Source organism: Ambystoma mexicanum, chromosome 8 (assembly GCF_040938575.1).
Source record: "Ambystoma mexicanum isolate Mex_15411 chromosome 8, UKY_AmexF1_1, whole genome shotgun sequence".
Taxonomy (NCBI): Eukaryota; Metazoa; Chordata; class Amphibia; order Caudata; family Ambystomatidae; genus Ambystoma; species Ambystoma mexicanum.
In genome coordinates this window covers 1,063,363,019-1,063,435,107 of record NC_090929.1, presented here as the reverse complement: position 1 = coordinate 1,063,435,107, position 72,089 = coordinate 1,063,363,019, and positions in this window count along the sequence as shown.

Below are 72,089 nucleotides of genomic sequence, written 5' to 3'. Positions count from 1 at the left end.
CCAATCCCTTCTGAATTTGTATTCACAGTTAAAAATGTCCTTGCTCCAATCTCAAACCTAAACAAGTTAGGGACACTTGTAATAACCTCTTTATTATCACCAAACACCCTTCCCCTGGAATTTGACCACATGAATTATTTCCCTTTTCACAAAAGCTCCTTCAATTCGGCTGTCCTCTCTGAAAATTTGGGACAAACTTTCATAGAACTCCACAAACCTCAGAAATGACTTCAACTGCTCCTTGTTCTCAGGCTCCTTTACCTCTGCTATTACTTCCACAAGCTCAGGGTTTGGTTTCAACCCTTCTCCAGTCACCGCATGACCCAAATATGTTACCTTATCCATCTTGAATTTACATTTTTCGTTTTTCACTCTGAACCCCACCTTGTGCAAAGTCTCTAGAACTTGCACTTACAACATGTCAAGCATCTCCGCCTCCCACACACATTCTAGGATGTCGTCCTGGAAACAATACATGCCTCCACACCCTTTAAACTAATTCTGCATACTTCTCTGAAAAACTGCACTCACTGATGTCAAACCAAACGGCATACATGTATACTGGTGTGCAATCGGAAGAGATGTGCCTTGATTTCGGATGCAAATTCACCTGGTGTCATGCTGATAACAAATCAATGGTCACCTTTCCCTTTCACTTCATCTTTCCCATAATTGACAAGATGTTGTTAATGTTTGGAAGGGAATATCACTCTACCCACATAGCTTTTTTCACATCCCTCAAATCCACACACACACATGTAATTTCCCATCCAACTCCTCCCTCACCACAATGGATGACAGCCACTCATTTGCCTCTGTAGGTTCAATTATTCCTTGCTTCCATAGTCTCGTCAATTCTAACTCCAGCTCACCCCTCACACTCTGAGGGACTTGTATACCTTTATGGGCAACTGGACTCGCTCCCCACCTCAGTTTGATTTTGTGACTAAAATCTGTTAGCATGCCGATGCCATCCCTGAAGACCTCCTGAAATTATTTAACAATCTACTGTCATTAATCACATGCGCCTCCTGGCACAATCATCTGTATGAGCTCATCCTGTATGTGCTCCTCTTGTCTTGGTTTCAATTTCCTTTTGAGACACTCTTGGTACCTCCATCCCACGATATGATCTCCTTTTTCGGTCACATACACCGTCCCTTTTTTCCCAATCTCCCACTCCTATTGTGCAATATACATAGTCCAACATGTGATTCGGCACCCCCACCCCCATATGCAGAAGGATCAATTAGGCTCATTGCAAGTCTGTTGGCATACGGTTAAAGTGCTGTTAACAGTATTACCACCACTTGTGCCATTCTGTCAAATTTGGAGACAACAGTAATAACATCTGCAGTAATACCGCCAATGGTACTATGGGCGAAATGAACTCTGATGGTATTATTGCTGATAGTAGTACCACCGACTCCACAACGCGGTATTACCACTGTATTACAAGATGGGATTTGGCAGCAATACAATTGAAATTGGACGGTAAAACTGCCAAAAGCACAATGCATTTACCTCCACCTAAAAGGTGGTAAATGCATACAGGTGATGGAAATGCATACAGGTGATGGAAATTAAGCCACAGGTTCACCCAATCCACTCAGGAAGGGTACATAAGGCCCTCACTTTCCCCAAACACACTTCCCAACACCATAAGGTTGCCACTGGCTTCTGTGAACATGGATGTGCAGCTGCTCAAGCTCCGCATTGAGCTGCAGAGGCTGGAAGAGCAGGGGAGAAGGAGGGGGCGGAGTAGGAAGAGGAGATGCATTGTTCAGTCGCACCTGCAGCATTCCAAGTGCCAGATGGAATTACCAATAAATTATCTCAGACCCAAATAACAGGACAGACTCAAAGAATATGGCAAAATACTACTTTAGTATCAGCACAAATAAAGTAGGGAAACCTGGTGAACAAACAGATTGCAGCTCACTCACTCTCCTCACCATTTCGATTACACAAAGGCTTTATACCTCGAAGTATCTCAGCTATGATGTCATCCTGAATTGCAAACAGTAAAAACCTTTCGAAAGGAGGCATTGTTTTTTTATGCTGTATTTAGGTGTTAGTAACCTAATTGACTGCTCCCTATTAGGTAGACACGCCTTGAACTACCTCTTATTATGTATAATACAGATTAATAGCAGAATAACAGCAACAGATTGGCTTCTGCAACAATGTATAGTACACTGCTACTTAGTGCCTCTTGATTGGTTATCATTCTCTCCCAACCTTGGACATTTGGCTGGATAGCAGCACGTTAGCAAAACGAAACCCAGGTGTGGGGAACAACATCAGACCACTGCTCACTTGGTCAATTAGCCTACCATTTCCTATCAGTCAGGCCCTGGGCCAAGGATTCATCTCTGTAGTTGACCTTGCTGACTGTTCTCTTCCTTGGAATACTTAAAAGAGTAATTAATAGGCCTTGTTTTCAAGTCTTGCAACACTTGTGAGGAGACCACGATCATGTCAATTTCAACCTTTTATTTAGTATTATTAAATTCAATTAAGCTGGGTGTTATTTCTCCCCTTGATCTCTGGACACGTGGTTGCTCTGTCTTGCATATACTTCCTGCATCTTTAATTGTTCAATACTTGCCACTTGCATATGTTTTCTCCTTTATTTAATCTAAGAGAAATATGTAATGTGCATGTAGTATATGCTCTTTAAATCCACTTGTGCCTTGGAATTGCCTCTTGATGTGGCATATTTGATCCCAAGCCAAACAGACATTCTTTGTTCTTAGCACAACACTGTTTTCCAGTGGCTGTCAGCTCTGCAGCCTTGGTCTCTGCCCTTCAAGCTTCTTAGCTTAGTATTATACGAAACCGACATCCATCTTTCCACCATGTCCGCTTTACTCGCTTTATATTTTCTCCTGCAGGGAGCTTATATATGTCTCATCTACCATGCAATTCTGCGTATATACATTTGCTAATTCTCTTCTTACGCATCTTCTTAGTGCATAGGATTTCTTTGCATATGCATACATGGTTCTCTTGTTACTAAAGTTACATCTTCATTTTTTAAGTATTAGTATAATGTTTCAATGTGTCCTAGTATCTTCTCTTCATGACGTCACTTTACTCTGGTCTGATTTCATTTATAGCTCTTCTATGTTCAGTGGTGTATGCAGACATCCTTCCACCTCATCAGTGTGATGATACATTTGATATGGTTGTCTAAGTGGATAATGTCTTTCATGTCTTCGGTACGGGATTGGGACGAAACCTGGTGTCACACACAGTGCTTTCTTGTTCTTCCAATATGACAGAGGTGAGGGGGTTGGCAATAGAGATGCCGTGTACATCTGCCTCTCCACACCATGTTAGGCGGGCACTCATACCTTGGGTTAGGCCCTCATCCTAGACCTTGACTGACAACCAGCTAATCACCCGTTACCGGCTGAACAGGGAGATCCTTGCTGAGCTGCTCACCCTGATTCAGGATGATATAGCAAGCAGGATCCACATCGGTACAGCCTTATCCGCACTTCTGAAGCTTGTGTTGGTTGTGCATTTCTTGGCAAGGTAATGGGCACCTTGCAGCACACTATGGTCATGCTGCACGGAATGTCCCAGGCCACATATTCAAATGTGCTCATACAGGTGCTGGAAGCACTCCTCTGCCATGTCTCCCAGCATATCTCCCTGCCCACCACCCCGGCAGACAAGAATTCCATGAAGGCATGACTCTATGTAGCAGCAGACACGCTCAACATGATAGCTGCACTGGACTGCACCCAAGTTGCGTTGGTGGCCCCCCAGGCATCTGATGATGTATACCACAAACAGAGGCAGTATCACTCCCTCAACGTCCAGGTCACCTCTGATCCTGACCTCATCAGAACACACCTTTTTGCCTGCTTCCCTTGTTTCACCCACAATGCCATGGTCCTGTGCAACAGGACATTGCCAGGATACAGAGGACAACGAACGTGGATATTAGGTGTGTAATAGTGCCATCACACAGACAATACCCGTGGCACAATACACAAGCCATGTGAGGGGGGATTACCACAAATGAAGTATGCAAGCCCTGTCAAGACCCTGCACATGCAGGATCTGCCCTCACATCCCACACATGACAGACTACAACCAACAGGTTTAGGAAAATAGTTACAATGCTGCAGTAAATTGCCAGGCTTCAAATGCACACCCCCAACTACGTGGTCCCCTACAATTGGTTGGCTTCTAACCCCCGTCAGTACTTTTCCACCTATGTTAGCAGCACACAGACTGAACAACCAGATGCGGGTGAGCTCGTTTTAGCACCAGCTTCCCACCAATGAGCATATCATCCATCATCACCTCAATAACCCAATGTCAATTAGTGCTTTGAAGTTGGCCTTGAGTTTGTACTGTTCTCTGAGAATATTTAAGGAGTACGGGCATCAGCCGGCCTCCGTGCGTAGGTGTAATCATCTCGTTCGTCTAACTTCCTTCTATCACGTCACTGGACACCATGAAATTGAGCCTTTTGGTGTATTCGATTTTATTCTCAATAGTCCTCTGACGTCTTTTGTTTTTGCTTGACCTCTCTTAACAGGAGCTTCTGTTCTTTTACTTTAATTGTGTCCAATGTCAGCTAATTCCAGTTTGATAAGACCTTGGCTTTCTTGGCTCAGTGAACTCCTTAGCTGAACTTTTATTCTGTTTAATACAATTGTTTTTCTTAACTGCGACACTGAAATGAGGCCTTCTTGCTTTGTTCAGTACTGCTTATGTAGGTAGTGGAAACATCCATCTTTTCTTAGTCCATATGTATCTATAGAGGTATATATGTGTATGTTGGCGCTTGCTGCGGTCTTACTATTTAAAAGCATGTGGCTAGCTTCATGATTGCTTTGCTGCTTGCATTTAATTGCATCTGTACATGTTTAAAGTAACAAAGTATCTTAATCAGATCTGTGGCATAAGTCTCTTCACCTTGATCCCAAGATGTCACTTATCCTTGGCACCTCTTTATGCTTTATGAATCATCTGGCTCTCTGGTCCGGTTATCTTTCTATATGGGTGTCTATTCAACTTTGTATGACATCACCATTCATCTTTGCCATTTAGTTTCTCTGCTTCTTCGGGACTCTCGTTCAAATGGCCATCATATTGTCTTGTATGCAGGTAGGGTTTCCTCAATGGGTACTTTACCTCCCATATTCTCTTAGGTATAGGTATTGTTATGGGTACTGCACTGAGTCCACGCTCTACTCTTTGCTGGTTTAACTGTTCAGTATACCTCTCATACTTTGGTTCATACTTTTCAGGTAATGTAGGCGGGGAAGTTGGAGTGGGAGTACTTGGCTCCTCCTCTACACTCCCCCCTCTGGGCAATTTATCGACCACTCTCACATCACCTTTTACATCTAGATATCCTGGTCTGAAGAAATGCTTCTTAGAGATCCATATTTTTATGACTCCCTTCAAGCATCCAGCTGATTTCACATGCTCATTCTTGCTCCATGTCATGAGCATGCACTGTCCACTTGGACTACAATAGATCCATCTTCCCACATACTTCTAATGGTCCTTGGATACAGGAACTTCGTTCCCTCAGGTGCATGGATACTGGCCTTCACAAAGTCTCTGATTTCTTCATCAGTCAGATCTGAAGGTTTCCATCCTGGTTCAACATCAATCATAATCTTCATCCCTATGGCTTTCTTTGCTGTCTTCTTGCACTGTGAGATTATTATCTTGATCACAAAGAATCCAAGCGTCACTAATAATAACAAAGCTCCAAGAAATTTGAACATATCTGCCATCCATTTTGGAACCCACAAGAAGAGTGATCCAAACCAGCTGTCATCAGCAATGTCTTCGACCTCTTCTATCATCTGGCCATGGAGTTTTGTCAGCATGTCTATGGGCTCTGTCAATGTTCCATTCTCGTCATCATGAAAAGGTATAAATGTGCAACATGATTCTCAGTTTTTGGCACAAACACCTCCATCCATAGCTGTGATTATGTCCAAGACGTATCTGTTCTGGGGAGTCATCAGTCGTATGGCTCTCATCTCTTCTCTGTTTGTTGGTTTGTTTGTTTGTTTGTTTGTTTGTTTATTTGGTAATGCGCACCAAACCCATAAATAACCGGGCGCAGCAGATAAGAATGCTTGACACTTAGTTACAACATCAAATCAGAACATTGCAAGAACAGGACAGATATAAGTGGGCGGCATAAGGTTGCAGTTGGTTACATAGATCCATGTGAGAATGGTACAGTAGGATAGGAACATTCATGGCACAGTAGAATAAGTACATACATGGTATATGATTAAGTGCTTCAGGTGCCCAGGGTTCATACATCATTGGACCTCAGCCAGTTTAGGGAGTTACGTCTGAAGCTGAAATAGGACTGATCAGTTCTGAGGTTCAGAGGTTGTGCATTCCACTGTGGAACAGCTTTCAATGGGAAACTACCTCCTCCAGATTTAGTTAGCTGGAACCTAGGTATCTTTAGGCAGTGGGTGTTGGCTACTCTGGTCAGGCGAGTCAAGGTTTTTCTAGTTATTCTCTCTATGAGGTATGGGGGAGCGGAGTTATTTAGGCATTTGAAGGTGAGTGAGATCCTATCACTTATTTTCAGCCAATGGTGGCTTCTTCTGAGGTTAGAGATGTGTTCTCTATTGTTAAGATTTAAGGCAGTTCTCAAGGCATTATTTTGAAGTGTTTGTAATGTGTTAAGGATAAGTTTGCTGGCTCCTAGATATAGGGCATTGCAATAAACCAGTCTTTACAATATTAGTGCATTGGCGAGAGTGATACAACTGGCTTCTGTTAGATATGGTTGGCAGGCCCTGATAAGTTTGCCTGTGTAGGCAGTGGAGGAGGCCCGGGAATTAACCTGTTTTCTTAATGATAGGGTAGAGTCGAGATAAAAACCTAGTGTTTTTACCTCATTTACTACTTTGATTATGTTCCCATCTATGCTGAATGAGACATAGTTGGGACTTAGTTTTTTTAGATTGGCTTTGGTGCCAAGGATCAGGATCTCTGTTTTATCGTCATTCAGGCAGAGGCCATGGGATGCCATCCAAGCCTGAATGAGGAGGTATATTTCATTCATTAAGGCCGTGTCCTTATCAAAATTCCCCGAAAGGGGAATGAGGATCTGGGTGTCATCTGCATAGTTAGTGTAGGTGACACTCAGTCTGTCCAATTTATCAAATAGGGGCTTGGTGAATATATCATACATTTTGGGCGAGACACACAATCCTTGTGGGACATCGCAGGTGGTTAGAATCGGGTCAGCCAAGGCCAGTGGGGAGAAGAATCTCATTGTTCTGTTTGCTAAGAAGGACTGGACCCAGGCTATTGCGTCGCTCGAGAAGTCGGCCGCTGATTGCATTGAAGCCTTTTATGGTTGTATTAATCGTCTGCAGCAATTCCCATCTGGTGATCTGAAGCCACTTGAACACTCTGTGCTCATATGGAAAAGCATGAAAGGCTTCTATTGATTTAGCTCTCTCTTCATCCTTTTTATCAGCTCCACAGATCTCTTCTTCCTCAGATGAGCATCTGCTTTCGGGAAACTATTAATGTTCAGGTCACCTTTAGGAATCACCAACGCAGGAACATGGACATTCACCAATGTGCAGATTCCTCCCTAATCTTTAGGCAGTCTGATGCAGGCCTTGGATCCACAGGCCCAATAATGATCCTTGATCACTGCTGTTCCGATATTCATTCCTGGTGCATCGAAGATCCGTCCACAGTTCTGATTCTCCCTCATTTTTCTTGTACCATTGTTCCTGAAGCACAATTTAGAACTCTCCAATGGCACTATCTGCAGGGGTCCTCCTCTTGTTCGACCCATGTCAGCAGTTTAGCAAGTTTCGGCCATAATGGTTTACACAACATTTGGGCATTCTCGATTGTTCGTTGGTATGGACCCATTATTACCCAGTCTCTGCAGATTACTACTCCTTCTTCCCAGCCATCTGGTGATAGAACACTTCCCCAAATCTGCATCTGGCCTCTGTTTTTCCATCTACGGATGTTTTCTGTAGATTGTCCTGGAACTTTCCATTTTTTATTTATTTCTCTTCTTATTCCAGCTTCTTTTACTCCAGGTTTCTCATATCTGATCACAATATTCTTCATCTTGGCATTGTTTCTTGTCTTTATATCTTGAACATAGTCATCTTCATCTGGATCTGTCCATTCTGTTGCCCATTTGAGAGAGGCTGTACGACCCATGAACTGGCCTCTTGTACTACAGAAAGCTAGGTGCACTATGCAGTGTGCAGTTAGGACATCTATTTCAATAGCTATGAAGATCTTCGACTTCCCCATGCTGTACGGCAGGAGTGCACATACGAAGCATTCTTCATCTGACGTCTTTCTTCCAACTTCTTTCATGTGTTGGTACCATATATTGTTTCCCAAATGTGCTGTGCTGTCCAGATAATCATTCAGTTCATAATTGTCTTCTTGGGTGCTTCTTTTGGTTCTCAAACTCTTCATGTAGTTTTCTATGACTACGACTCTAAATGTATCAACATAGCTTCTTCTGGCTGGTTTGTTTGCAGGGACATCCAACCAGGTTCCCTGCGTAGACGAAAGTTCAGCAAGTCTTTCTTTATCCATCTGTCTTTTTCTAGCAGAAGCTAATGACGGCCATAAAGATTCTGCTATGATCTCTATGCTTGACTTTTCTTGGGACTTGTACTTGGGCCTCTTGTCACTGGACCAGGTGTGTCTCCATGCATTATCTGTGTAGGCCCAACCTTTATTAACCCCTTACCTTGCCTGATCCACTGACCCTGTCTACAGCGTTTTAAAGTATTTTCTGAAACAATTGCTGTGTGTGAATGATTACTAAAAACATCAATTTCAAGCTCAGGTATCTTCCCTTCTTTTCTTGGGACAGGAATCACTATGTATGGTCTAGGCTGCCTTGTAGTTGCCACGCTCACCTTTTCCTTCTGCTCTGAAACATATACAGGAGTCTTGGCCCCATGTGCTCCTATAAAAAATGCAGTTCTCACTGTCAGTGAAAGCAATATGAGTATGAATATAATGCATATGCAGATGACACAAAGGCATGTCACTTTGCAACATCTGCTTCTTGGACAATGTGTGTGTCTGTTCTCATGGGGCAACCCAATGTTACTATTAGAATTCACCACCTCGATTATTTGATGGTAAGGAAGGAAAAACCTACTTTAATGGCTCTGCCTTTTAGATTGCTTTCTGGAAGCTGCTATCTTCTTCAGCATTCGTCCTTGATCAACTATCTGCTTTCTGGATGCTAAGAAATGACTTTATATCTCTCTCTGGAACCAGTTTTTTTTTCACCAGTCGGGGTGCAAATGTTCCTTTGTCGTGAAGAAAAATGACCTCTGCAAGCCTCTACAAGCTCTGCTTCATTTATCCGCTCCCAATCGATGCCTCGAATCTGCTTCAGTCCAGATGACATCTTGCTTCCCTGTCAGCATGAACAAAAGTTTTGTCTTTTATTCACTTCCTCGATCTTCCCCTCAGAGGAAAGTTTCTACACTGCTCTCTGATTTCTTTCAGAATAGATACTCACCTGGATGATAATACCATCCAAAACGATGTTCTGATTTGCAGTGTTTCTTGGGTCTTTAAAGAATGTGTGCACATCAGTGTGCCTCCCAACAAGATGCAGAAACTCTTCTATTAGCCGAAAGAACACCACACTGACCAGTCTACGAGCTGCTTCGTCTGATAGGGGCATTTGTGTTTTCTTCACTGTACTCAGGCAACTTCACGAATTGTTCTACAATGACTCTGAGCAATCTTCTTATTATTTTTTCATTGTCAGGATCTCGAATGGAAGCTGGAATGCGGCAGGTTCTCCCCAACAGGGATGGATAGGAACCTAACACCAACTCAAAATACATAAGTACGTTCCTAGAAAGGTCATAACTGGGTAACACCATGAGTAGAACCAAACAAGAACTCTGTGTGGAAAGATTTGGGGTATTGTACCCTTTTCCAATTGCTGTATTCATGACCAGAATATGGAATATTCTTATTCTTATCAAAGCTTAAGCATGCCACAGTCCAAAGTCAATAGCTACTGTGGCTTTAAGAATTCAGATCCTCCCTCAAACCTGCAACTTAGATGCACAGAGTGTTTGAGTGTGTCCTTTGACCCTTTTATGTATAGCTCAAAAGGCAGTGTCCAAAATCAAGCCACAGTCCAACTAACGAGTTCTTTACACTTTCCACTTGACAGGTTATGTGTCCTTCTTCTTCATCATAGATCTCGTCTGCATGTGATGTGGTTCTTCCCCAATGATTTTAGCTTCTTCGCAGAGGGGTGTTGGCAGAGGGGTTTCTCCAGAGTAGACTTTTATATCTCCCAAGAAGATCCAAGTGCACCTACCCTGCAATTTGACAGCAGATGGTGTTACGTCCTCAACGACAAAAGGACCGTTGAACGTGGGCTCGTCCCACCTTTTCCTTTTGTGGTTACGAACTAGGACCGCTTCTCCGGGGTGAAGTTTGGGAAGTTGAAATTCCAGAGGCTTGTTTGTTGGAGCATCTCCTTCTGTGTTCTGTACTGACCTGCACCCTTGTCTCTGAAACTTTCCTGAAATTACAGAAAAACTGGAAGTCATGCAGTTCAAATAGTTTTGCAATTCCAATCCTAAAACCTCTGAAGTTGGCTGAGCATCACTTCTAACTCAGAATGGAGGCAATAAGGGTATTCTCATTCACCTTCCTGTCACAATTTCGTGAGGCGTAAAATGGTGGTCAGAACCTGGTTGCTTCCTCCATGCATACAATGCCAGTGGTATGCAATGCAACCACCCTTTCTTCAGATTAAGCTTCCACTTGGCTATTCTTTCTTTTAACTGGCCATTGAGCTTCTCACAGAACCCATTTCCTTGCAGATGATAAGCCGAAGAAAACTTGTGCTTTATACGAAGCAACAAGCTGATCTGTTTGAAAACTGTATTAACAAAGTGAGGTTCATTATCCGATCTCATTACCTCGCACACTCCCCATCTAGGAAACTCTTCTTGCACTAAAAATGTGGCTGCACAGGTAGAGTCTTGGTGTGTGCATGGCCCTGCGTCTATCCATCTTGAGAAAGGACACACTGCAACGAGCAAATATCTATATCGATTGCATACTTGTATCATGTTGACATAGTCGATATGCAAGTGCTGAAAAGGGTCATTGGGTCTTGGGATGACTCCTCTCACTATGCACAGTGTATGCCCAGCCGTGAATTGTTGGCAAAATGCAACATGCTCCATTAGGTTTGAGACGACCCAATCCTCAGTAATAGTAACAGCAAGATTCTCTCTAGTTGTATGTGCTGGGTAGTGTAGCTGTTCCAGCGCCACCCTTAATAAGGATGTAGGCATCACTGGTTTGCCAGTGCTGTCTTGTCACCACAGAGCTTCAGAGGGGTTTAAAGGACACCCTCTTTGCGTCCACAAATTATTTTCATTTTGCGATGCCTCCCATTGGAGCTCCATTATCTGTGTTTTTAGGCATATGATTATATCCCTCACCTACAATCATTATCACATTCATCCTTTCATTCACATCAATGTTCTCAATATTCATCATCCCTGTATCTGTATTTGATATGTGCTTGGCCTCAGCGTCTGCTGCTTGATTTCCATGCAAGATCAAATCTGTCCCTTTCGTGTGAGCTGCACATTTAACGACTGCTCTGCCCACTGGGAGTTGTCGTGCCTTAATAATCCTGTCCAATAAGGCTGCGTGCTGTACTGGCATGCTATCCGCTCAGAGGTAGCCCCTCCTTTTCCAGCACGATTATCCTGCGTGCACCATTGACATCACATAGGCGGAGTCGCTACTTCCTGGTCTGCATGATTCTCAATCACAAGTATCAATGCCAATAATTCTGCAGCTTGTGCTGAATAATGAGATGGTAATCGAGTGCTCTGTTGAAATGAAACCTCATTGTACCCTAATGTGGTTCTCTGTTTGATTACTAAAATTCTCCATTTGCCAAATGTTTCACCAAAGCGGCACCTGTGTGTCTTTGTCCATCATTTTGATCGATTCTCGAAGACCCGTCGGTGAAAACAATCTCTCCCCCTGCAAGTGCATTCTCCTTTACACTAGGGAGCTCATCACAGAACTTTTCATAGTTTGCGCAATCGTGCACGGGCTCTCCTTCTGTGATTGGCTCAGCTATAGACATAGCTGGGTTCTCTATTTTACATCAAACTATTTTAATCACTGGATTTGATATGAATACCTCATTGTACCCTAATGTGGTTCTCTGTTTGAGTACTACTTTCATAAAAGTACCATCTGTATGCGAGAATAAAAAGAATTCCTCTGCATAATTGGGGATCCCTAGAACTGGGGCTATGCAGATTGCTTTTTTCAATTCATCAAACCCTTCTTCCATTGCATTAGTCCACACATTTTTTTCTTGCGTTGGCGGTGCTTTCTTCAAGGCCTGTAAGAGAGGATGTGTATACGAGCTGTAGTAAAAAAAAACATGCCCTGACGTAATTACATAGTTCTAGAAAACTCTGCATCTGTTTTATCGTGTGTGGCTTAACTGTTTTTAAAATGGCCTCAGCTCTTTCAGGGGTGACCTTCTTTCCATCATGTGAGATTAATTGGCCTATGTACAACACTTCTTGTTGACAATATTGTAACTTTTATTTGTCAACCTTATAACCCTTGTCCGCAAGTATAATCACCAGCTGAACAGAAACACGTCTGCACTCTTCCTCTGTGGTGCTGCAAACTAAAATGTCATCTATGTATTGCAGCACAACGCTTTCTAAAGCAATGTCGCTCAAGTTCATCTGGAGGATTCTGTTGAAAATTGATGGAGACTCACAGTACCCCTGTTAAACCAGTAAACAATGTCAAATCTTGTGAGTCTTTGTGCAATGGGATTGAGAAAAACGCATTTTTCAAGTCAATCACTGTGAAATATCATACATCAAAAGGTATATTACATAGCATTGTAGACAGGTTCGGAACTAGAGGGAACTCGGCTTCTATAATTTGGTTTATTGGGCAAAGATCTTGGATTAAACGCCACGACCCCCGCTTACTTTTTGTCAAAACTTGCAACCCTTGTTCTCTTTTCCAACTCCTCCTCACCTGAATCTCCATCGAATTCTTCTCGGAGTTCCGTCTTCTCTTTCTTTCGTGTCTTTCTGATTTCTTTACTCCTTCTTTGATGCAAGTACGGGCGTGACTCCCCAGAGGCCACCGTGACCGGATAGGAACCAAATCCCAGGAGCCTCCCAGGAGCCAACCCGCTGCTCCAGGGAAAACGCCATAGGCTGAAAAAACCCTGTGTGAATGGTCTTCTTCAGGTTGGATAGAAGAGTAGAAGCGAGTCCAGATCCTTCTTCGGTGTAGATGAACAAGTAGCCAGTGGTGCCGAAGGTACTGAGGCACAATTGAAGCACAGGAAACTGGTCGGAAGGTAGAAGAACGCCAAGGCAGCGATACCACAAACTGATGAATCGTAAACTAGAAAGCCTTTAACAAGAGAGAAGAAACTCCAGGCGAAAGAAAAGGAGTAAGTAGAAAAGAAACGGAAGTCAGAAAGAAAGTTAAACAAGGTAAAAGCAGGAAGGAAAAGTACAGGTGCTGAGGAGTTCAGAACAACCTCAAATTGCGATTAACAGGGATCAAACCGTTAAGAGAAAAAAGCTACCCAAAAATAGTATGCTTACCTCTGTGTAAGGTAGTGAATAAAGAAAGAGGAAAAGCAACAGGAAGCAATAACAGGTAGTGAAATATTCAGCAACACAGCGCTGGTAAGGTACGAAAATACACTGGTGCGTTGTGCGTAAATACGTGCTGACGGCCCTCTTGGATAATGCATAGACCGCTACACGAAGTTCCAGCATCCATGTTAGGTGTACTTCCATCAGTTCCAAACCTTCCAAGGTCGATGCATTACACTTTTTTTCACTGGGTACAATTACGTACTACATGGTGACTCTGACGTCACCAAGATACCTTGCTCCATCATGGCGGAATCGTATTGAAAATGCCTTCATCTGCCTCTGGTTACATAGGATATTGTTGTGCTCGAGGTAAAATTGCTCCTGGTTTTAATTTAATCTTTACTTCCCCAACCCCGTTCAGTAAGCCTACGTCATAGGGGCCAGTGGTCCACAATGAAACTGGCAATTTCTCCATATCTTCATCAAAATATTGCGGATGCTTCTGTGCTACCCTCATTTTCTGCAGAACTTCTCTCTTGATCGCTTTTACCCAATAAGTAATGCACATTTCAAATATCACAAAATCATCAGATAGGTAATTTCCAAACAACTCTGCATCAGTGACATCAGTCACTCTGCAGCCTTCTTCGATGGCAATTATTGTGCTCCATCGTCTACCCTTATCATTAGTTGCATCAAGTAAAGCCATATTTACTCGGACTATAGCTGCTTCTATGTCTAAGGGAAAAATGTGCCCCTCCTCTTCATCCATGGGTATCTGAGGCCTAAATAGAAACTCATGTGGTATTCTCATGGTTCTACCTACTAAACCTGGGAGCCATGTTAACAGAATGTGTATCCCATAATGGAACACCTTGGGTTCAAGCGATATTGCCATAGGAGCTATCTGCCCTGCGAATGCCATGATCATTTCGCACATGTTCAAAAATGCATTCCCGGCGTTGAGCATGCTATGCCTTCATCTGTAAATGTAATGGTCAAGTTCAATTATGTCATTAAATCTCGTCCTAATATGTTGACAGGTGTTTGCCTCGAATAAAGCAGCGGCACCTTCATATCAGATTCTCCTATGGAGACTGGTAATTCTTCTGCGAAAGGAACTCAACTTGTTGCTCCTGTAAAGCCTTGAGTATTCATTGCATTGCCAGACATTAAAAATGTGCCCCCACGTATACACAAACACGTTGCACCCATGTCCACTAAGAACGAAAAAAAATTGCCGCCTATATTTACGTCTATCCTCGGTTCCTCATGAGGATTTGGCGTTATTGATAGGACTGAACACATCAGGTCTCCCAGTGAACTGTCCTATTGCGGGTACAGTCTCACTCCATCACCTGTGAATGGATTTCCTCCATCAACAGTGACACTTCCTATTCCACGCGTCATTGGCAGTTCTTTGTTTGTGTTCTTCTGAAGTTGCAAAGGAGATTGCTGCGATTGTCCTTGCGGTTGGTTACCTGTCATTTGCTGTGATTGCAAGCCTTGCTGCACTCTTGGCGCTTGCTGCTGCACTGTTTGATTTTGTGCAAACTAATTTCTGCTTTTCTGCAAATATGCAGGTGGATTTGGCACTTTGTGCCAAATCCACCTGCATATTTGCGGATTTGTTTCGAAAACTGATCATTCTGCACCATCCCCTACACATACGAGCCATGTGCCCTGTCATTTCACATGTCCAACAGATAGGCGGTGGTCTCCCCATCTGCCCATATTGCATATTCTGATTACCATTTTGCATATTCTGAAAACCTCCCTGATTATTCTGCCAATACCCTTGATTACCTTGCCAACCTCTTCCTCGATATCCCCTTCCTTGTGGAGCATGTCCACTATTTGTCTGATCAAACTGTCTTTGGTTATTTATCTGTGGCATGTTCACTGCCTGCTGCAAATTTGATCCGCCTACGCTAGTTAACATTACCCCTTCAATGGCGTACTTGGAAAGTTTTTTCTGAACCAATTTTGCTTTCTCACCTTTTCACGTACCGTCTTTTTTGCAATTCTTTTACTGCAGGAGTCTGCAGCAATGTGCAATGTTAACTGGATTTCTGACCACGGTTTGGCTTCTATACCCACTAATTTCTTGAGCTGCTTCTGTACTTTATCTGGTAGCCCTTTGCATGATATATGATAAAATAGAGGAATAGATTTCCCCCAAGCCTCCCTAGTCTCGAGCGTCCAGTCGCATTGGACATTTTTAATGTAAACTAACGGATTATCTCCTTCCTTCATCTTTTTTGTCATTATAGCTCCCATATCGGACATATCTGGATATAATACTTGTAGCGCTTTCCAAATTGCTGCTCTGCAGTTATTAAATGGTGCTCCATCATGCACGGTGTTGACTGTAGTCACACCAGGGTAACCTGCCTGTGTCCATACGTAAACAACTCTCTCACCAAGTATGGTGATTAGAAGATCTTTAATATCCCCTATAGCTAATGTATTCCCTCCCATCATTTTTCCTAACTCATGTATCTATTCTCCAGCACCGGAAGTTAAACTCAGGAGTTTGCACTTTAAATTATCTCTGTCCATCTGGGGCCATGGTATGTAGTGCGGCCAGGCTCCTCCCTTTTCTAGCAAAGGAAATTGTGACGCCCCAAACTCATTCTCATCACTCATCATTTGTCTATCTACCGCTGGGGTAATATTCCCACATCGCTGTCTACCTGGCAATGATCTTAACCTGCTTACATAAGGCGGGGACTCGCCCCTCTGACCATGGGTTTGCCCTTTATGTTTGATTGACTGTGTCAGTGTCTCTGGTGCTTTAGACATAGGTATTTTTAAATCTGACCATCATACTCCCTTATCCATATGTGAATATTCCTCTGGATCACATATACAACTTCTCCCTTCCTTCTGGAAGGTTTCCCTTTCTTCGTCTGATACTTCTTGTGCCCAACTCGTGTGACTTCTCTCATCATCATCTCTATTTAATGTTAGTCTGTCCAAAGACAGCTCCTTGTGTCTAGCACTACAGGAGGCTTCCTCTGTGTCATACAACTGAGTGCTTTTGAGACGATAATTTTTTCCCTTCACTTGTGAAGGGAAAAAATTATAAATTATTTTTCCTTTCCCTTCTTTCTGGGCTTGCATCTCGTGGTATACCTTGTCGACGGTTTCCCCAATACTCTGCGAGTCAAACTCGTCTTCTAGATTTGCTCTAGGCGTACCTGGTAATGACCCGGATTTGGGAAAATATTCCTCTATGTCTTCCCATGCTACCTGTGGATTGGGATTTCTTACTTTCCTTTCCAAATACTCAAGATCACGTGCTCTCTGTCTTCTTTTGCGTTCCATGTCATCATCAACTTCTCTGCGCTTTCTCGCTTCCTCTCTTACTCTGTCTTCCTCTTTCTTTTTCATATCTCTTCATTCATTTGCCTTTCGTCTCTCCTCATCCCTTCGCCTCTGTATTCTTTTCTCTCTTATCCTTTCCTGCTTATCATCTTCTATTCTTTTTTTCCTAACCTTTCCTGTTCATCGGCTGTTCTTTGTCTATTGTCACGTTTCCTTTGCTCTTCTGCTCTCTCTTGTTTTTTAGCTTGCTCATCTTGATATAACTGTTCTGGTCTTTGTCTATCTTTTGTTTTTTCTCCCTCATCTTTCAATCATTCCTCCATTTCTTTGTCTTTTCTGTCTTGTTTGTCTTGGTTTCCCTTTTGTCTTACATCTTCGATGCCCTTACCATTGAGCTTAAGTAAAATCTGACCTCCCACCCATTCGTTCTGTAAGTGCGCTATCTCATCAGTTTTATCCTTATCTTCTTTCCATCTCTTTATTCTTCTCCTTATATCTAGAGATGTACTTGCTCGATCACTTCTCTCCTTGTCACGTCTCTCCTTATCCCTCGGGACTTTGGAGGTTGTATCTTTCTTGTTATCCTTCTCTGGGCCCTCGTCACTACTTTGCGTGGGTGACTCATATGACGGATTGCTATATCATGTTGTTGCTTTAAGTTCCCTTAATGGGTATAACCCTTCATCATTTTAGTTTTGTCTTTTATTTCAGACGGGGCAGGCGGAGCAGAAGGCTCTTCACCCCCCCTCCTTTTAGTGTTCATACATTTTCCAAAGTTCTAAACCCGCTATGCGCTTTTCTAACTTTTTTTCCTGTGTACGCAGCATGCAACTATGTCGTCATATGCTGCAGAACTGCCCTCGATAATGATCTGGCTTGTGGCCATGGCATAAACATTTGATCTGCGGTCCCTTTAACCCACTCTGCACTGTATTGTTTAAGTTTAAGCGCATGCTTTGGTAGCTGTTTGCAAAGAAGCACTAATGGAGTAACTTCTTCCATTTCTAACCTTCACTTTTCTCTTTGCTACCACTCGCTTATGTTTTAATTACAGTTTCCAAATTACATCTCAATCAAGGTACACTTATGAGCGAGCACCAATCGTCACAAGCTCCAATCCCATCACAACACAATTTCTTTACTTTAATCTTGCTAAAAAACAACCATCAAGTTTAATTTTAAAACAATAAATATTTGTGTCTCAACTTCACGCTTCTCTATTACAAAAAATGTTTTCTTTCAACTCTGACGTCATCACATCTTTCAATCACATAAAACAAACAGACAAACTTGACTGGCCATATGTACTGTTCACAATATTCTTCTTAAGACTCGTCTTGCCCTCTAAAAATGTGTGGGATGTTCTTACCCATGCATCCGAGCCCTACCTCAAAAACTGAACAGTACTGACATGGAAAACATCATGATGGCCAGAGCTTCCCAGAAAATGCACAGGGAAATGCATGAAGAATAGGCTGCCACTCATTTTTGCCGATTTTATGGGCACAGAAGGGCACTGCCTAAAACCACCATTGGACTACCCACACAGTAGCCTGAAACCATTGGGAATGGCAATGCTGATTGCCAAAAGCAACCTAGAATTGTGGGGAATTCATTTTCGTAAATCCCAAAAATGGGTGCATTACCAGTACTCACCACTATCAGAAAGCCGGCGTTTTAAAACAACACCAGACTTTTTTTTTCTTTTTTGTGTAAAACTGAATAAATGAACCCAAGGCAGGCCAAAGAAAGACTTACTGAGAGGTGGATACAATCTAAAGTTATATTCTGAAGTGACTTGAAGGTTTATAACAAGACTGGCTGAGTTGTGGATTTCAGCAGTTTAAGTAAATTTGGACTGAAAGACACTAAAAATCTAAATGTTTAAAAGAAATGAGTGACCTACTTTTGAGTGTTTCATAGGTTGCAATTGTTTAAATGTCATAGTTTTAAATTTAGAATCAGCATCCTAGCTGCATATGTAAAAAATTGTCTTGACTTAAACTGGGGAACAAAAGTGACATTTTATCTGAAACCTGGTTTAAGGAACTGAATTCTGCCCACCAGCTACCCCCGACAGGAGATGAGACTTGCACAACAGCTGTGTTCCCAGGCCTAGCTGCCCTTTTGCTGCTCCCACCAAAAGGGATATGACACTTCTCTGATTGAATTACCTGGGCTCTGCAGGAAATTGAACAAAGCCCTGTCCTGACTCAGGCAAATGTTTTATTATGGGGGCCGTAAAAATGGCTTCCTCTTGGCAGAAACTGGGAGGGGGAGAAACTGGAGACAGAGGCTGAGCTTGAAGAAAGTGGAAAGACTGGTTTCTGTACCATGTGACCTGAAAAGACACACCCCTGTAGCCAGAATATGGTCTTAGAAAAAGATGAATAACTCATAGTACGGACTTGTCATAATTATTTAAATGATACCATAATTCTTGTGATTTTTCTGACCACATTTTTTTTTTTTTTTAAACTTTTGTTTATTCATTCAGCTTGGTAACACAGATACAGGTGAATAACAGTAGAGCCTTCAGAAGCAAAACAGGGCAATCGGCACATTACATGCAATACATATCAATGGAGTACATAAAGGAAAGGGTATCGGCATATGCACCTGGGGGGCCCATAGAAGGTCGAAACGAAGGTAAATGAAAGATAGCTCAGGGGCCACCTGAGGCTGGGTTAGGAGAGGGAGCTGGGGATACGGAATCTGAGTCGGTGTCAGTGGAGGACATGAACGAGCGGAACTTCTGCCATATATCTCTAGGTCTGGAGCAGGCGGGTTGTTGAACCGCCCAGGATTCTTCAGTGTCGGAGGCCCACGTAACTGCTCTGAGCCACTGCGCGTGGGTGGGGGGGATAGGCCACAACCAGCAAAGTAGAATTGTACGCACCGCTAGTAGCATACAGAGACCAGCCAGTTTCCTGGAGTCGCGGTGGAGTTCAGGGAAATCATGAAATAGGCATTTCATTGGAGATGGAAGGAAGGGGGATTCGAGGATGGTCGATGTAGTGGAGCACACTGAGGTCCAGAATTGGGTGAGTCGAGGACATGACCAGATCATGTGGATGTAATCAGCATCCTCATAGCTGCATCTAGGGCACCTGGGGGAGGAGTCGCTAGAGATGCGATGTAGCCTGGTCGGGGTGTAGTGGTACCTGTGGATCACCTTAAATTGGATCAATTTGAACCGGGAGTTGAAGGACACCCCGTGGATCCGTGCACACATGTGGGACCAACGTTCATCGGTTATCTCGAGGCCGAGATCTGTCTCCCAGGAGCGCCTTAGTTTGGGGAATGTAGGGGGTGTCCTGGTTTGAAGTAAGGTGTATAGTCTGGAGATTTTGCCCCTCATTGGGTCAGGTGAGGAAAGTTCGGTGATTGCAGGTTCATCAGGTGGTAGTGTTGGGAAGTCTGTGTACTTGTGCTTGAGTACTCTACGTAGGGATGAATACTGAAGCCAGACGGAAGGTTTCCGTCTAAGGGGGGCTGGGAGGTCAGGCCATTCTATAAAATTACCTTGTTCAAATATATCGCGCAGCAGTTCATAACCCGCCTCGGCCCATGTGCGAACCACGGAGGGAGGGACTCGTGGGACCCCAGGGAGGAAATTCCAAATTGGAAAGTTACCGTGAAAAGGATGGGTGATGCCCAATATTTGCCAAGATTTGGACAAGGCCAAGGATGTGCATGTCGCTGGGTCCAGTGAGTCTGGTACCGCCGGGATTGGCATGATCACCAGAGATCGGATGTCGCGATCGCTGACTGACAGCCTTTCCAGTCTAACGTGGGGTGGGGGGTCCGATATGTTGAACCAGTGTGCAGTATGTTGGAGTTGAGCAGCCAGCCAGTACTTGAGGAAGTCTGGTGCCCCAAATCCACCAGCTTCCATTGGGGTAGAGAGGGTCTTAAGCTTAAGGCGGACCGCACCGGAATGCCAGAGGAAGGAATTAAGAGAGCGTGTCAATGTCTGAAAGAACTCAGCTCCCGGCCACAGCGGAATATTAGCAAATCTGTACAGGAGTTGGGGAAGTACCACCATCTTCAGTACCCCTATCCGGCCTGCAAGTGAGATCGGAAGTTTGTTCCAGCCCTGTATTTTTATCATAAGGTTTGTGAGGTATGACTGAAAATTATCTTCCAAGACCCGTTCAGTATGACGTGACACTACTACGCCCAGGTAAGTGAATCTAGATTGGGCCCATGCGAATCCCATGGCATCGGGAGGGGGGAGTGTGCTGGGTGTGAGCGGAAAAAGGGTTGATTTAGAGCAGTTCACTGTAAGACCAGAGATCCGTCCGAAGAGAGCGACGTCTGCAAGTATTGGGGCTAGATTAGTTTCGGGGGAGCGGATATAGAGAAGAGCATCATCGGCATATAGAGAGACTATATCTGAGCAACCGGCAGTACGTAGACCCCTATGCGCATGGTTCTGGCGAAGCATGTCCGCAAACGGCTCCATTGATACAGCGAAGATTAAGGGCGAGAAGGGACAGCCTTGTCTGGTGCCCCTAGCTATTTGGAATAGGGGGGAGCAGCGGTCCTCAGTGCGAACTCTGGCGACGGGGTTGGAGTAAAGTAGCCTGATCCAGGATACAAAGGTGGGACCAAATTTGCATTTATCGAGTACCCGCCAAAGGTAGTTCCACGAGACGGAATCAAAAGCTTTTTGCATGTCTAGGGTCGCGGCCACCGCGTGTACGCCAGGGTTCACTCTGCTTATAATGTTGAAAAGACGTCTCAGATTTAAGGAGGTGGAGCGGCCCGGGATGAACCCCGCTTGGTCAGGGTGGATGATATGTGGCATGTAAGGGACCAGTCGTAGAGCGAGTAATTTTGCGAAAATTTTAACGTCACAATTGATCAGTGAGAGCGGGCGGTAAGAGCCGCATTGAGTGGGGGATTTATTAGGTTTTAGTAGGACTGTTATGGTGGCTTCGCGGAGTGAAGGGGGGAACTGGCCCGCCTCCAACGATTCCTCCCAAAGAGCCACCAGGCGGGGGAGCAGGAGTGATTTGAAATGTTTATAAAACTCGACAGGGATACCATCTGAACCTGGGGCCTTACCCGAGGATAGAGAGTCTATAGCATCCGAGAACTCCTCAGGGGTGAATGGATTCTCGAGGGATCCGATGGTGTCGGGAGAGAGGACCGAGAGTGGGAGTCCATTCAGGTAAGCATCGATCTCTGCATCGGTGGCACTGTCAGAGTGTGCATATAGGGATTGGTAGAAGGAAAGGAATTCCGCATTGATATCTCCAGGGGAGGTGGCCATGGATCCATCGGGTCTCTGGATTCCGGGAATGGGTGGGGAGCCAAACTCATGGCGGAGGAGTCTAGCTAGGAGACGGCCAGGGCGCTCGCCCTCACCATACCTCCTCGCCCGCCCGGGATTATCAAGAAACTTCAGCTCGCGGTCCGCGAGGGCGCGGAAGGTGTCCAATTCAGTGCCGATTAACGCGAGGGTTACAGGGGTTGGATCTAGGGAATACTGAGCTTCCAGTGAAGATAACGTGGCCTCGCTCTCGGCGATCTCCCTGCGAATAGATTTGAGGATACCATTTTCCTTGGAGAGGGCAATGCCTCTGATGTAGACCTTAAAGGATTCCCAGAGGGTGGCCTGCGAGGACACGGAGTTGGTATTGATCTCAAAAAACTCCTCGATCGCCGACTCCATCTCAGAGCTAAATACCGAATCGAGTAGAGAATGCGGCTTCATTTTCCAGTATCTGGATCGATCCCGATCCGGGCCCCAGCATAGTGTAACGGTTACAGGGGAGTGATCGGATAGGGTCCTGGGGAGGATTGTCATGCCAGATACACTCCTTATTAGCCCATCAGACACCAGCCATCTGTCAATCCGAGAGAAGGAGTCGTGAACCGTAGAGTAGAAGGAATAAGAGCAGGAATCAGGGTAGAGAAGCCTCCATGCGTCAAATAAGGACAAGCGGGGAAGAGAGGAGAGTGTAGTGTAAGCCGCTCTGGAGAGTTGACGGGGTCTGGAACCAGATCTGTCCAGATCCACGTCGAATATTGTGTTGAAATCGCCTCCCCAGAGAATCGGTATCAGAGGGAAGCCATCTAAGAGAGTTATAAGATCAGAATAGAATCCGGGATCATCAATATTGGGGCCGTATATATTCAACAGGACTACTTCCTTATTCTGTAGGATACCATGGAGTAGAACGTATCTGCCCAGGGGGTCGATAATCGTGGCGATGGGGTTGTATCTAAGACTTCTGTGAATAAGGGTCATAACCCCGCGGCTCTGGGTAGAATAGGTGGTGAAGTACCTTTGGGGACCCCATGTTTTAGCAAATTTTTCACAGTATTCTGTGCATGCATGTGTCTCCTGAAGGAAGAGGATTTTAGTCCCATGTCGCTCGGCTTGAAGTTGTAGTAACCTCATTTTCTTATAATTACCCAATCCCCGTACGTTCCAGCTCATAAATGTCAGGGTTTCCTCACTCGACCCTCCAGGGATAGTCATAGAGAAATACGGGTGGGTGGAAATGTGCTCCCCATTGACGGTGCTCAATGCGGATCAATTTAAAACGCCGACGGGGCCATGATGCTTCGGGCTCTGCCCTTTCTGCGAACACCAAGCTGTTTTTAACATTTAACCCCGATCCCCCCTCCCCCTCCCACATCCCTCCCCCAAACGAAGGGATGAACAATCCACACCCAAACAACCAAAACAAGCACAATGGCATCAACGCCTGGGGGGCCTGTGTACCGGCCTGGCGGCGATGCTCCGAACCATAAGGCAATTTTAGGATAAACATAGTGCCCACTAATATTCCCCGTTCCCACCCAGGGGAGGGACCATGGGTGACGGTGGAGGGAATGGACAGCAGGTGGTGAAACAAGAGAACTGGAATGAGATAGTATGTATAACCGATCCGCTGGACCGAGAATCGTATTAGCTCAACTACGAGAACTGAGAGAAAATCCTAAGGAGAGATGAATAAGGGGGAGAAAAGCATTTGACGGGCATCCAGAGCCTATCAGGGAGGGGGGTGGGCCGAGCAGGAGATTGCCCAGCAACCCGGCTATATTGTGACAGGCCAGTGAAACTGGAGGCAACAATCACAGTGAGAAACAACAACAGTGATACCAACATTTTTGTCAAAAATGTGAACGAGGCAGTACACGGGAGACACATCAGGTAATAGCGGAGTGACAAAAATTCAGCCAAGAATTAAGGCAGGATTAAACGGTGTCAATTCAACAATTAGGGCGATCAGTTGCGGGTCAGTGTCAGTGACTGTCGCAGGAGCATTTCAGCCGGGAAAGCGTTCATCAATGAACCTGGATGCCTCCTCGGGCAGCGTGAAAAAGTAAACCCGGTTTGTGTGTTCGATACGCAGTTTAGCGGGGTATAACATTGCATATTTAACCTGGAGATCGCGCAGCCTCTTCTTCACTGCCAGGAAGGTTTTTCGCTCACGTTGAACTGCCACAGAGAAGTCTGGATATAGGTGGATCCTGGCTGCGCCTAGACGAAGGTCCCCCTTGGCCCTCGCCGCCCTGAGGAGTGCATCGCGGTCGCGAAAGTTTAAGACCCTGGCTATGATCGGGCGTGGGGGTGCTCCAGGTTTGGGTTTTGCCATAAGTGAGCGGTGGGCCCTCTCGATCGCGAACTGTGGGGAAAGTTTAGGGGAGTCAAGGAGTTGGAGTAGCATGCCTTCCACGTAGTCTTCCATGGGTTCATGTATATCATCCTCTGGCACCCCGATTATGCGGAGGTTGTTGCGCCTCGAGCGGGATTCGAGGTCCTCGTTCTTCTTCTCTACCTCCGTAACGCGGGCAGATAGCGTGGAGACCTCCGCACGGAGGGAACCCAGACCGTCCTCGGCGGTGCCCACTCGTGTCTCGATCTCGGCAACACGACTATCAGTCCTCTCCATGTGTGCTTTGATGGATGAAATCGTGCCGTTCATGTCATCGAGTTTACTATGAATTGTGGTGAACCCCTCTCGGATAAACTCCATCATCTTCTGGGAGTCGGATGGTTCCAGTACCGGTGAGGGGGAAGGTTCCAGTGATGACGCCTCAGCTCCGGGGGTCCCCGAGGGTTTCGTGAAAATATTGATCGAGGATTGTTTCTTGCCGGTTCGTGTTGACATGTTGCCGGTAGGGGGGGAAACTTAAGTACCGAAGAGAGAGGGCAGGGCCACAAGGGGAGACGCCAGGATCATCAGGGAGACGTGTGAACGGGAGGCCCAAGCAGAGCACCAGGAAGGAAGGGGTATGGCGTCTCCGATGGGGGGCCCCGCCGGAGCACGAGGGAGCCGATGATCTCCGGGTGGACCCGAACACCCCACCGGAAAGTCTGTAGGGGTGGTCAGGGTCCGAGTAGTATTAAACAGTAGTAGAGGCAGTAGTAGCCGGAGTCGCAGGTGTCAGTGTGGTGTAGGAGACCACCACAATACAATGCAGTGTGGCGGGTGGTGCACCCCCTTGGAGATTAGGCCCACCAGTCGGGAGGTTCGGTGGGAAACCGTTGATGATGTCTCCGTGTAGATAAGCGTGCTGGGTATCACCTCCTGAAGGCTTGAGGGGGCGTTGGTGGCTGGGGGAGAAACCACTGGAGAGGAATGCCACTGTGAGAGGCAGTAAGGCGGTCAGTGGAAGGAGGGAATCCAGGGCAACTAGGGACCAGGAGCAATGGCACTTGGAACGTTGGTGGTTGGTGACCACAGCGCACTCCGACGCGGGAGGAAAAGCAGCCGAAAGGGGCTTGGCTAGGGTAAACTCCACAGAGTGTCTCAGAGATAGGTTATCAGGTCGGCGAAATCCGCCTCCGCAGGCCACGGATCCGGGAAGAAACGTTTATGGTGCGGCACAGTTGAAATGGAGCGGGCCCGGGGTGCACTCACCTCGTGACAGGGGGCCCGAGAGGTACCCGTGGCCCCTGAGGTATAAGAGACGTGGGGCCGGGGTCCAGGGGAAGGGGGCAACTCACCGCCCGGAGCACCAGAGTCCCAATGGTGTGCAGCACGCCCCCCAGGATGGGGCAGCGGAGCGAAGCGCTCTGGAATCCGGAGTAAGGGGGCACCTTGGTGTAGAGGATGAGCCAGCGGTGCCCGTAGCCGGTGGGGGGGAGCGACCGCACAGATCAATCAGAGCGCCCAACCCCCACAGTAGGCCGCAAGCCGCTTGTCACCGGTGCGGTCCCCCGAAGTCAGGAGCGGGGTCGGGGGAGCACCCGCCTCCGCCCAGCCCACGATGGAAGTTCGGCAGCACGCCGCCCAGGATGGGGCAGCGGAGCGGAGCGCTCTGGAGTCCGGACAAGGTGTCCACCGGGATCAGAAAACGGGGCCAGCCGCCCTCGTAGCAAGTGGGGGAGGGCGAGCGCGCAACCGAGTGAAGCGCCCCTCCCCCTCGGCAGGCCTCAAGCCGCGGGACTCCAGCGCGATCCCGTGGATCGGAGTGCGGGGTCAGGGAGGCACCCACTCCCGCTCAGCCCGCGGCGGGTCGTATCTCCGCAGCAGGAGCGGCACCGTGGGCGGCGGTTGGACTGTGGGTGCCCGGACTCCTCAGCAGCCCCTCTGGAGTGTCGGATGGTCGTGGTGCGGGGGCAGACAGGATAATTCCGACGAGAAGGTGCCTCACAGAACGGAGCCGAAAATCAGGCGGCCATCTTCGCTGAGCGCAACAGCGCCCCCCTCTGACCACATTTTAAGAGGTTTTTAGAACTGGTGGCATGATCTGGGGGCAAACTAGCAGTTAAGAGGGTATTACTTAAAATGTATGCATGTGAAAAGTCTGATACTTCATCAATTAATGCCTGCATGCCTTGCACACATTTGGGTAAATTTGAGTAAGAATCTGATATTGTTAACCTGACCAAAAAGTGAAATATGTTGCCATTTCTGAATGCAAGCTCCCAGGAAGAGCAGATTTGGACAGGGTATACCTCCTGTGATATGTGATGGGTGCATGTAATTTTAAACAAATGTGCACCTGTGCAAATATGTCTTTTGGATCAAAATATAGATTGTGTGTAATTTGACAGGGGTGGGTTCTCTGTATCATAAACAGACCTCATCATGATGACACTTCATTTCATTCCCCCAATCAAGGGGAAGAGGAGGAAGTGGCCAATGACAAGTGGAGAGGGGTAGGGCCTAGGAAGCTAGCCTTTCCACCCATTTTCAAAACACATAAAAGCAGACAGTCAGGACAGATAGGGACATTCAATTCCATTTGCTGCAACGCGCTCTGCCGGACCATACCACATCCAGAGATCCAGACTTCAAATCCATCAATCTTCAGGGAAAGCTGTGCAGAAAGATCCAGAGAGAGCAGAGCTGACCCAGACCACTGTTAGCAGAACCAGAGAGCTGACCCAGATCACTGTGAAGTGCCGAGACCAGACCAGAGTCCAGTCTAAAACCTGACCAGATCCGTGGCGAGGCCCATTCTAATTCAAAAATATATTGTGAGTACCTAGCAGAACTGTGAAGAACCAATCTCTTAGTTAAAATAATATAATTCAATCTATTTTAATCTAAGTAGAACTGCCTAAAAGCTGTCACCTGTCATTTTCTAGTTGCTAGCTGTCACTTGTCACTTTGAACTTTAAAATTTCAAATCCGAAAAACAACCTTCACAAAATCGTTCATAACTCCGTAACCGTTTGTGCTAGGAACTTGGTTTAACTTTCCTCTGAAAGCTTAGAATCTTAGCTTTTCAACGAACCTAGAACCGCATTCCTATTCCATACACTTTTGCCGCAATCGTGAAAAACGCACTCGCGAATTTGCCGCGATTTGCAAATTTCTCTACGTGTGAAAACAGCAGTTTCCTTGCTAAAAATTCGTTTGCCTCTTAAGAACCATCCCTGAATCATTGCTAGAGTGAACCGGGACTAATATTAACTAGATACCACTCACCCGGAACCTCTAGAGGGAATTAAAAGCATTTTAGCATATTTTTCACTTCATTGCCAGCACATATAAAAGCATTTTGGGCCTGTGTTTCCAACTTCTGTAGTCTAAGCTTGCTGGGGTGAACTGAATTACATTTGATTGCATTTCTGAGAACTGTGTGCTTTCCTTCCATTTCCTTGCATTGCATAAAGGGGGGAGGGGATTGCCAGAGAAAAGTGATTACATTGTTTTGTTGAAATCATATTGAGTATTTTCTGTATTGCAATTTCATTCAACATTGCATCCTTGAACCCTATAAAGCATTCTCTACCACATTATTCTTCTGTCTCTATTTACCAGTGTTGCTATCTTATCCATCCTATAACCACTCATCATTGATTATAAAGAAGTGTGCTAGTGCCAGACTATCCATTATTGATTACTGCTCAGATTAAGTGTGATATTCAATTATTAATTTATTATAAAGTGTGATATATATATATATATTGTTTAAATTATCAAATAAACCTTTAAACTTGCAAAACAGAACTACTTCTTGGCTCCGTGGGGTCAGGGGGATTCCAAGAGAGGGGTGTTATATAGGGGTAGTCATCCAGAACGCATGAACTGGACATAAAGATATATTAATAAGGGTTTCCATTCAGTATCCCACACTAGGCATTGTCTTAGCTGTAGTGTTGATTTGAATCCTCTTACAAATGTTCTGATTGGAACTTAAACCTATCTCTTTCTGGATCGTCTTTAACCGATCCCGTCTCCTTTGTCATCCACTTTATGGCACTCTAGCTAAGGGTTTCTGCCAGCACTCTTTAAAGTCTAGGAACAGGGTGTATTTTCTTATCATGATCGCACTTACGACTATTCTTCTTTATATATTGCTCAGCCAAAATCAAGTCAATATCTCATTTCCCATATACATATATATTACACTCTTACGCTTTTGTTATATTTTATCCCGCCCCCCTCTGTTACTCTCTGTAATTTACTATATCTGCATCCCTTTGCCACACTCTTTGGTCTATTTACTCACTGTTTGCATGTTTTTCTTCTTCAGACCCTCGGGATCACCGCCTTCATTACCGCCTCTTCGAGCCGCTTTTCGATCTGCTTCGCGTAGATGTGGGAGGGGTATCTATCTGAAAATAGGGGTTCCGTCAAACCATCCCTTGCAAGGAGTTGTCTTTCCTAACCACTCCTACAGGGACCTTCACGTCCAGTCAGCCGGATGGCAAAGGTCAAGCGATATTGCCGAGACTAAATTTACTTATGTCGATGTAACCTTCTTATCTCTGCTACCAAGTGACTCGGTGTTCTCTCAGACAGCCCTTTAAGATGAGTAGCAATACCCTGGTGATGGATGGGGATGCAGATTTTATTATACATCAATAATCAAGACGACACAAATAACTTGGCAACGTTTGTCTGTTTTAATGTCACGTATCTAAAACAGGGAGTACAACGAACATCAGCAATCGCTCAATACTCTGACCCATATTTCATAAAAATCTTTGGCTTTTGTACCCGAAATTGGTCATCACTGATGTTTGACCTTCATCATTACCAACATCATCCTACGTGGCAAACTACAAAAACCTGCCGGGAGGTGGGATTGGTTCTAAGTGAATAACTAAGCATAGGTTCCATATCTGGCAGAGTCAATAGAAATGGATGGTTGGTGATGGGGGAAAGAAGGTCCACTGTTGAGTGACCATGAAGAATACAGACCTGCACACTCAGAAAAGCTAAGTATTCTCTCACACGCTCTCTCTCATATGCAGTCTCCCTGTCTCACACACGCACAGTCTCTCTCTCTCGTGTGCACGTGCTCTCTGTCTCACCCTCTCTATCTTTCTGTCTATCTCTCTCTCTCTCTCTTTCTCTCTCTCTCTCTCTCTCTCCCCACACCCATTCCACCAAATCCCAAAGAAGAGTGCCAGACTTTTTTTTCAACTGGGAGGGAGGAGTGGCAAAGGCACGGCAGGGGATGGTTAAGTGACCATGAAGATTGCAAGCTGTCACACACGGACAGAATTAGCATTTTCTCAACATCTCTTCCTCTCTCTTTCTCGCCCACCTGTCCCGAATCCCACCAAGACTGAACAACGTTTTTCTTCCCAATGGCAGAATTGACTGGGAGCGAAGGTAGCTATCACACTGGGCTGGCGGACTCACCACTTTATCAGGTAGATCGGTAATGTCTTCCTCATCAGTAGAACTCAACTCGTTCCCCCGTTCCCTTTCCTCCTCACCTGAGCTTGAAGAGTAATTTAACTTCTTTCTTCTGGCGTGCAGAGCGGGAAGCCTTTTCTTCTGTAGAAGGTAAGGTCGGCCTCGAAAGGAAGCCACCGTGGCTCCAAACAGGAGGCACGGTGACCCCCCTCTGCGACGGACTAGCAACGGAGTGAGGGGAAAAGCCAAACGGCGTAAAAACCCCTCCGGAGTACTGGAGCAAGCAGGAAACCAGAAACAGGAAATACTCGGTGAAGCACAATCAGGCGATCCTAGGCAAGGTGAGTATGTGAGTGTACAAGAGGGGCAAGCTCCGTAGAGAATCGAGCAGAGCGAGTGACAGCAAGGAAAAGGAAAGGACCGGTGAAAACAACCGGGGGAGGGAAAACTGGAAAGACTGGAAGGAGGAAGTGAGCAAGGGGAAAGAGAGCAAGGGTTTGGAAGAAACAGAACAGCACGGGCGGAGCACCGCCAAGGAGAAAACTATAGAGGAGCGTGAGCAACAGAGGGAAATCCGAAGTTGCAATGCGCCGAGCTGCCTAGCGTGTGGAAGTAAATACGCGTAGGCGGCGGCCATGTTGAAAAAGACTAGAACGTTAGTGCTGTCAAGGGAAAACGTGACGGCACAATTTAATGGCGGCCCAGCTTCCACCTCTTCCACAGCCGCCAGCGCCCAGAGGTCGTGACAGTATGCCCCCCTCTAGGGCGACACCCCCCGGGCTTGCCGGGATGTAGGTTGTGGAACCGGCGTAACAAACGGGGTGCGTTAACATAAGATCGGGGTTCCCAGGAATCCTCAGACGAAGGGAAGCCTTTCCAATGAATAAGATATTCCAGGCAACCCTTATGGTAACGGGAATCCCTGATGTGGGAGACTTCGTATTCTTCAGAGTTAGGGTCGGGTGGAACGTGAAGTCTGGGAGCTCTCTGCCTTCTCTCATCAGCCACATAGGAGCGGAGCTGTGAGGAGTGAAAAGTTGGGTGAACACGACTAAGCGACTTAGGCAACTTGAGGCGGTAAGCCACTGGGTTGATCTTGGTCAGGATGTCGAAAGGTCCAATATACCGGGGGGACAACTTTGAAGGTCTGACCCAACGGGGTAGAAACTTGGTAGACAGCATAACTTTTGAGCCTTTCTCCCACATCGGCACCTGTCTCCGGTGGCAATCTGCTTGGTCTTTGTATTGAATGCTTGCCTTTTTAAGACTCTGTTTGGCAGATATGTGAGCTTCTCTCAGCTGCGCCAAACCGGATTCAATCGATGGGATAGAGGAATCTTTCCAGAAAGTGGGTATAATAGATCTGGGGTGGTATCCATAAGTACAATAAAAAGGACTCATACCTAACGAAGAATGAATCGCATTGTTGTACGTGAATTCGGTAGTTGGGAGAAGAGAAACCCAATTGTCTTGTGACTGATTTACGAAACACCTCAGATATTGTTCAAGGGTTCCGTTCAGCCTCTCAGTTCGGCCATTAGACTGAGGATGGAATCCAGAAGAAAGAGCCCTCTCAATTCCCAACAATTTGCACAAAGCTGACCAAAACTTAGAGGTGTACTGGCTGCCACGATCGGATACAATCTTTTGAGGGAGACCATGCAATCTGAATATGTCTTTAAGAAAGACTTCAGCAGTGAGCGAAGCAGAAGGTATGCCGGACAATGGGGAGAAATGTGCTAATTTGGAATAGGTATCGACAGTTACCATGATGCACGTACAACCTTGGGATTTAGGTAAGTCGACGATGAAGTCCGTAGAAATGTTAATCCAAGGACCTGGAGGGATCGGGTTGGGTTGAAGTAACCCCAACGGTTTCTGGGTAGAATTCTTGTTACGTAAACAAGTCAAACATGTTTGAATATAAGCCTGAGTGTCTGCCCTCATATTGGGCCAAAAGAAGGTTCTTTGGAGTAGTTTGAGCGTACCGCGCAGGCCTCGATGACCCGCAACCTTCGAGTCGTGACACCACCGAAGAGCTTGTATCTGGAGGTCGTGTGTAGGTAGGATTAGTCTTCCTTGGTTGAAATACAGTCCATCTTTTTCCTCGACAGGTAATTTTCCTAGAGTGGGACAGGGTCCTTCTAAAGGAGTATAAGCCCCCCTAACCTCTTCTAGAAAAGACGACACAACCAGGACGATCTTAGTATGGGGAAACATGAGTTCTTTCTGATATGGCTTGTTGACTTCGTTTCTTCGAGACAACGCGTCAGCGACTTGGTTTTGAGAGCCCGGAATATACGTGATGGTGAAATGAAACTGAGCAAAAAAGTTTGCCCACCTGGCTTGTCGGGTGTTGTAGCATTCCTGTTGCCTCAAAATCTGCAGATTTTTGTGATCGGTACGTATCTGAAATGGGTGCATACTTCCTTGAAGTAAGTGTCTCCATTCCAGGCAAGCCAATTTCATAGCCAGTAGCTCCTTCTTGATGACAGAATAATTTTGTTGACTGGTTGTCAAGATCTTAGAAAAATAGGCAATTGGATGTTCCATGCCGCGGTTGATTTGGAGAAGAACGCCCCCTACTGCAGCAGCAGAAGCGTCAGTCTCCATAACGAAAGGTTTCAGTTGGTCTGGTTGCCGAAGAATAGGAGCCGTGCAGAATCTTCCTTTGAGACTGGCAAAACTGTCTTCAGCCTCTTTATTCCAAAGAAAGGGTTTAGAGGATTTCTTAAGTAGAGACGTGATGGGCAAGGTGAGCGTCGAAAACCCCGGGATGAATTTCCGGTAAAAGTTTGCCAGACCTAAAAACCTCTGGATGTCCTTGACAGATGAAGGAGATGGCCATGAGAGAATGGCTTCAACCTTATCGGGATCCGTGGTTATCCCCTCTTCAGAGAGTATAAAACCCAAGTAAGGCATGGATGATTGAGCGAAAGCACATTTCTCTGGTTTGACCAATAGGTGATGTAATCGGAGTCGGTGTAACACCTCCAATACCTGGGAAGAATGCTCTTCCTTCTTCCGGGAAAATATCAGGATATCATCAAGGTATACAACTGTGTTGATCCCCAACAGATCGGAAAATATGCGATCCATAAACCTCTGGAATATAGAAGGGGCATTTACCAGTCCAAATGGCATCACTCGGTACTCAAAAAGCCCGTAGGGAGTGCGGAAAGCAGTCTTCCATTCATCACCAGATTTCACCCGAAGCAAATGGTATGCGTTCCGAAGATCGAGCTTGGTAAACAATACCGATCCCTGAACGGGTTCAAGTATCTCCGAGATTATAGGCATCGGGTATCTGTCCTTGATCGTGACTTGATTTAGACCCCTGTAATCAATACAAGGTCTCAACTCCTTGGAGTCTCTCTTGGGTATGAAAAATAAGGAAGCACCTGCTGGGGATCTTGATGGTCGGATCAATCCGTTTGCAAGATTGTCATCCAAGTATCTCCGGAGAACTGCCGTTTCAGCCATAGAAAGGGGGTACATTCTTCCAAAAGGAACCAAGGCCTGAGGTACGAGGTCAATATTACAATCTTCCGGCCGATGAGGGGGGAGTACCGAAGGTTGTTGTTCCTTAAAAATATCAGCAAATTCCTCGAATATCCTGGGTATATTGTGGATGGAGCTACTCTCAGTAGCACATATCGTCTTGACTTTCTGAAACATCGGTCCCGGCAAACACCTTTCTTGACAAAAGGAAGAGTGAAAACTCAGCAGGTTGTCTGTCCAATTTATTGTTGGGTTGTGTTTGCGGAGCCAACCAATCCCCAATATAACAGGGAAATGGGCGGCCCTGATGATATCGAACTTCAAAGACTCAGAATGTTGTTGGATAGATACTTGTACTTCCTCGGTGGTGTGGGTAATGAGCCCGGAGCATAAAGGAGTACCATCTACCCCTTCTACCTTCTGGTCTTCCTTCTTTGGAACTCGGAGAAGACCCACCTTGTCTGCCCACAAGGTGTCTAGGAAATTTCCGGCAGCTCCACAGTCAAGCAAGGCTTGTGTCTCTATCTCCTGTCCTCTGAACTGGAGTTGGACGGCAATTACCATCAATGGATGGTCTTCGGAGGTCTTGGCAGGGGTCACTGAAAGCGTAGCATAGGAACCAACTGACGCCCCTCGATAGTCTGTCCCACCGACTACCGAGGGCGTTCGTTTCCCGGCCTTCTCGGTGGTACGTCAGGACAGTCTCTCAGAAGGTGATTGGCCGAAAAACAATAGAGACACAGACTGCCCTCTCGCCTTCTCTTCTTTTCTTCCGCTGTCAAAGGAGCTCAGGTGGTACCAATCTGCATCGGTTCGTCTCTGGAAGGTGGGCGAGTAACAGGTGAGGAGGTCGAAGTGTGGGTTTCAAGAAAAGATCCGGGAGGACGAGTCTTCTTCTTCTCGTTGTTTCTTTCGGTCATGCGAAAATCGATCCTAATTACCGCCTTGATAAGATCGGAGAAAGAATCTGGGCGGGGAATTCTGGTTAGTTCGTCCTTTAAGTCCTCCCGCAAACCCCTCCGGAATATGGTATACTGTGCTTCTTCCTGCCAACCAGCCTCAGCTGCTATTCTTTTGAAAGAGGACAGATAGGAAAGTAGGTCTGAATTACCTTGACGCACGTCAAGGAGGTCTTCGCTGGCTACAAAGGCTGTTTCCGTATGGAGGAAAGTCTGTTTGAGAAGGTCCTGGAAGGCTGTATAATCCTGTAACACCGGGTCAGATCGAGATACCAAAGGAGTGGCCCATGCTAAGGCATTACCCATCATATGGGTTATCATGAACCCTACCTTGGTATGGTCTGTGGAAAAGGTGCCTCTTCGGAAAGCAAAGTGAATATTACAAGCATCTAGGAACTCCTTTACTTTCCTCTCGGTGCCATCAAATTTGCCTGATACCAAGGGTAGGGCGGGAGATCAGCTGTGAGCTGTTCTCGAGCAGCAACCCTTTGTTGAAGGGCGGCATTGTCTGTTTTCAAAGTCTGAACCTCCTGACTCAAACTCTGTACTGCTGCGACGAGTTCCTGGAGTTGTTGTGGGGTTGCCATCTCAATACTTTGGCGTTGCAAGCTATCACACTGGGCTGGCGGACTCACCACTTTATCAGGTAGATCGGTAATGTCTTCCTCATCAGTAGAACGCAACTCGTTCCCCCGTTCCCTTTCCTCCTCACCTGAGCTTGAAGAGTAATTTAACTTCTTTCTTCTGGCGTGCAGAGCGGGAAGCCTTTTCTTCTGTAGAAGGTAAGGTCGGCCTCGAAAGGAAGCCACCGCGGCTCCAAACAGGAGGCACGGTGACCCCCCTCCGTGACGGACTAGCAACGGAGTGAGGGGAAAAGCCAAACGGCGTAAAAACCCCTCCGGAGTACTGGAGCAAGCAGGAAACCAGAAACAGGAAATACTCGGTGAAGCACAATCAGGCGATCCTAGGCAAGGTGAGTATGTGAGTGTACAAGAGGGGCAAGCTCCGTAGAGAATGGAGCAGAGCGAGTGACAGCAAGGAAAAGGAACGGACCGGTGAAAACAACCGGGGGACGGAAAACTGGAAAGACTGGAAGGAGGAAGTGAGCAAGGGGAAAGAGAGCAAGGGTTTGGAAGAAACAGAACAGCACGGGCGGAGCACCGCCAAGGAGAAAACTATAGAGGAGCGTGAGCAACAGAGGGAAATCCGAAGTTGCAACGCGCCGAGCTGCCTAGCGTGTGGAAGTAAATACACGTAGGCGGCGGCCATGTTGAAAAAGACGAGAACGTTAGTGCTGTCAAGGGAAAAACGTGACGGCACAATTTAATGGCGGCCCAGCTTCCACCTCTTCCACAGCCGCCAGCGCCCAGCGGTCGTGACAGTAGCAGGCACGGAACGGTGCTCAGACCCTGCCAGAAGACCCACTGTTCATTCACCAGGAAGCCGGCAGACCTAGAAATGACAGATCAACTTCCTCTTGCATTGCAGAGTCCACTGAGACATGCGTCTTCCTGTACTGGATCAGGCATGTAGAGCTACAGAGGGGTGCTTCACTGCCCTTTCCACAAATAAACCTGGCTGCCAGTGATGCCAATGACATGCCACTGCCAAAGACCTCATGCTACCGTTGGAGGCACAAATATATAACTGCAAATGAATGCATGCTATAGTCCATATAGTTTATGCAGTGCTCATTTTTATTCAAATGGTGTCCAGCAATGGAGAAGGTGGTTAATTTCTTGTTGTCAGAAGTAAATTATGACAACTGCAAGCTATCATCACCATGACTGCTTGTCATGAAGAAGGTGAGACAGAGTGCAACGTTTCTGGGTATGAAGTTATGGTTAATTTTGAAGCATGTCAGTCTGTACACTTGCGATTGACAAACGTGCCCTCTTCTCTGTCACTATCCTCCCAGAAGCAGAGTAGCACTGAGACCAGGCTCTGATTGGACGCTACCTGAGGGGCGGCTCAGGAGTTCAACCTGCATCATGTGCAAGCTATGGCCGCACACCTTTGTCTTTTGCCGGTACTTCAGTGGCTTATCTAGCACATCAATAAACCTTTTCATCTGCACCTATGCCCGTATGGTGTCTGAGATGCTAGGATCCTTTCGATGCACATAACATTTCAGCCAAAAGGCCCACACTGAAACGCTGACAATTGCATCAGAGGTTTCTGTAACCACCTCTACAGGGAGCCTCCACGCCCTTCCACAACACCTTGCTAAAATAGGGTTTAAATGACATCACTTTTTGTCTCATTTGTGTTGTTCTGTAGTTTTAGTACAAGTATCGTTTTGCACATGTCAGTTATTGAGGTGGGCGGCGGATCCATAGAAAATACTAGAATGCGGCCCCTGAAATGTGAGTCCAGAAAAGTGGTAAGATGGTGCATGTAACTGTCCTCAATGGATCTGTGGTTAAGAAAGCAAGCATTGCATCCCTGATTCCTTATCCAATCTTGCACCCACATTGGGCCTGTGTTTCACATGTTGTCCAGACTCTTCTCCAAAACGAACATTAGGGGCAGCATTTCACTGAGTTCCACTCCTCATGACTCAATGTCAAAGTTGCATCCTGGAACAGCCATAATACCTTACATGCTAGGCGAATCAGTCAGCAATGGCTCAACGGCAGAGAAGTGGTGTCTAAGGGCTTGGCTTGCTGGCGTGCCCTCGTGCATGCCATTAGGACAAGGAATTGTCCAAGGAGGCATTCAAGCGTACAGTGAATGGAGTTCCACCAAGTGAAAGTCTCTAGCTTGATTTCATGATGTGGCAGAAGGTGTTTGTTCTGGAAATCGGCCAATGCGTTCTGACCAGTGTGGGAGCGCCTGAAGTGCACGCACATTTTATGAGCACACTGCAGCACGACAGAAAGGACGAGCTCCTTTAGGAACCATGTCACAACAAGGTTGTTCACGTGAGTGAAACATGGAATGTCGGTTATGTCAGCCAGGTTCCGGGCTGGCAGGACATTGCTACCGTTGTCTTCATGAGAGAGCCAGTTTTAGAGAGCGTGAACCATGCCACTCAGCGATAACTCCTTCAGGTTTAGAGTGAATATCAGCTGCCCTGTGTGACGTCTTGTCAAATCTCTGCACGTACAGCATTCTATGCCAGTGTCGTGGAGTGGCATGGGGTGGAATATTGGAAGGCCCATCATCACAGCTTGCTGTCTGTGCAGTGTGTGGCTTGGCAAAGGAAACCCTGTGTGCAGTTGCGGTCACATGTAGTCGGAATGTATATGTCTATGTCTAGGCGAACCATCTTCATTTCTTACTCTTGGAGTGATTTCTGTAGCTATCGAACTAAATGTTGATGAGGCTCAGGAACTGCAATCCTTCAGAAATAGAAGTGGCTTAGAATCTTCCACCATCGCACTGCACACCCTATCAGTTCGCATGTACCATGATTTGCACACAGGAGGTGGGCAGAAGATCCACCGCAACTCATTTCGCATCCAGAGTCTCGGTTTGCCAAGCAATGTGGCGTTTGCTTTTCTACTTTACCAGTTAGCGTTGGCTGGCACATGTCACCTCTAACTGTGTGCACTAGCATCCCACCAGTGTTGTTACTTTTCTTGTCAGCTTGCACAATATCCACTTGTGGTGGTTGCTCATGTGTTCAAGCTGGTCCAATGTAGCCAGATATTAACCAACTATGTTCCCCTCTTTCTGCAACAATGAACACACCTTAATGTTGCGCCTTGCTGTGACAAAATGATGTGTCCACTGCATTTTGTTTGGGGGTATGTGGTTGGTACCGGCTTTGTGAAGCCTTATGGTAGTGATTTGGTCATGATCCTGCCAAAGATAGGCATAGTGCCCTTCAGGGTAGACTGTTGCCCATCAGCAGATGGAAGTTTGATGCAAAGGGAAGTGCTTTTATTGCCAGACTCGGATTTAATTAAGGCTGTCCTCGTGTTCAATCCCAGAATAGTCCTCCACTAGTTCCAAATCCTATTCCCGAGTCCAACCTAGTGTGGGCAATGCTGTTGTGTCGTCTGTCTCCTTTGGCTGGCATCTGTCTCCCATGGGTGTGCTTTCGTTTGCCATGGGGAACACCACTCGTCACTGCCACTGGCCCTGTCAGTGATCGCCAATGGGAGTCAGCAGCAGCCCAATCTCGGTATATCATATTGGCTATAAAAAAAAAGGTGGTAGAAATACGGTGCCTGGTGGGTGTATTTCTACTTGTTCACACTCTGTGAAAAGCAACATACAGAGAATATTATTAGCACTGCAGAAGCATAACCATATTGTAAAACAATGAAACAGCCTGACCGATTGTCTAAGCACACGCCAATATATTTTGCAGGTACTACTTAAATTAAATATCCTTCCACCCCCAGGCCAAAGGCTGTCCGAGAACCCAGAAGATTAAGGGGTTGTTTCATCGAATTTCTGCGCCAAAAAATGGGGATTTGTGCGCCATTATGACCGCAAATCCCTGTTTAACAAATGGGGATTTGCGGGCAGAATGGCGCACAAATCCCCGTTTTTTGGCGCACAAATTCCATGAATCAGCCCCTCAGTTGTGCGCTTCAAATGTGTAACTATATTGTGAATCAATAATACATCCTGGCCCGTTTTACTGTCTCAACATATGTCTAGATGAGGTGACTCATACACGAGTACACACACAGACGGACACACAGAAACAAGTTGTAAATGCTTGTCTGTCATGATGACCAAGATGCAGTAAAGGGGAAGAAGTCAGCAACACATTAAGTACACAAAATCATTGTTGTGTTGGACAGTGACAGGAGGGCGCCCCTTGCATGTGCAAAATGAGATACAGTAATAAAACCGAGCCACATTTCCTGCACACATCTCGATGGTAAAACCTAAATGAACTTTCTTCCCACACCTTTTCCAGCAACAGTTCCTTTTCCTTTCCCCCCAAAATGCTTAATTGCACTGTGAAACAATAATACAACCTTTCCCTTTATACTGTCTACAGAAATGTGTAAATGAGGTGCTTCGTACACAAATACATACGCACACAGCCACTCATAAACATGTATCTTTCATGATGAAGAAGGGGCATCAAAGCAGAAGTAATTAGCACCACAGTAACAAGTATGCAAGATCCAAGCGCCATCTTGCAGTGGTGATAACAAGACACAGAAACCCATTGAACGGCAACATGAGTTAGCACTCAACACTACCATACCACACCATAAGAATAGTCTATATATGAAACAAAAAACTAATATCCTGCCACTACAAGCCCACACCATTATCCCTCAGGTCACAACACAGTCTGAGACAAGATAATTACCTAGACTGAGGAGTAGCAGTGGTAGCAGTCATATAATTAGTCATTTCTGAGGCAGACAACTCTGAATGAACATCCGAGCACCCCAACAAATGCATACTGCTTCAGGTGAGTCAATCACTGTTGTGACGAATCTGGACAAGTTGTCCCTTCTCCCCAAAGGGGAGCCACCCCCTTTGATGCTAAGGAGGCGAGTGCACCACGAAAGACCCTTCCGAAGGGCCTGGGCAAGTGGGACCTCAATGGGACAAGGACTCCCATTCCAGTATGGAACTCCCAGTCAAAACCAGCTTTCTGCACTAGCTTTCTGCATATATGGATGTCAGAAAAAAACATTGCATTCCCTGTTACACCTACACATCACAAAGATTCTTATGTGACCCTATTGGCTTCATGATGGTGAACTGTGCCTGAGTGCCATAATCATGGACGATGGACAAAATATAATTCTTTCAAATGACGTGTATAAGACACAAGAGTTTTGTGAATCGAGAGGGAACTCCTACAATGGGAGGAGAGCAAGTGCTACACAGAGGTGAGCCATTGGAGCATCTATGACCTGGTGGGATTGAGCTACATCGAGCCGCACAGCCAGCAGTGATGCGAAGAACAAGAAACCCGCTAGCTGGAGATTGGATGGCTGGTGCCTTAATAGAGCAAGTGGCTCCAGTCAAGGTGAGCCAGAGGAAGGAAAGACAACCATCTTCCCAGGTGCATGACCACTGAAGAGCAGTGCTGGGCCTGGTGCGCCGCAACCAATGCCAAGACCTGATAGGAAATAGGAGCCAGAGATACTGAGCTCCGCCGACAAGTGTCTTCCCCACCATGAGAGGCACTGATGGGAAAGAGATGCTACAGACCTGTGGAGGCGAGCGAGATACATGACTGTGGGTTTCCAGGAGCACAGAAACTGATGCAGGTACAACACCCAGAGCTAATAACGGGCACACAACCCAATTGAACCAGAGAGCAAACAATACGAACATTGAACTGAAAGGCTGGCGTAACCACCAATAACATGAACAGTCAAGAGAATGTAAGGGGCACTGCGCCCCTCAAATTCATAGAAAAAAGGGATACAAACAATTTAAAACAAGGGTGGAATAGCCATCAAAGTATGCCAGGTTAAGTAAATGAGACGGGCACACAACCAACACTAAATAAGAGTGGGAAAAGATACAGAAACTGTATATCCAAGTTGAAGTAACCGCCAAGAGTGTCAAGGAAGCACAGACAGAGGTCCCATGATGAGACAGAGTAAAGGGAAGCAGAATACTCTATAACATGGACTGTATAGTGCATACCTCATTGGAAGCAGTGTTATTCAACTTGGCAAGAACTCTAATCTAAATTGTATACTGAGTTATAAGACTTTGAATCACAGAGCTAACAGATTTTTTGGAAAGTACCAACGCTATGAAGGTGGGAAAGATAGACAGGTATTTTCAAGTTGTCCAGAAGGGGTTGAAACATTTCAAAATAAGAAACGGTTTCCTTATCAGAGGGAGAGGGAAACCTTTACAGAAGATTATTGATGATTTTTTTCGAAAGGATTTGGTACTAAAATTGTGAAGACAATTCACACAAACGTTAAGACTGAGTACAAGTCAACTACAATTGGGCCAGGCAGAAGCCCACATCAAGGCTATTGAACATGTCTCCATTTTCTTTTGAGTGAGGTAGTTTTCTAAAGTGATAGGGCCAGCAAGCTACTTTTTTGGACAGGAGACTGTTTTATTTGGACTTGACAAGCACCCTTAGTTTTACTTTTGTTAGGTAGGGTACCACCCTCATAGCGATAGGGCTAGTTAGGCATTTTGGTGTTTATTTAAATAAAAGTTGTTAATCATAATCACATGTAGTATGAGTCCTTCTTCGAATTCACCACACAGTGTACCACTCATAGATTTGGCCAAAATTAACAGTTTATGTGAAAGTCTCATGGACTGACCAGTCATTCCTCAATAGTTTTATTGGAATAAAGTAGAGGGTTCATTGAGTACCAATAAGGCCTGAGAAAATCAGCAGAAGCAGGTGAGTGCCTTGTGATACTGTAATACACCAAAGTAGTACATTGCAAAGCATTCAAGTGGACATAGAGAAACTGTTCAATATTTCAGAATTCATTCTGGAAAGGCAGAATTAATAAAGGAGGTAAAACGCAACCTTTTCAGCGAAGCCCGCAAAAGCAACGTCATGTGCTAAATGTGCCTATTTTGCTTCGCATCTCTGGATTTTGCCAACCTCTAAATGTCATAGAATGCTGGTTCAGAATACCAAATTACACTGCAAGGAAGATCTGGCTAGGGAGACAAAGGAGGGCTGATAATGTTCAGAAGTCAAGGCAATTCTGTGGAGCAAAGCCAACTTGGAAACCTGGAATTGTTAGCAATAAAAGTGTCAAAGAGGAACTGTATAAATAACAAACACTGACATATCATTAATGATGCATTGCTTAGATGCACTCAGTCAGTGTGTGTTTGTCTGTGTGTGTGTGTGTGTGTGTGTGTGTGTGTGTGTGTCTCTCAAATGCTTTTAGAAGAAGAAAACATTCTTTATGCCACAAAATCAGCATGGATCCCAATCAGAAGGCAAGGACAAAAGGTCCTTCGCATACTCTCCACGCACTGAGACTGAATCAATCTTTGTACAATCTGTATACTTGTTTATGCATTTAAAACAAGCTGGTGGTGGGAAAAGGGTTCTCTCTGGCCTATGTATTTACAAAAAGGTCTGGCAGCCTGTCTACTGAGAACAAACACAGCCAAATAACCTGTCCTGAGAGAAGGGGCCGACTTGGGAGGATCTACAACCACGTGTAAGTGCTCTGTACCTTTCACAGAGTCTGATCCCACCCACCCAAATAGTCCAGCACCAAAATGCTAGGCAATTCTGCTCTGTACAAGAGTAACAACAATTCCAGACACGTGTTTCGGCCTAGTCGGGTCTCATCAGTGGAATGGAATTTCTTCCACCCTCCTGAATCAAAGACATTCCATAGAACTGGGTATTTGAGCCATGTTCGCTCTCAGTAGAGGGGACGCCACGTCCTTCACAACTTTGACCTATGTGTCTATCTCTCCACAGTCCCCTCCCCGCCCCAACTCACAAAGAAGCTGCTTCAGGTTCTTCCACTGCTTGCTCCAGCATCACTCCAAAATGTATACCATGTCCCAACCACACATAACAATCCTCTAACTCCCCTCTAAAAAGGAACCCCTAAATTGACTTTACCACTGACTCTTGTGTCAACTCTGGCTCTCAATCACTCTCCAACCATAAAAGAATGAAAAAATAATGACCTCCTCACATCCAAGGTAGACCTTCATCTCTGGCCAATCTGACTCCTCACTGTCATCCAAATACACCTCACAACAACTCCAATAAACACATGCACAATGTAATGGCACAATATGTATTCCGCTGCTATATCCCTACCTTATTTGATTTCTTGATTGAGGTGTATGTGTACATGTCATTTTGTTAAGAGATGTACAGTTATTTCTAGCTACCTACCAGTGCGTTCATTATTGTCACACACACCCATAGCAATGGGCTGGTGGTGGTGCTGTTTTAAAGAACATATGTGGTAAGTGGTGTACATTTTAAACAGCCTTGCTTGTCATTTCAAAGCTCAAGAAGGCACCTGACATAAATGCTTCAAATACGAAGTGACAAAGGTCACTTTTGTAAAAATGTTTAGAGGGACAATCTTGAAAGGATTTTTTGCAACATGTCAAGGCTAATGTTGGTGCTCTAAACAAGTGAACAGCAAGGTTGTGTGAAGGCCTGTTTGGATCTGTGTAGTATAAATTACCCCATAACAAGATATAATTGTTCAGAAATGTCAATGCAAATTGCGGAACAGATGGAATTGAACAGGTACGCATTACAATGATGAGGTTTATGCACTTTAGGAAAATGCATGTATGTTGCAGTGTTTCTGGTTACATGATTAAATATAATTGTACTAAACATACGGTCTGATGTTGACTGTAAAAGGTTATTGTAAGTGATTCCAACCCGGCACTTCCTAAGTCAATGCCTAGCGTGTGATGCACAGCTGAAACCCTTAATTATTTATTTATGTCTATAGGTTCTTTTATTTCTGAATGATGTACCCTTATATCACGCCCCTCTCTTTGAATCCCCCCTGGTCACACTGAACCAGGAAGCAGGCTGTTTTGCAAAGTTAAAAATATTTGTTTTAGGTATTTCACAATATATATATCACACTATTTTAATAGTTATACAATGATCACCAATCTGGTGATGTCACAATAAATCTCTTTAATCACACGGAGTAATGATAGGAAAAATAATGCAGCCTAGAATAATACTTTGTGTGGGTTCAATCAAAATGCAATGTGATTACTCTTTCCCCCTGCACATTACTCAATCCCCCCAATATGCAATATAAAGAGATGGAAGGATAGAGAAAACAGGTTTCAGGAATACAGAATTCAACAAAATAGTATCAATCCCAATCCCAATCCCAATTTCCCCCCAGCAAACACAGAGAGAGAAACAGGAATGATGGCAAACTTGTCAAAAATGGTTTAAAGCTGGCTTTGCATGAATGGTAAAAACACTGAAAATGGATTTAGTTTACTAAAATGGTTTCAATACTAGTGGGAGCCGCTTTGTATAGTTTCAGACAAACACTAGCAATGATTATTGAGTAACTAGCATGTTGAAAACTTAATTCTGAGGTGGATGCAATGAACAGCTGTTTCACAGGTGATAGATTTGAGCCAAAGGAAATATTTGCGGCAAACAATTCTGGAATAACTATAAGGAGTTGGGATGCGATTTTGGGTTCTTCGGAAAGCTGAGGATGTTAGCTTCAAATCGTTTCTAGCATGAACGGTGAAGGAGTTATGAAGGTTTTTGTGGAGGTCGTTTTTTTTCAGAACGAGGCAAAATTACAAAACAAGAATGCGCTTTTTAAACTTAACAAACAAGGTTTCTTTACACTAGGGGAAACTATGAAGATGCAAACTACACGACAGCGCAGCCAGCAGCCCAGGATATCACTGGATGGTTTGGCCTGCAGAGACGCTCGCCTTTCTTCAGAAAATATATCAGCGCAAATATGTTTTTAACACTACTATTACAAAGGACTATAGGGTAAGAGAAAGAGTTCAGGCAAGACAAAAAGATTCTAACAATGCCGTTCTGGATGTAAGAGAAAGGGTTTGATATGGATGACTTATGGACAATACATATGCTAGTGACAAGCCTATGCCATGGATACTCACTACCAATGTTTGGAATGGACCCGTCAGGGATATGGTCAGGGATCTTTCTGGACAGGAATTCCGCTAGCACACCGGACTGAACTTAAGGCGCTCTGGTTCTGCAATCAGCAAGGCATTCTAAACACCGCACGGTGGGACTGGACTGGATATGACGGGCTCTGGTTCTGGTTTGCAGCTATCTGGTCACAGCTCGGCTCTACTGGGTTGGATCTTTGCAATCTTAGCAAGAAAGCAGCAACAGCACAGCCAGGCTGTTCTTTGGTTCCCCTTAGAGGTCTCGGGTAAAATCTGGTTTCTGGATTTTTTAAAGGCCAAGCTGAGAATGGTTCAGCTTTGGAAATGGGCCTTTCTGCTTTCAAAGTTCTGGAGTCTGGAGTCTGGAAAATGGATTTCTCTTGCAAAGTGTTCAGCCAGCAATCGGTTGGTGGGTGAATGTGTGTGTTTTTAGGTTCTAAGCTGTCTCTATTTGTGTATTTCCTAAAGGGGTGGGTATGCTGAATTTCCCTAAGCACACCCCTAAGTATCCTATTAGTTAGGGTCTTTCCTCATTACAGGTCGGGCGGTCCGGAATTAACAGTGGCGGTAAACCCGCCACCACTGTTAATGCCGGACCGCCTGATCCCTAGTCCTGCAGGCAGGAGGGGATCTTCCCGCCAGGTCTGACCTGGTGGGTTGAACACCTCGCGCCTGCAGGCGGACGTGGAAACACCAGCACCATTACGAGATGGTGCCAGTGTTTCCACTTCCCCATTCCACTTCCTATGGGACTCAATGGGAATGGGGATTTACACCATTCCGCCTCCGGGATTCCCAGGACACCAGGGTCGTAATGCCCTGGTATTTCTGGGAGTCACGGAGGCGGAATGGTACTACGAGTCCAGCAGTAACCCGGCGGTTTTACCCCCACGGTTACCACCGGACCCGTAATGAGGCCCATAGAGATTAAATAGTTGCACCCTATATTACTTTTGATAACAAGTCACTTAATTCCAACCATTTTATTTTAACTGCACAAGTGTTTCTGGGTTTCCTTGCAAAAAAGCACTGCCTTTCATGTAGTTGCCATTTTCACTCTGTGGACAGCCCAGTGACAAGTTTCAGCAGTGTGATCTCCTGTTCCACCACTGACACAGGCAAAGTAGAGTGGCAGCCATCTTTTCCGATTTCACTGCGCAATTTTCATAGGTTTAGCGCACATTGGGCTTTTTGCGGCCATTTTGCTGGTTCTGGTGCCACCAGCACACAGTGATGTCGCAGGGAAGGTAATAGTGGGTCAGTACATCCCACATTATTTTCAAGGTTATGTTCAAGAGTGGCAGTAGTTGCTTTACTAGTCCTCCTTCCAGTGTATGTTCACTTGTACCCAGACTATAGAGTCATCGATATCACTTTGCTCATGGACACCTATCCTTGAGGTGACATCACTAACAGCATTCTTGATAGAGAGTACATCAGTCACTTCTAGATTTGGATGCTGCACTGCCTTGGGAAGACTTACCAATCCTGAGACTTCTGTGCACATACTTTAGTAAATGTAGTGTAGGGAAATTTAAATCATAAGAAAAGATGCAGAAGAAGATGTGGTGCTCAAAACCAACATGTAAGCTGCAGCTTGAACTCATAATGGAAAAACACACAGATAAAGATTCCCAAGTAACAGAAAGCATTCTTCAACTGTTTATTACAGTGGACCCAAGTTGGAACCCCTAGGTCGAACTTGGGTCCTTCCTCTCCTCTATCTCTATCTCTACCTGTGGTGTTCCCCACAGGTCTAACATCTCTCCCTGGCTGTTCAACCAATACATGTTGCTTCTTTCCCACCACATTGCCGCTCTCTCCCCCAACTTTCAGCGCTATGCGGATGACTCTCAGTTCATTTTCAGGCTCCCTTCAGCCACTTCTTCGCCTTCTCTCGTCTCTCTGACTGTCTGTCCGCCATCCAGGAGTGGTGTGCCGCCAATGATCTCTGCCTTAATTCCAGTAAGACAGAGATTCTCCTCATCGGCACACCTGTTCACTCCTTTGTTTCACTCTCTGGCCAGCCTCTCTTGGCCCTCTTTCTGCTCCCACCTGTGAGGCTAAAATCCTCGGTGTCATCTTTGCCTCCACAATTTCCTTCTCTCCTCACATCTCTTATATCTCTAAGAAGTCACACTACCAGCTGCACCTTTTCAGAGGTATTCTTCCTTTCCTCTCCTTCCCGCAGAAGTTCACTGTCTCCAGAGATCTGGTTCTCGCTAGGCTGGACTACTGCAACAGCCTCTTTCTAAATCTGTCTGACTCTCCTCTCCGCCCTCTGCAACTCATCCAAAACAGGACTGCTAGGCTTGTCCTTGGCCTCAAGCCCAGGGATCATATCTCGCTGTTAGGGAGAAATATCATGAATGGCTGATTTCTCTTACCTAATGAGTCCCTCAGCAGCTTTGCTGGATTTCTAGGGTTTATTTTTTTCACCTGGTAAAAGTGTGAGGCTTTTTCCACTATTACATGTGTTTTGCTGCATGTGTTTTCACCTTTTGTGTGATCTTGGGCACTGGAGCCTCACCTACTCCATGGCTTCATATTCTTTCATGTGTGTTACACAATACCTTCAGTGCAGTGACACAGGGTTGTCTTTGGGACTTCCCACTGACTCAATTTTTTTGGGGCTGACTACTGCCCCCCAGAAAAGGTAAAGTTGCCATTAACTTTATTTTAGTCACTTTAAAACCATAGACCCAGTACACCCCATCTTACATTGAGTATTGGAAAGGGTTAATTCCTATCCCTTTTTGTCTGTGTCTCTTGGAGCATTGTTTCGCTCCCTTTACATCAAGACTTGGCTGGTTTCAGTGGTAACTACCCTAACTTTTCTACCGCGGTTATCTTATATAACCATGGTATTGTTTTAGGCTATTATATTAGCCTCTAACATAAACCTGCTTGACCAAATACATTTTATTTTGGCTCCGGCTGTTCTTATTCGCCATTTCTTTTTGTTAAAGTCTTTCTCGTGTTCTCTGCGCGCCAAACCGGGGATGATTCCTTTGTTCGCCGTCTTTTCGCAGGCTTCTGCACAGAAGCCCTCCTTAAGGTGCCTGAAAGTCTGGGTAGGGAGGATGTGAGGGAGGGGTTTTAGGACCCCTGCCATCGGATCCCTTGGTGACCCAAGTTGCACTCCTGTTTGATTAACTGGGTGACTGTCCTTGACAGGACAGCCACCCTGCTGTGTGATTGACAGCCATACTGAATGAATGGGGGAAATCTGCATAAAAAGCAGATTTCTGGGATTGGAAAGGCAGAGTCACCACTGGAACGAAAGAACCAACGAGGAGCTGATGGAATAGGACACCTACAACGACTGAACCGCCCGGTGAAGCTCTACTGCAGGTCCGAATCTTCAGAATCCGACAACAGAGAAGATCCTCTAGGAAACTTCTTCCCTTGAGCTGGTGGGACCAACCAGTTCACCCAAACTGCAAGCCAGGACCCCTCCTTGGGTCGAATTCGCTGTACAGAGCTACAGTGGGCCGGATAGCCAGGAAGGTCGGACACTGCTTGGGTTTTAAGGAGCACACCTTTTATTTGTTGCTTTGCTCTGCTGCTGCTTTGCTCCCTGGGTAGCGCAGGACCCTCCAGTCTTCCTACTTCGTGTCAGTCTGACAGTCGCTTCAGGAACTGTGAGCCTGCTGGAATTACCGTGAACGTCCGTCCCAGCTACAGCTTCTTCTCCGTTTTAAGGTACTGTGCAAACCCGGTTGCTCGTTTCGTTCATCCGCGAGGAAAGTGTGTGAAATATTTCTCCAATCCGAGGGCTTGTCCTTCTCTTCTCTTTGAACTAACTTTTCTACCAACCAACCTCGTCGGAAATCCGTGGCATGAACCTTACCGTGAACCACCCTTAACTGTGTTATCTTGAGCAAATGACTTTTTTCCTGTTGACTTTGGCCCTAAGCCTTCTCTACCTGATTGTATCACCGTAGTTCCTCTTGTTCCACTGCCCTAAGTACTTACCTGTTGGTGTGGTTCAATTTGTCTTTCCCTTCCTTTTAAATTGCTGAAGTGCCATTTTGCTCCCACTTCATTTTGTGAGCTTAACTTGTCTGGAATTTATGGGAAGTGGTGTGGTGTATTTAGAGTGTGATTTTTAAACTGCTTATAATAGTATAATGTTATACAACTGAAGAATGAAATAAATGTATATTCTTTTACTTGAAAACCTTGAGTCAGTGTTCGCCTGAATCATAGCAATTGCTGTCCTTTGTGTAACTATTTGATACTGCTCACTTACTCTTGAGATAAGTCTGGCTGCTCAGCCATCGCTACCACTTTAATTGTGTAGTACAGGCTTATACCAAAGGTGAATTTGTACTGTCACTTGTAGTCTTAATTGTGTGTGGTGTTCCCAAAGGGTACTGCATATAATTCTGCCTAACATTCGCCAGGACGGAAATCTCTGCACTCGCTCCCTGTGGCTGCGAGGATTAAGATCAAAACCCTCTGCATTGTCCACAAGGCCTTCTGGAGTCTGGGACCTCAATACCTTCAACTCTCTCTTCCTAAATATCTTCTTTCTCAAGCTTTTCGCTCATCCGCTTCCAACTCCCTCAGGTTTAGTTGCTTCTCCAAGTAGTGTGTTGGTGCTAGATCTCTTTCTTCTGCTGGGGTCTCCCTCTGGAACAGCCTCCCTGCCTCCCTGAAACTTGGGGAGAACCATCTCCAGTCCCAGAAGCACCTCAAGACCTTCTGCTTTGTTTCTGCTTTCTCTCCTCTCCCCTGCTGATCTCCTGGCTGAATCTGAAACTGCAGTGGTCCCTGGCTACCCTCTGATCTCTGGCTTAGGACCCACCACAAGTTGCACACCTGCACTGCCCCCCCGGCAACCCTTGCACCATGGGCTGTTTCTGTATCCCTGCAGCCCCCATGAGCACTTCACATTTGAGATCTGCATTTACCCATGTACTTGCCACCAGCTGGCCACACTTTTATTTATTGTCTTTATTTATTGTACTGTTATCCTATGTATTGCACTGCCCCCTCCCTTTTCCCCCTGAACTTTCCCATCCCCCCTGCCCTGCACTCACGTGATCTCAATGTCACCTGGCCTAGTTGGATCGTTGGCTCTGTCTTCCCTCTGTTTCCCCTGCCTTGCCTCGTCGTACCTTGAAGCACTTGTGTATAGGCACGTTATAAGTGCCATATCATATCATAAACTGCATTCATGGAAAATGTAACATGGAAAATGTAATGTCCCAGGGCATAGAAACATTTACTTTAAAAGTGACAATAGGGGAAAAAGCAACCTGAATCAAGCATAATCTAGAATTGAACTCCTGACATCTGTATTCTGTTCATGCCACCTCTCGCAAAATGAGATCCCATCCTTTCTCATGGAGTTGAACAGTTGGGAATAGGACCCTAAAGATAACAACTGGGTATGACTGTAAATCCTAAACTGGAGTTTATGGGTTGCATCTGTGTATGGGCTTCAGATAAATATCTGTTTTGCCTAATCTAACCTTCCTCACCCTCATGAAGGCAGATAAAGAAAATATCTGGACAAACAAAGGTTATCTGAAAATACTACACACCCAACGATTTCAAAACTTCAAAGATCTTTTCATTGCCAGGCCTCTGGGTCATAAATATTAGCCCTAATCTAACAGCTAAAGAACTGAAGATTCCAGATGCTCTGTTGGGGACTGACCCAACTGCAGATGCTGTTTTATATTTTGTTTTGGAAAAATTTGGTTACAATTGGATTCACTATTTTGCCCATAATTCATTAACAGAAACTCGTAGATTTTTTTTTTTCTCGCAATGTTCAGCTAGAAATGTTCTATTGAGTGGTAGAAACATGAAATTTGGGTGAGGTCATTTGCAGTATGCAAAGTAGGCAAAATTGCATTTTGTTACAAAGAAATAACACACGCTAATGTGTCATAGGTTGTAGCATCCGCAGGGACGAGCCTGTCGCTTTGTACAGAAATATATCAATAATTTATAAGCCAAAATCTATAAATAATTAACCATTGGTCCTATCATGATAAAAATTGTATCATTTGATTTGTGCCAGAGAGAGAAATCTGGTGAGCGAATTAGTCAAGTGGTAATCTGTTTTGATTTCATTACCTGAAAATGTTACACTGTTTCATGCAAGAAATCCCTGAGATGAAATCACATTAAATGGAAGGGAAACTGGGTTTAGATGTTACTCTCATTGGACTGCCTCCTGAATTAATATGCTCATTGACTGCAGAGGGGTACATCTATTGTGATGTTACTTTTGGAACACTGTCCAATCATATACATTGACCAATTAGATTGGCGAAAGTATGCATACCTCAAAAACGTAGGGTTACTGTTCTATATAGATTGAACACACACTCTGAGGAAAACACTGAGAGACATACTTGCTTACTCACTGACTGATGGTGAGAAAGAAGAAATGATAACAACGGGAAGGATAAGGAATATATTTCTCTCATTTTGAACCAATTGATGGATTATAAGCAGTGAATGTAACTGAGGCCTAGCAGGAGTTGAAGTCCCAGGCCTTCTTCAATGGAAGAGACAGCAGACATACAGTGAAGGAAAGCTAATCCCATCTTGCTGATTGATGCCCACCTGTTCCTAGAGGGGGGAGGGTAATTGAACCAGTCCTTAAGAGGGTGCCCACCTGGCTGTGATAAAGTCCAAAAAACATAATAATTTGTGAGTATGATTTAAAGGGGAAATAATCCTGAGGGGAGTGATACCATAAGAGTAATTTGATTAAATCCTGGCCCTCTTATTTGTAAGAACTGTGGGGTGAGAGTATAAAAAATGGCTGTACATCCTGGGAAATAAGTAAATATTGCATAATTGTATGTGCTTCTGGAATTATAGATCAATGAAACATAATCTATTGTCTGCATACGGGGAGATCCTTTGACTCATTGTCTGTGCAATGTATAAGCACAGAAGAACATAGGACATCTCATTGTGTACATACCTAGACAAATAAAGTAATTAAAGTCACTTCCTCTGAGTATAATACAGTTGTTAAAGATACACTGTTACAGACAAAAGGGAGAGGGTGATTATTCGCTAACCATTCTTTCATTCTCAATGTTTCCCATTTAAAGTGAGAAAGATACACATTCGCATGATAATTAAATAGAAACATCATGGAAGGGAATCTAGCCTACATATATGTTGAACATATTTTCCTTTCCATAAGGCACCAACATACATGAAGGTCTAGTAGTATGTTACACTTGAGCTTAAAATGCTGTTGAAATTCTGATGTGTCTAATGAGTAGGGGGTGGTATTCGGAATAAAGGGAAGAAGCGAGAATTTGATAGGCAGAGATACTTTAACTAATGTATTGTTTTTCACAAATGAAAGATTCCTCCTGGACTCTCATGCATTCAATCCATGGTGCCTGTATGCTCATGGTGAATTAAATGCATAGAATTCTATGGTGATGTGTGTTACAAAAGTCTCTAGTTCTATAACTGTAGCATAGGATATTGAGGTGAATAGTGTGTTGATTATTTCTTATCATTGGCCTTTAATGAGGAAACAATGTGTTTATCTTTAATCTGATAACATTATTTCTAGTTGGTTAATAAATATACGTTTTGTGCAACCTTGTAGGTTTCGAAAGGGAGGAAGCTGTAAGCAATCGATGTTATTAAACTGGAGGTACCATATCCATAAAAAGTACTTGAGTGAATAAAGAAAAATGATGTGTGCCTGGTTTGGGGGAAAGGGGAAAAGGGGGGTTGGAAGCTCCCCTGAATTAGATGTTGCCTGATTAAAACATCCTACAGTTGTGTTTCAGAATACCATTGATGTGCCATCAAATGGATTCTGGGCATGATAACCTTTCCATTGTACATCCCCACATAGATAGCACATAACATTGCACATAGTTTGAAACTGTATGTCTATTCGAAAATGAGGAGGAATTCTCTAATACTAGCTGTTGTTTTAGCATGATTTTGGAAGGCCAGCTATGTTAGACTTTGTCCTTGTATAGAAGAATGCCATGTTACCTGTATGTTCTTGAGCAGGGGAAGAGTTGGTACTACACAATTCCTGTTGCTGTCCAAGTGTAGTGTGTGTCTGAAAATGAACCAAAAAACATGGCACCGATGCGTGGCCATTTTGGACATTCACTTCCATTTACCGCAATGAAACAGCTATGAAAGCCTACGTTTTTGTGGGCTCTGCAAGTAAACATGTATTTCTGCAGCGAAGACAAAGGGCCTCATTACACGGATGGCGTTAGGGATTTACCGGTACCGGTAAAATACCGGTACCGGTAAATCCCTACCGCCTTACTACGAGGTCCCTTTGCGGGTTGGGGGATTTAACGCCTGCTTTTTGCAGGCGTTAAAATCCAACCCGCTAAGGGACCTCAGAGCTAATTACGGCACCGCAAAATTGCGGTGCCGTAATTAGCGCCTTCCCCATTCCCATAGAGCCCTATGGGGCAGAAATGGGAATGGGGAAGGGCAATGGCGGAAGGGGGATTTACCGCCCCTCCAACCTTGGAATGGGGCGGTAAATCCCCTTTCCGCCAAGGCGGTGCCGGTATTTTACCGGCATGAGCCATGGCGCTAATAGCGCCATGGCTCACCGCCTTCCGTGTAATGAGGCCCAAAGTCACATATTAATGTCAGATGACCAAGCCAGGGAGAATAGTTGTTGTATTGTCCGCCGAAGGACAAGCCAGAAAGGGAGTCGGAGCGCTCTGCAGGTGCAGTGATAAGGGGTGACAAGCAATGTCGTGTTGGCCGAGATGAAGGTGTCTTCTGCAACTATCCTAACGTTGATGCACTTTTTATATATTAACTGACTATGGGCCTCATTACGAGTTTGGAGGTAGCCATGCCGCTATTTGCGGCATGGTTACCTCCAAACTCGGGTCCGGGTTCCTTGAATGAGGAATTACCGGGCCATTCCAACCTTGGAGGACCCGGTAATTCCTCATTCAATTTACCCATCCCCATTCCCATTTGAGCCCCCATAGGGCTCAATGGGAATGGGAAGGGAGCTAACAACAAGCTTGTTAATAACGGGCCCGTTGTTAGCTCCCTGGTCCCCTCGTAATAGGCCAGAGTTTGTTTAACGGCACCGGCACCATTACCGGCGCTGTTAAACCCATTCTGCCCTCCTCGTAATGAGGTCCTATGTGTTTGTTTTTCTTCATGTATATTATGAGTGAATAAAAGGCCCATAAAGAGCCATTTATGTTATCATTATAACTAACATTTTATTCTTTGCCTACCTGAGTCCAATAACTGATTTTTTAAGGGTCCAGGGTGCATAAGCACATGGTCTCCCCACATGACCAAGATAAATCAAAACAATTGGTGCTGTGAGCAGGGTCTTTCTGCTGACATTGATGCCAAAGATCCCTGCCAATTTTATATACGCAAAAGATATTGGAATCAGAGAGGCAATAGTTTGGAAAATGAATAGTGTGTGGTGAGGTATTAACGAGAGGGACGTTATCCACTTTGTAAAAATGAGTTCCCTATTTAGGAAAAAAGGAAAAAGGAAGCTTCTCAGGCAGAGGCTGTCCTGAGGTGACTATTCTGGGATGGACTAAGTGTCAGTATGACAAAGTCGCACAGACTTGGGCATGTGGTGCGGGTTTGAGCGAGGAATGAGACACTAGTATAGGAGAGGCAGGTCCGGCTGAAGTGGGGGTTGTCTGCAACAGGTGCTGGTGGAAAAAGGGAAGGAGTGTTCGGCTCTATGTAGGAGGGACTGGATCCTGGTACATGTCTTCCAAAAAATACATCAGCTGAATGTGGAATTACAGACGAATGTCCTGAAATTGGAAAAAGAGCTGGCCTCTGAAAAACAACTTGTGTTGATGGAGCAGCTCCAGATGAAATTGTATCATGAAAAAGCAAACAAATATCAGGTGGTAGCCGACGAGCTGCTGTGAGAGTTGCTCATTATAAATACAGAAAGAGACCAGGGAAAGTGAATTCTCGTAAGGTAGCAACTGTGATTGCTACCGGAGGGGTGGATTGGGATCCCAATCATTGGGATGGAGATGTATTCGATAGTACTAGTACCGAGAGTAGTTCAGAACCAGAGGTGCTACCCAAATCGGAATCGTGCCGTAAAGAGGTAATTGATCAACTTTTGATACGCAGAAGGATGGGTCGTTATCCCAATAATCCTGCGGGAGGGATAGTGGATATGACCACATTAGAGGCTTATTCAGAGCAAGAAATTTGGGAAATAGTTAACCGATTGAAGCAGAGGGCTGGAGAACCCTTGCTGACTTGGATGATCAGGTTACTTGATGGAGGGGCGGCGGGTATTCACAGAGATGTGACAGATTATGCCATGTTTTTACCCTTGACGCAGGAAGTTCAAATACAGGAGATTCTATGTGTAGGCCCTCCCCGAGAGGCCGATGGGGAAGAGGCTCTAATGTCTTTGTTACAATTGGCAGCCCAAGGTAATCGCAAGTATCCTATCACCTCAGATTGGCCGACCGAGAAGAAGAAATGGTATACGCTATAAGAGGCTATTCAAAGAGTGAGGCAACATGCCATCAAAGAGGCAATTCATTTAGATGATCCTGAGCATATGGTGGTTAGTAGCAATATCTGTTTCAGCCAGAAATTCCATAATTTGATCTGCGCCCCCCCCGGCATATAAGAATGTCATAATGACCCTATTTGTGGGAATGACTGGTAAAATAACGTACAAGGTGGTGGAAGCTATTAGGCAATTGGTGGATCTAGGGGAATGAGAAAAGACAGAGGAACGACCTTGAGAACGAGACAAGGAGGGGTGAAGTGAAAGACGCACTACTGGGAAGAGGTTTGACAGACGAGATTCTTGTGTATCCAGAAAGGATATGTTTTTAGATTTGATGAAATATGGAGTGCCACAGGGAGATATTGATGGAATTGAGACACAGGAAATGTATCAACTGTATAAAAATGGGGTTTGGGTGGGAAAGAGCGCTATAAACAGGTGAAATGGCAAGATGAGTCACCATGTATGTCCCCGCAATCTCAGCCAACGAATGCTGATTTAAGGAAAATGGTCAGTGCGATAGTGGAGATGGAAGCCAAACACACACACTCAAAATAGGAATAGGATGATGGTCAAATTTCAGTAACAACTGCCCAAATTAAGGTAGGCAGACAGGCTCATGTAAAAGTGAAATTATTTTGGCAGTCAAGAAACATACAGGAGGTCAACGCCTTAATTGATACAGTGGTCGGGGGCCTCATTGATACATGGAAATCCCTCGATCACAGGGTTGGGGGGCAAAGAGACCCCTGCCATTCAAACAAATATAGACATGAAAAATCGAAGTTTGAAAAGGGACACTTATCAAGTTTTGGTCGTCCCGTCTCCTGAATACATTATTGGATTTGACATTTGAGAAGAAATAACACTACGATTGGGAGGTAAACTTTATCAATTTGTGGTTAGTGTGTTCACTTGTACCCATGTGGTGGTGGGACAGCTAAAGATGCCCCTGGTGCAGGTTTCTGATAGCCACTAAGAGCGTGTTCATGAAACAATATTGAATTCCAGGGTGGCAAAATGTGATTTCGGAAACCATTAAAGGGTATATGGAAGCCGGTGTCTTGTGTCCCGTGACCACGGCTTGGAACAATCCGATCTGGCCTGTTAAGAAGCCGAATGGGAGCTACAGGATGACTGTTGATTATCACGAGTTGAATAAGCATACTCCTCCGCTAATACTGGCAGTCCCATATGCCATACCTCTGATTGAAAATGTACAGAAATTTGAGGGAACATGGTATGTGGTGTTAGACTTGGCTAATGCCTTCTTCACCATTCCAGTTGGTGAGGAATGTCAGGAGCAGTTTGCATTTTCCTGGAATGGGAGGCAGTATACGTTCAAACATTTAGCAATGGGTTATATGCATAGTCTAACAATCTGTCACAAGCTGATGGCAGAACACCTGGACACAATCCTGTGCAAGCCGAATGTGCAGATTGTACACTACATTGATGACATATTGATCCAAGGGAAAATGAGCATAGTTTGTGAGTGCTCCCAGATCTTATTATGGACGGTTTACGGATGTAAGGATGGCAAATTAATGAAACTAAAACCCAAGGTCCGGCAGAGACAGTGATTTTTCTGGGAATTCAGTGGCATAAAGGACATTGCGAAATGGTGCCAAAACCCAAACAAAAGATCCTCGAGTGTTCAACTCGGAGGACTAAAACACAAGCCCAGCAGTTTATTGGGCTGTTCAAATTCTGGAGACAACACATACCACACTTAGGGCAGATTTTGCCACCCCTTTACAAAGTAACTCACAAGAAATTCAATTTTGAATGGGGTGAGGAGCAAGATAGGGTGTTCCAATTAGCCAAAGACACCATTCAGAATGTATTTGATTTATGGCCGTTGAGGGACGGAGAGGTGGAACTAAACATATCCGTACAAGATGCATATGCCAACTGGAGTTTGTGGCAAAGACAGGACTGGAAGCAGGTGGCCTTAGGGTTTTGGAGTCGGAAGTTGCCTGAAGCTGGTGACAGGTATACCCAGTTTAAGAAGCAATTGCTAGCCTGTTATTGGGCACTTGTGGATACAGAACAGATAATGGTGGGTCATGATGTATTGATCCGACTGGAAATACCAAACATGCAATGACAGTGAGCTCCCCCAAAACCCATCGGATTGGGCAAGCACAAGAGGCGAGTATTATCAAATGGAAATGGTACATTCAAGATTGTGCCAAGACAGGAAAGGGTGTGGTAGCCAAATTACATGAACAAGTGACAGGGGTTCCGTTAGTAGATTTGGAACCAGAAGGGGAAGTGATGATTGGTGAATATCCCGTTAAATGGGGGATTCCATATGGAGAGCTATCGAGTGAGCAAGTTGAACATGCCTGGTTTACTGATGTTTCAGCCAAATATTTGGGAGTAGAGCAACACTGGAAAGCTGCAGAATATAATCCAAAATTGAAAATGGTGTTAACTACCTCTGGCAAAGGGAAGAGCAGCCAATTTACAGAACTGTATCCCGTGTACTAGGCTTTGAAACAGGAGACACCCGGGAGCTGTTACATTTATACAGACTCATGGTCTGTTGTGAATGGCTTGATGATGTGGCCACCTACTTGGCAGAAGAACGGATGGAAGATTCATGGTAAAGTAGTATGGGGAAAAGAATTGTGGCAAGACATTGCTCGGATGCTAATGCATACTACACTAACTATGTACCACGTAGACGAACATTGTGCCATGGAACAGTGGTTCAATTATGTTGCAGACGAACATGCAAAAATGTTAATTATGAACGCGAGGGCTGAGGAATATGACCTGGAAGGGATTGCTAAATGGGCCCACCAGAAGAGTGGACATCTTGGAGAGAAGGCTACTATCAGGTGGGCACAAGACAGGGGAATCAGCATTCTGTTAGAGATTGTGAAAACAATAATTCTACAATGTCCCATGTGTCAACATCAGAAGCAAAGATCTATTCCACTTATAATTCAGGGCACATTGAAGCAAGGTAAATTGCCTGGACAGATTTGGCAAGTCGATTTTATCGGCCCCATGTACGTTAGCAGAGGATGTCAATATGCGTGCACCATTGTGGACACATATTCTGGTTACTTAATGTCATTGCCATGCAAAAGAGCCACCCCATTGAACACGATTAAACTGTTAGATCAAGTGGTTGTGTACTATGGTATTCCCTTGCAGATTCAAAGTGACAATGGGTCCCACTTTAAGGGGAAGTTGGTTTTAGACTATTGTCAGGAAAATGGAATCAAATTGATTTTTCATGTCCCCTAACAACCTGAGGCTTGAGTGCTAATTGAAAGAATAAATGGATTGTTGAATGGACAGTTGCACAAAACTGGTGAGGGTACCTTGAAAGGGTGGTGGGAACGTGTGTTAGATGCTGATTAGACACTTAATAACCGTTCCATTGCGAATGGTGAGACTCCATTAATGCCAATGTTGATGCCAGCCTTGCAATTTAGAACCCATAAAGCTGTGGAAACTCTGTTGTATTGAGAAATGTCTCCTGGAGCGTTAGCTCTTTATCATGCCACTCCTAAATCAGGTGGGTGGATTTGCATGCAAGTGAAGAGATCCGACTTCAGCACAGAGGTATTGTGGTAATTGATACGGGAACCGGGGTGCAAAAGCTGTCTGAACATATGGGATATATTGCCCCTAGATCTGGACTAGCCCTGAAAGGCATTCAAGTGTTAGAAGGGATTGTAGATGCTGATTATCAGGGAGAAATCAAGGTTATTTTGATAAACTGTGGAGGAAATATGTTGCCTATCCATAAGGGAGAGTGGCCCAATTGATATTAGTGCCTCTAAAGTTATCGATTGTGTGGAAAGGAGAGCCACCCACGCTATTGGCTTATCATAAGGACAAGGGTTTTTTTCTCGTCAGACACAATGGTGCCAGGTGCCAAGGTATGGGTTGGAAAACCTAATGGCTCGCCCGTTCCAGCAGATGTGATTGCGGCAGGGGAAGATCAAGTGGTTCTTGTGATCAAACCTGGGAAAAAGAAATGGACTCATTTTCCCGCTGACAAATGTTATTTACTTGAGTGATGTACTCCGCTGATATCTTGTGTTTGACTTTTGATTATAGATCCTGTGTATGCTGAGTGCCTGTGTGAGGCACAGTGGAGTGTCTTTGAGAGGGTCCACAGACATGCTGGAGGAAGTGGCAAATTTCTCCATTCTGCCAATGGAATGGATTCGGATCAAGACTGACACACCTGTTACTACTGTTGAGCCCAATGATGCATCCATTACGGCATACCGCAGTGCCTTGAGGAAAAAACAAAGACAAAGTGTGATGCCTTGCACCTTTCTGCGCTTTCTATATCTGTGGTGTAAAATAACTATCCTACACTCGTCGGGCAGACCGTAAATATCTGGGTTTAACGGCTCGTCGAGAGCTGAACGTCTCGCATTTCTGTATGTCGGATGTGCATGACTCTGCGACTTTGGTTTCCACCAGCCTCGTGGCAATACCGATGCCTGTCCGGGTGCTACGGAATTTATTTGGGGTCTTGCATAAGGATTCCTTGGTTGAGAACTTTGATGTATGAAGTTCCTTTTCAGTGTATGAATAGTGTAAATTCTCTGCGGACACAGACCGCAAATGGAGAAATATGACAAGCATTATATGTTTGTTATTGAATGACTTGTGATTCAAACTTTGTTGGCAAATGTCAACAATTGAACTTAGACCAAGATGAGAAAAAAACAGATATTGAGTGGCACCTATGCGCTCGACCGCCTTTTGTTTGTATTGATGTTTCAAATAATATGTGGTGTAATTTTACTGTTCTGACAGGCAGCCACTTGAGCCATGTGAAACTTCCTGCGGGTTGGTTATTTTCCTGCGGGAACCAAACCTATCCATTTATTCCTGCTCATATTTTGGGTGGTCCTTGCATTTTAACACCCCTAGACTTGATGCTATTTCCTTTACACCCTACTGTTTGGCGATCTACGTGATCCGCCTCTTATACAGCCCTATCTCCTGATTGTAATTCAAGTGCTAGCTTTAGCTATTTCCTTAGTCGGGATTTGGGGACTGGCAGCTGGGGAATATAAATCCATTATTAAACTAGCTTTCCTGGTAGTTAAAGGGCTTAATGAAACTTTGCAGGCTTTGACTGAACTATTGTTAGATGATAAAAAATTTAGGAACGCTATTTTCCAGAATAGGGCAGCTACTAATTATCTGTGTCTGATGCATAATTTGGGGTGTAACGCCATAGAGGGGATGTGTTGTTTCGACTTGGAAGATCGTTCCCGTTCCATTGAAGATCATATGAATGAATTGCAAGGTTAGTTGTCCGATTGACACAGGATAAGGACAGGGACTGGTGGGGTCAAATGTTTTCCTGGATTCCTGAAGCGTTACGTTCCACTTTGGTTTGGAATTTGGTATTTTTGCCGTTTTGGGTTGTTGTTGTATTTTGTGTATTCTGAACTCTTGGCAATTATTTTCTCAGATTCTGGGGGCCTTCATTTCGCCCATTGGGTTATGGTAGTTGATTGTCCAAGGGGTGGAGTGTAGTGCGTGTGTGAAAATGAGCCAAAAAACATGAAGCTGATGCGCAGCCATCCTGGACATTCACTTCCATTTACCGCAATGAAACAGCAATGAAAGCCTGCGTTTTCCTGCGCTCAGCAAGTAAACATGTATTTCTGCATCGAAGACAAGGTCACATATAAATGTCAGATGACCAAGCCAGGGAGAATAGTTGTTGTATTGTCTGACGAAGGACAAGCCAGAAAGGGAGAGTCAGAGCACTCTGCAGGTGGAGTGATAAGGGGTACTGGGAACGAAAGCAAGGAGAGAAGTTGTTTTTTTTCCGCTTCTAGGTGGAATATTCCACTCTTTGGTCCTCATGCTTATTGTCTGCTCTTCAGTCAAGGGCAGTCTGGTAACCCATGAGGGGCGGGGATCGAAAGTAGCCCCAAAAAGGGAAAAGGTTTTTGTCTTGGGAAAGCAGTTAGAATTTTGACCCCGGGTGATGAAATATCGCTGAGAGGGAGGCCGCTCCGCTCCAAACCCCGTTAGAACGAGTGATCTCTTTGCCTACTTACTGTGGGACTAAGCAATGTCGTGATGGCCGAGATGAAGGTGTCTTCTGCAACTATCCTAACGGTGATGCGTTTGTTTTTCTTCATGTATGTTATGAGTGACTAAAAGTCCTATAACGAGCCATTTTTATTATCATTATAACCAACGTTTCATGTGTAACTCTTTGCCTACCTGAGTACAATAACTGATTTTTGTAAGGGTCCTGGGGGCATAAGCACAAGGTCTCCCCACGTGGCCAAGATAAAGGAAAACACCAAGAACACCTAAAATCCCTTTCATTTATTTATTTCAGTATTTTGTATAGCTCCACAGACTAATACATGCCATTGAGAGGAAAGGAGAGGGAGCTTATGGGGTGGGTATCAAGGGGTTTGGGGGAATTGTGGAAAGAGAGGGTAAAATGGGTCCTTTCTCAGAAAGGCCAGAGGTTCATTTCTGCTGTCAGTTGTATTAAGCATTTTTTGTTTACCGTATATGCATATGATTGGACCTACAAATAAACAACCATATTATAGGGTTCTTAGTGACTCATTAGGTGTGTGTTTGGTGCTTTGAAACGATAATGTGATTGCAAAGAGGAGTTTGTTAGCAGTAGTATGGCTGCAGCCTGGTGATTTTTCAATGAACCCTGAGAGGAATAGAGAAAGTGCCAGGAGATCCTGGGGGAGTTGGTGGCATGTGTGCGCAAGGCCTTCGGCTAGGGAAAGGGTGCATCTTTTCTAGAGTTATGACACTGTGTGCAAAGGAGAGCATATCAATGAGCTGCATTTTGAATGGCCCACCAGAGTCACACACACTGATCAATGGATACAGCAGTAGGCAAACAGAGAGACACAGCTATGTAGGATAAATGCAGATTTGGTGTTTGGTTGAGTTGACTTGAAGATATCTAGAGCTGAACTTGAGCTGAACTTGATCAGATTATGCTGAAAAGAGGATAAGGATAAACAACTTAAAAAATCATTATGAACCTTGTACTCCGAGACCCCCGGCCGGCCCATAGAGCCGAAGTTTGCTCAGAAGTACTTTAAGATGATATAGCTGCACCCTTGAGAAGGACGGGGATGCAGATGTATTACCCCAACACCAATCAATAAGGACAACTCAATGGTTTGGCAAAGGGAGTCCATTTAATGACAAGTACGAAAAACAGGGAGTCATGGATAGCAGCAGTGATGCGATTGTCCTTCTCGCTTCAACTCCAACAAACTTCATACAAGTTGTAACATTTATACTAAAAACTCATCCTAATTGATGTGTAACATTCAAAAGTTAAGATGCAATTCTATTGGTTGGAAAAAGGTAACTTTACTATAGGTACTATATCTGTATATGGCAAAGGAGTGAGGGGATTGGATAAACACTGTCAGGTGGGCGTCTAAGCCCTTCCTTAAAAACCGACTACTGTAGATGTCAATAAAAGTACAACGTCTGGTTCTACGAACTATAGGACCCTAGATTATTTGGTCCATTGTGATTGGGTTGGCACAAAACCCATGCATCATTTTCTACTTTGCTTAAAAGCACGCAGAATGGTCAGCCAGGTGTGGGGTGCCCCTTCATTACCCGGCCTTCTCCGATTATGGTTACAATCAATCATTACTTTAATAGCCATGTGTCAATTATTTCACTGTGGTTGGCCTCGGAAATGCATCTTCTGTCTGAAAAGGTTCTGATATCTCTGCTTGGTCCGGTGACAAGTGTAGGTGTGAACATGTGCTTCTTCTTGCTCGGCTGGTGACGTGATTCCCACACCGTGAATTTGTCTTGTTTCTCTTAATTTGTGTATTTGATTTTTGTTTCACCCGCCACCTGCCTTTACCTTCTTATCTCGATCCTTCAGAGGTGGTATATTCTGTTTTTAGTTCCAATTGAAAGTAGCTACTGTTCATAGCTTCTAATGGTATGACCTTGGCTTTCCTGGCACGAGTTGCCTCTGCCGAGTTTCGTTTAAGCCGTCTCTCCTCGTTTTGCTAAATATGAATCTCTGCTCATTTGGGCTTTAGTAACCTGGGTTGGTTCTGCTTCATTTGCAAAGTAGAAATATACTTATTATAAGGTACTTTGTTTGAGGTAGATTATGCGTAATGGCGCTTGCCGGACTACTTTTCTACTTAGCACAGCAAGCCACACTGTTTCCTTAGCCTTTCTTGCGGTTCAAGCATATTTACAGGTGTAAACTGGTTGAATAAGTTCATCTTGTTTACAGCTTGAACTTCTTTGTATTTGAACATCATTCTCCCCTTTTAGGTACACAATATCTTTATTCATGGCGTTTCATCTCTGTGTGTCATTTTTTGGTTGTCATTTCTTCTATCTGTTTGTTAGTCCGGGCCCTCATGATGTCACCATTCGTCTTTCATTAAGGCCTTTTTGGTTTCTTCGGGGACAGTACTTAGGCAATCTTCATTTCTTTTCATTTGCTGGTAGGGTTTTCTCAATGGATACCTTACTGTCCATGGTTTTCTGGGTATCGGTACTTCAATAGGTATTGCTCTTCTAATAGGCACTGGGCAGAGCCCCACTGCGGCTCTCTGCTGGTTTATTTGCTCATCATACGTCACATATTTTGGTGTGAACATTCCTGGAACTTCAAAATGGGTAACAGGAGTGCAGGCTTTATTTGGCACCTCCTCTACAACCTAATGAGGAGTCTCAGGTTTTGACTAAGATTATCTGGGACCGGAATCCTGTATTCCAATGCTCAGCCAGACATGATCCTGCCAAACCCAACCAGAGAGTGCTAATGCAAATTAACAGGGTAAACTCTGTAGGTGAATTTCTGTTGGGTGTTACCAGAAGAGATCGGTTACCAAGAACATGGCATTAGAGATTTACCTGTAACACATCCTACTGCAGTACAGTGTGGATAGGGGACGCCAAGCATGCCAATGAAATTATCCTTATATGCTGTCTCAGAAAATGTTTGCAGCTTATCTTATATATAGGACTCAGCATGAGATTGGGAGGTACATTTACTAGACTAGCTACAGAAAGTCTACAGAAAGGAGTAAGAGATCCATGGATTTACAAAAATATTTTCAGACTGAACAGAGAGTTGTTTGTGGAATGTGACACCCAGAAAGGATCTGGTCATAAAGTAAAACCTAGAGGTATAACTAAGTAACAAAGCAGTAGAAGGGGCCAGCATCATGCTGAGGGCCCCCTCTCCCAAGCCCAGCAACAAAGAACGGGCCACACTCTTGGCATGTGAGGACAACCATGCAAGTACCATGTGTATGATGATCATGCCACTGCAGAGAAATACTACGCACTGCGGTAGGTGAAAGATGGAATAATGTGTTTTAAGCAAACATTAAATCTTTAATCTAGCGTAGAAACAAGGGGGCTGTGCCTGAGTCCTGACACCCAAATGTAACAACCAACTCTGTGTGTAGCCAATACAATTATATACAGTTACGCTACCATAAGAAAACATGTTCATGCTGGCTCTGCCAGAATCCTCATGTATAAATATTCTCTTGTTGGCTTTACCCTTAATGCCAGTAAAACTCTCTTGCCACAAGAAGAAAACATGTTGCTCTTGCTGCACAAATTGCTTGCCCATCTCTCACACCATCATGTCAGAATGTGCATGTTGACTTTGCCCTCAATGACAGTAAAACATGCAATGCTACAGTGAGGAACAATTTCCTTGCTTGGCTACATATGTGACTCCGCACAATTTGTAAGAACACTCATCGTGTTGACTTTGCCTTTAACACCAGTAAAACATGCAATGCCACAGTAAGAAAACATGTACTTACTGACTGCATGAGTGACCCCAACCTTCCTATGCAAGAAAATACATAATGTTGTCATTGCTCCTTATGTGAGTGGTAAATGTCATGCCAAAGAAAGAACATGTCAAGTCTGTTTGCCCCATTGTGCTATAACCCCCCACCCCTCCCTTCGTAATAACATTCATCAAGTTGGTTTTGCCCAAAAGTACCAGTAAAACATGTGAGAACATATCCTTGATCCAATGTTCCTTGCCTGGAACCCAGCCTTGCACACACATATTCATACCCATTCACACACCAGTCACTCACCCATTGGCCGCTGCTTATTAAGATAAATGAAGGGGTGTAAACATTTCCCACAAATATGCCACAGCATGCGAGCAAAGCAAGTGAGTCCAAACCAACCAAAAGTGGTTTGGGGTGAGGAAGGGTCTCTCCCTCTTCAAAAAATGTTTTTGAATACCACGTTAAAATGGTATGTTATGAAAACATGGTTGAACGGCCAGACAATTTGCAATTGTTTTTAACCCAAAAATCCAACAGAAGCTATTCACCAACAGGGCATAGGAACATTTTCATAATGCCTTTGCCCACAATATGTGCCAGTATTAAAACATGTTCACGCTGGCAGCACTTATGTATATGCTAGTATTCCCATTTAAGAACATACTCATTTTGCTTTGCGCATAATGCCAGTAATGATACTATTAGAAAAATGTTCAGGTTTGCTCAGCCAATATATGTCAGTACCCCCTTGGGAGACATAATCCTGTTGGTGCTCCATTTAAAAGGCCATGCAGCAATGCCCTGCACTTATCTGTTGATCGGTAAACCACCCTCGTCGACAGGGATGTCTCTGCCCATGCACTTACATGTTGCCTCCCCAAAATGTACCTTTGGCACATCCATCCCTCGGGAACCTTAATTGCACCTACCCCCATGCTTCCCTCTTTTCTTACATTTTTTTTCACTGAACTAGCACATTCCGAAAGTCACAAGGCCTAGTCGGACCGTTGTTAGTTTTCTAATTATTCATGTTCACTTTCGTTGTGTATTTGCTCCCTTGCTCCCTTCCCTTATGCCTTCTGATGCTTTGTTGTATGAGCACCTTAGACCTATCCAATAAATAAATAAATACATAAATACGTAAATAAGAAAATATGTCCGTTCTGTCTGCATATAAATGCCTGTCTATTCACATAATAAGACTTATCATGTAATAACATTTCATGCTTGCTTAATCTTGGTTGACTGTCCATTACAAAATGTCATGCCACAGTAAGACATGTCTAGACTGCCTACACCCAAATGGTAATCTATCCAGATAATGGCCCTCATTCCGAGGTTGGTGCTAGTCATGGCGCTAGTAGCGCCATGACTAGCACCAATACCGGTACCGCCAATGACTTGGTGGTATGGGGACTTCCCGGTCTATTCCGACCTATGCCGGACCGATAAATCCCCATTTGAAAAGCCATTCCCCATTTGAGCCCCCATAGGGCTCAATGGGAAGGCGTCAATAACGGTACCGCAAATGGGGGTACCGTTATTGACCCCGGTATCCCTTTGCGGGTCCCGTCCATAACGCCTGGTAAAACCAGGCGTTAATGGAGGTACCCGCAAAGGGACTTCGGAATAGGGTGCAAAGGGATTACCGGCACCGGTGTCATTACCGGTACCCGGTATCCCTTTGCGCCCAGGTCGGAATGACCCCCAATAACTTAACACGCTTGAAGCTTGCATCATCACAGATGGATGCCCAAAAATGCACAAACCCACCGCAACCTGACAAAAATCCCACCCCTCAAAACCCACCCACCAAAATAAGCTCCTGAACGGCTGTCCCAGCAAAAACATACTCACACATGCAGGGAATGAATTGGGCTGCAACAAGTCTGAGCAGGGCTTTGGCAAACATTGTCTTGTGGGAGCGCCATTCCGTGCAGACCTGAGGCACAACCCCGTCAGGGTGAGGAAGCACTCTGACCCTAACTGCTGTGAGTCTCCTGAACGATGTGCATTTGGAGTCTCAATGCATGCAGTGATATCACTTACAGAAACTGCAACTGAAAGCCATAATTTTCTCACCAGAACAGGCCAAACTCAAACATTAAAACAGTACAAAGCTGTATATACATTCCATGCTTTGTACACATTTTACTGTCATAATGACCATTCTGACAGATGAAATGAGCGCCATACCAAGTAGGTATTGCATGGCCAAAAGGAATGTATTTATTTATTTATGTATTGTTCACTTGTTATGCAATTATACAGGAAGTACAAAATGTTTCAAGCGCTCACAGGACAATAGGGAGGGGACAAGGGGATGAGATACAATTAAAATACATAAACACAATATTAAATACAGAAGAGGGGTAAGGGAGGACGAACTTCCCATGCCTTGTGAGTGTTCAGAACATGCAAGTGCAGAAGGGAGGGGGCATGGGATAGTTGCTGGGGTGATCACAGGTGAGCAACAGATGAAGTGCATTGAAAGGTAAGTGCTATCCTCCAGGGTGGAGGGTTAGCCAAGGCAAGTGATGAAGACAGACAGAAGCTGGGGTGAATTCAGTGTGGGAGGTCAGGGCCCGAAATTGCATAAGGGCACTGAACACCAAACAAGCAACTGAAAGATTATCAGTGGAGAGAGGGGGTGAGGAGGAGGTAAAGAGGAAAGACTTGAGGAGCTTCCAGAATTTAAGAAAGTCCTGCTCAAGATGAAGAGGGAGGAGTAGGCTGTTCCAAAGGAGAGAGCCAGCTGAGGAAAGCATTGACCACCTGCTCTCTGTTTAGCTAAACTCTTTAACGCAAAGAGTTGATGCCAAAGGAGTGCAGAGTTCTAGAGGGGGAATATTTAGTATGGGAGAGTTGCAGATAGTGTGGTCCCAGGCCCCAGACAGCCTTGTGGATGATACAGAAAGATTTTAATTTAATCCGTGAAGCAAACAGGAGCCAGCAAAGACTTTCTAGGGAAGGAGAGATGCAGTCCCTGTGCTTGAGGCCAAGGATAAGTCTTGCTGCCCTATTCTGGATTAGATAGAGTGGTTGCAGAGTGGAAGAAGGTAGATTCAGGAGGAGGCTATTGCAATAGTAAACCCTAGAGAGAAACAGGGCTTGGGTAACTTTGCGCCTCTGTGGAAAAGTGAGAAAAGGGAGAATTCCTTTAAGAAGGAAAAGCTGAAAGTGGGACTTCTTGGCAATGTCCGGATTGTGAGGCAGGAAGGAGAGAGAGGAATCAAAGATGAATACAAGGTTTATTGCTTCAGAAGAGGGAGCAGAGGGAGAGCCCATTGAAAAAGGCCATAGTGAAGGTAACAAGTCAGGAGCAGGGGTCTCAATGGGAATGATCTCAGTGTTTTCTGGCATTAAGGCAGAGATCACTGGAAGTGCAGCAGGCAGTCAGGGATGATGGAAGATGGAAGAGGGTCAGCAGGAAGTTTGAAGAAAAGTTGTGTGTCACATTTCAATTATTTATTTATTTTATTAATGTGATACAGTTTAAATATAAACTTTACACATAAAAAAATTAAAAAATATTAGATAAATAAAATACAAAGAAAAATAATTACAATAGTAACTTGTCTAAAATGAGTTCACATTTCATAAAGTAACAATTAAAACCAGTTCATTTCCTCAGAAAGCTTTACATACACATGCCAAAATAATAATTGCTATTACAGTTATGAAACTTCTAAATTTCAAAAGAAAAAGCAAATAGAAATGATAAGGGTGCACAAATAAATCATATCCTAAGCGAGTAAAGACATCCTTTAAATCCATCAGGCCAGGATAATTAACTCAAATAGCTATGCTCAGAATATTTTCAATCTTAAACCATATGTTATACATTGCTATGTGAATTTTTATATTTAAAGAGTTAACACAGCGGAACCAGAACAGAGATTCCCCCACCAATTCAAAGTCCTGTACATACTTGCCATAATATAATATATACATATTTATAAGAGTAGGGCAGTCAGTCAGCAGATGTTTTGCTGTTTCACTGACAGCTACATTTTTACACATCCAGCAATATCTTTCGGCTGTGGACAATTGTCTACAAATTCCCTTATTCGCTAAAACCGGCAAATGGTCTATTCTCAAGAGGAGAAGAAATTGTCTGAGTCTGCTGGAAGGACGCAAGTTTATAATTGCCTGTGGGGTCTTAAATGTATACATCATGTAATGCACAAAATTATACATTTTGAGCTAACTCAAGTGGTCATAGTTTTCCAGCTAGTCCCAGAGATCAACCTTTTTAGACAAGGCAATTTTCATTGAATCATCATTTCCCCTACATTTGGTAGACCAACATATTTTTTTTAAAAAGTACTCCATCCGATCTTTTAAGAGATACGCAAATGACTTCTTGGAAATTACTTGGAAAATAGATGCCATTAGCGGATTCGGTTCTGACTTGAGTGTCGTGTAGACCGTTGATACCTCCGTCCTCAAGTGACGCACAGGGGAACTGAAAGAAACCCGCTGTGCGACCTTTGGGGCCACAGGTGGGAGATGTTACTTCCCGGATCCACGGAACCTCTGGAACACCGATGCTGCTGTTAAAAAGAACGAGGTTAAGTACCAGGCAAATACAATGTATCACATTAACCAAAGGATCTGAATAGCCTTACCTATATGGTGTTAGGAAAACCCAGGAGACCTAGGAGGGAGGTTCGAGACTCAGATGAGGCGGTCCCTAGAACAAGAGGACCGCAGACAAGCGTGGATGCAGGAGAAGCCACCTGTAGGACTGTAGGCGTGACTTGAATCCCTAAAGGGAAATGGCATAGAAGTTCAGCAAGATACCAAGGGATGATCCAAAGGCAAATCAGGGTCGAGTCCAAAAATCTGGCAACAGGTAATCAGATCCAAGCAAAGGTACAAAGGGGTATTCCAAAGGAGTCCAAGATAGAGTTCCGAGATCAAGGTAACAGCAAAGCTAAACGTAACGCCAAACAGGGTCTGAAGACAGCTGAGAAGCAATGAGTGTTCCGTGTCTCAAGCCTTATATACTGTGCGTTTCTGGGTCATGTGACGTCCACCAAGGTCACGTGAGGAACGCCACTCTGGATCACGTGATCGGCGTGGAGAAGTAGCGCCGCTCCTTCTGCTGTATGTTCTCCATGGCAACTGCCAGTGCAGGAAGGGTTGCAATCGAGCCCGTACACCATACCTGGTACGGAGCTTTCGGTCCTTTGGGTAAACCGAATCACATGAGCCTCGAACCCTGGAGGGAGGCGTTGGGGAAATGTGAGCAGTGTTCTGGTGTGCAGTGGATCGGTGTGCAGAGGATCGCCTAACATAGCCCCCCCCAACGGCCCACGACCCCGTGGGCAGGACGGGTGATCCCTATGGAAGCGAGCTACCAACCGAGGGGCGTCAAGATCCAAGGCGGAAACCCAAGAACGCTCCTCCGGTCCGTAGCCCTTCCAATCCACTAGATACTGGAGCCTACCCCTAAACCAACGGGAACCCAAAATGGCCGACACTTCAAAAACATCAGGAGAGGCCAGGGACACCGGAGCAACAGGGGACCGGAGGCGGGAAGAATCAGGACAAGGCTTGAGGAGAGAGACATGAAATACAGGATGAATACGCCAAGAACTTGGGAGAACTAGACGAAAAGCCACCGGATTCACAACCTGAGAGATCACATACGGTCCAACGAAACGAGGTAGCAGTTTCCGGCAACCCACTAGGCAAAGGTGATGTGTAGACAACCACACCCTAGAACCCACCACCAGGGGAGGAGCAGCCAGACGCTTGCCGTCAACATGGGCCTTCATAGAAGCCTTTGCTTCAGTAAGATGGACCACAGTATTAGCATGAACAGCAGACAGATCCCTAAGACAAGCCGTGGCCGCAGGATTCGAAGAAATAGAAGCATCAGGGACAGGCAAGACCTTGGGGTGTTGACCGTAGAGGGCGTAGAATGGAGAAAAACCTGTAGCAGAATGAGCCGTGTTATTGTATGCGAACTCAGCAAGCCATAAAGCGGTCAACCAGGAGGTCTGTTGTTGCAATATAAGACACCGAAGATTCTGCTCCATAGATTGATTCGTCCTTTCGGTCTGCCCATCAGTCTCAGGATGATAGGCCGAAGAATACCTGGTATCGATGCCCAGTAATTTAGTCAATGACCTCCAAAAACGAGAGGTGAACTGTGACCCTCGATCGGATACAATGAACGAAGGGAGTCCAAATAACATGAACACATGCTCAAAAAACAAGTCTGCCAAGACCGGGGGCGAAGGAATACCCTTATAAGGAACAAAACGAGCCATTTTTGTGAACGTGTCCACCACCACCCAGATGGTGTCAAAACCTTGTACCTTGGGGAGATCGGTTACGAAATCCATTGTCAGTGTATGCCAAGGTCTTGGAGGCACCAGAAGCGGAAGCAGCAGCCCAACCGGTCGTCCTCTTCGATGTTTAGCCTGAGCACAAACAGCGCATGAATTGACATAGCATTCCACATCGCGCTTCATAGAGGGCCACCAACACCAGCGCTTTAGGAGATCCAAAGTGCGCTCTTGACCGGCATGGGCATTGAAGGGAGCATCATGAGACCACTCAAGGGCCAAGTTACGAGTGTCAGGTGTGGGAAGAAACAGACGTTCATGCATGAAAGGCAAACCATCAGAATAAAC